The sequence below is a fragment of the Symphalangus syndactylus genome, chromosome X (assembly GCF_028878055.3).
Source record: "Symphalangus syndactylus isolate Jambi chromosome X, NHGRI_mSymSyn1-v2.1_pri, whole genome shotgun sequence".
In the NCBI taxonomy this organism is placed as follows: Eukaryota; Metazoa; Chordata; class Mammalia; order Primates; family Hylobatidae; genus Symphalangus; species Symphalangus syndactylus.
In genome coordinates, this window is record NC_072447.2 from 64530989 (window position 1) to 64603077 (window position 72089).

A 72089-nucleotide genomic window follows, 5' to 3' on the forward strand; every position below is an offset into this window, starting at 1 on the left:
CCTCCCGCTTCCCGGGTTCAAGCAATTCTCCTGCCTCAGCCTCCCAAGTAGCTGGGATTGCAGGTGCCCACCACCATGCACAGCTAATTTTTGTATTTTTACTAGAGACAGAGTTTCACCATGTTGGCCAGGCTGGTCTCGAACTCCTGACCTCCGGTGATCCACCCACCTTGGCCTCCCAAAGTGCTGGGGTTACAGGTGTGAGCCACCGTGCCTGGCCTGAAAAGAAAACTTTTAAAGGACAATAGTGATATTGAAGAAGACAATATTAATATCAGTTACTATTCATTGACTATTCACTGGTACTTCATATGCATTATTTCATTTCATCTCTCCAACAACCCTGTAAGGGAAAAACTGGGGAAACTGAGTCTCACAGAAGATAAGTACCTAGTCCAAGGAATCACAGAGGTGGAATTAGACATTAAGCAATCATGGTCTATTGGACTCCACAGCACAATCACTAAACTGTTGTGCTAACCTCTTAAGTGCCTTCACAATCCACAGTTTTACTGGCAATATCCAGGCTTATTATTCAAAGCAACAAAGATCAAAACAAGGCTTCTGGGATCCAGAAGTAAATGCCTCATTGTGTATCTATTCAGATATCAGTGAATAACATGATAGCTGCTAGGTTCACACAGCTAAAGCTAAATTCTCTCCCAAGGTCTGGAGGGTGAGGAATCACTAAATCTCCAAGACAAATGGCATGCCCCAGCCAAGTCTCAAAGTTAGTGGCCCTCTTCCCTGGACCTTCCCCACCACGGTCTCACCGTCTTTCCCACTTAACATATAGATTTGGTTTTTTCTTCCTTGGGGTCCCAGGCTCTGTCCAGGTCTTCTGTCACCACTCTATCTGCAAATCCACTGATGTACCAGGAACTGCTTCAGCACAAGTGTTTCGCCAGGTAAGAGAGGATCTTTCAGGAGACAGTCCATTTCCACTCATGGTATCATAAATAAGATTAGGAATCCTCAATTTGTTGAAGTAGATCCAATCCTATCTTTCAGTAACATACCTATCTTGTTGCCATTTATGGCAATAACTTCGTTAGAGTGTGGGATTTTTTTATTCTCTTGTGATTTTTCAAAGCCATATCTTCTGGCTCCACAGGAGTCCAGAATAAAGAACTAAATTATAATCATAAGGTTGAGTTTGTTTAATCAATTTGTAATTACACCTCCCTTTAAAAAGATAAACATTAAAGACAAATACATTACCTGTAAATAAGGTAAATATTAAAAACAAAGACCACCTTCCTTATTGGATATAAATCGTTTTAGGCCTTTAAAAAATTAATTTATATCTATATTTATCTACCTATCTTCATTGCAATATACTGAAATATTGGGATGGGATTATATAGATGGTATCACACTATGTATATCATAGTAAAACCTGCATTTTCACTCCACACTGTTCCTTAGAGCTCTATTTATGATAATATGTGTAATATATTTTAATCATTGCATAGTGTTCCTTAGTATGAATGAATTATATGTTAATGAGCCCCAAGTACCTATCAAGGATACTTGAATCTTTTCCAAGCTGCTGAAATAAGAATCTTTGCACATATCCTAGAATTCTCTAGAGTACCCACTGAGAAGTGGAATTGCCAATGTTTTGTGGAGTCTGGGTGATGCCCAGATTAATCATCACTAAAGATTAATGAGAAAGCACAGGTTCCAAAGCATTGTATCATGCCTTAGAGTTTGCTAAATAATTATTTAACTCTAAATTTTACTTTAGCTGTGTGAGCAAGGACATATACTCTATGAAGGGAGCATTTGTGGGAGCAAAGAATAGCAACGTATTAAATTATGATGACATAAACAAATGCCTAGTTCATTGGCATTTTATGGAGCAATTAAAAATAGTTAAGTTAAAATACAGTATATCTTTATTCATCAACATGCCATCCCATATAAAATGTTCAGATTCTTTCTTTTTTTTTTTGTTGAGACAGGGACTTTCTCTGTTGCCTGGGCTGCTGAGGTGCTCAAGGGATCCTCCCGTCTCAGCCTCCCAAGTAACTGGGACTACAGGCACATGCCACCACACCTGGATATTTTTTGTTTTCATTTTTTGTAGAGACCTGGTCTCACTATGTTGCCTGGTCTTGAACTTCTGGGCTCAAGCAAGTCTCCCACCTCTGCTTCCCAAAATGCTGGGATTACAGGCATGAACCACTGTGCCCAGACAGATTATTTCTTATACTCTTGATAGAAAAGGACTTAAAATTTTACAAATAGTCAACTCTCACTTGTACCCTTAAATTAATAATAAAAAGGCAATGATAAAATGGTGCCTTTGGAATTAACTCAGAAACAGTTCTCCAATTCTGATCTTTCTTAGTCTCAAGACCTAACTGGGTGGGCAGGTCAGGTATTATCTAATACAGATCAGCTACCACATAACAATTAATTGACACTCTTGTGTTCAAAATACATAGTCATTCTATCTGTATCTGAGACCATGAAGAGGTTTGCTCTAATCATCTTCCCACACTGGAACCTTCTACCATCACCAAAACAAAATACACATAAAATGAATTGTGGGTTTATAAAAAGTGTTCGCTACTATTCTATCTATGTCTGGGGCCCTATGGAAACTTCTCATAATATCCAGAGACTTTCAGCCCAGTTTGTAAACTTGGTGGCTGTCTCTCCATCCCCAGACTTCAGAAAATTAGTTCCTTCTTTACCTTACCATTGCTGACACATTCTTCATACACAGGTAATGCTTTTGGGGTGGGAATAGAACTCAGAAGGGTTTCTACAGAAGGCTGGCTTCCTACCATCAGTTAATACTTATTTACTTTTAGCATTAATACTTCTTGTCCAGAAGAGTAAATGAATCTTCATAGAGATTGATGTAACTGAGATGTCTGAATAGATTATCTAAAAGACTAGTAATAAGAACATAAACTACCACTTAATGAGTACCTCCTATATGTTTGGCAATATCTGTATCTTTTTTTTTTTTTTTTTTTTTTTTTTTTGAGACGGAGTCTTGCTCTGTCACCCAGGCTGGAGTGCAGTGGCGCAATCTCGGCTCACTGCAAGCTCCGCCTCCCAGGTTCACGCCATTCTCCTGCCTCTGCCTCTCCGAGTAGCTGGGACTACAGGCGCCCGCCACCACGCCCGGCTAATTTTTTTGTATTTTTAGTAGAGACAGGGTTTCACCGTGGTCTCGATCTGCTGACCTCGTGATCTGCCCGCCTCGGCCTCCCAAAGTGCTGGGATTACAAGCGTGAGCCATCGCGCCTGGCCTATCTGTATCATTTTTGCAAGTTTCTTTCTCACAACAGACCTGTTATTGGTAGAAATATTCACTAAGGCTAAGAACAACTTTTGATGCCTCTCCAGCTACAGATTCAAGAGTCTGAAGCTTTGTGTGGCTATAGGAGGATCCATCAGCCCTGGGGTGATTGAGGACTGGAAACACATCACTAAATTGAACATCTATGAAGGCTATGGGAAGACAGCAACTGTAGGTTGATGCTGATTCACCATTCAGCCAGAAACCAAACTTGTCCATTCACTGTGTAAGCACATTGTCAAAGCACTAGCACACACTAGAAATGCAGAACTGGATATGAAGCACGGGAAAAGGAATTGCTTTAATCTAAAGGGACCCCCCTTCCATTGCAAGCCAAAGAATTACAAGTACAGATAACTTATAAACTTACAGATTTCACAGCAGGAAGTTGAGCTAGTTTCCACCTGACAATTCCTGTTTACTCTGTGAAGTATGAGGCAATGTCACCTGACGAGAATGTGAAAATGATGTGATAGAATTCTGAGTGGAGGATGTTTAAAATGATCATTGGTGAATATGGAAGAAAGAGCAGATTGTGAAAATAAAGGAGAAATGGGTAATTATAAGATCACATTTGAGGTTGCTGAGCATTCATCTTCAAAGTCACTAATCTATGTAGTTGTGTGATTTTCTCCAATATCACTCTAAAATACAGATATAAGCATAGTGAAAGTGAACAGTTGGATTGAAGCAGGATTAAAGTTGTGCCAAGAAGATTCAATAAAAGGGCAGTGGGCAAGGGATCTGGTGATATTGGAAAGAAAATAGTTAAGATGAAAGACTAAGAAACTAAGCTGACTGGGGAAGGAAGAGAATTCAAGAAAAGGCAGATAAGCTGTGTGAAGGCAAAGCACTGGGGATGTCAATGGAGCTGGAATGACTGAAGGTGGTTGTTTTAGGCTGCTGTAACAAAATATCATAGATATTTTACTCACAGTTGTAGATGCTGGATGTCCAAGATCAGAGTGCCAGCATGGTCAGGTTCTGGGGAGGGCCCTCTTCTGAGTTGCAGACTATCAACCTCTGGTGGTATTCTCACATGACAGAGAGAAAGAGAGAGAGAGAGAGAGAGCGCACGCAAAATGTCTCTCTCTGTTTTGTTGTTACTTTTTTTTTTTCTTAAGAGCTAGGGTCGGCTGGGCGCGGTGGCTCACGCTTGTAATCCCAGCACTTTGGGAGGCCGAGGCGGGCGGATCACGAGGTCAGGAGATCGAGACCACGGTGAAACCCCGTCTCTACTAAAAATACAAAAAAAATTAGCCGGGCGTGGTGGTGGGTGCCTGTAGTCCCAGCTACTCGGAGAGGCTGAGGCAGGAGAATGGCGTGAACCTGGGAGGCGGAGCTTGCAGTGAGCAGAGATCGCGCCACTGCACTCCAGCCTGGGTGAAAGAGCGAGACTCCGTCTCAAAAAAAAAAAAAAAAAAGAGTTAGGGTCTTGCTCTATTGCCTAAACTGGAGTGCAGTGATGCAGTCATAGCTCCCTACAGCCTCGAACTCCTGGGCTCAAGTGATTCTCCAACCTCAGCCTCCCAAGCAGCTGGGACTACAGGTACACACCACCACACCTGGCTAATTATTTATATTTTTTTAGTAGAGACAGGGTCTTACTATGTTTCCCAGGCTGGTCTCAAACTCCTGGCCTCAAGTGATCCTCCTGCCTCAGCCTCCTAGAGTATTTAGGACAGGCACGAGCCACCATGCCCAGTGTCTCTTCTTATGAGGGCAGGAACCCCATCATGAGGGCATCACTCATATGACCTCATCTAAACCCAATTACCTCCCAAAAGCCCCATCTCAAAATACCATCACAGTGGGGAGAAGGGTTTTAGCACATGGATTTGGGAGAGATACAATTTAGTCCATAGCAGCAGTGGTCAAACAGTGAGATACATAGACTTAAGATTTCAGAGGTAGAACATTTGCAGGTGATGCCAACACAAGGGTATAGCCACAGGTGGATTAAGTGTCATGACACTCCCTAGAGATCAGGGTCAATAAATGAAGAGACCAGAGGGTAGGACTGGTCATTCACATAGATGTAGGAGGCACTCAGGATGATGGTGGGACGTGGAGTAAAGGAAAGATCATGAACCTCATGATGAAGGCTTTAATGGATAAGGAATGACTGGGAGATTGGTAAATTATAGCAACCAGGAGTAGTAGAGGGTGGTAAAGGTAAGTGGTGTGAGTCTTAGAAAGACAGGGGCATTGTACATAGGGTCAGAAAAGTAATGGTTAGGAGTAATCATCTCCTATGTTTTAAAATATTAGACAAAATGTGAGTCTGGTGATATTTTGACTAGAAGTCGCATGACCTAGATTCTAACACAACTCTGCTACAGAACAACTGAAGGAGTCGTAAGAGGGCCTTCTGTCTTTCTCTGGGCCTGGTTTCTGATTCATTCATTCACTCACCCATTCCGTGAACACTTATGGAAAGCCCACACTCTCCTAAGCATGGGGACATCGTGATAAGCCAAGCCACAACAACCTTCACGGGGCTGTAGAGTAGCAGAGCAGATTTAATCAAAGAATTGTGTAGTAGAAGTATAGCCAATACCAGAAATAAGTGCTCTGAAGTGAAGGACCAGAACTCATTGAAGGTATATTACAAAGAATCTAACTTCTTTTACGGAATTAAGAAAATCTTCCCCAAGAAATTCCTGTTTTGAGAGCTGAAGGATAAATAAGGGTTCACCAGGTAGGGGAGGGGGCATCTTGGGTGGAAGGGATCAGGTTGCACTACAAAAACCCTCTGAGCGTTCATGCACAGACTACAGAGGGTCACAGGGCTGGGATGCAGGAGTCACTGGAGAGGTGGGGACCATCCAGACCTTCCAAGGCCTTTAGAGCCAATACAGCTCATGGTCACCCAATGTTCATCTTGCCTTCTCTCTCATGATAAGACAATAAGCTGAATGTGCAATGAATCAGTCAAGGTAGAAAAACTAAACAAGTTGCCAAGGTCACACAGCTACTTGCTTTAAAATGTTTTAAGTGAGATATGATTCATATATTATAAAATTCACCATTTTAAGTATATACCTGAGTGGCTTTTAGTATATTTGTAAGGTTCCAAAACCATCAATAGAAGCCCTTGTTTTTAGGCCCTACTTACTTTGGCCTCTTTTAACCTCCAGAAGAGATCATTAGGTATATATATATATCATTTAATATTTTATATCTATTAAGTATATTATATATGTTTAATATTTTAAATATATATAATACATATAATATTTATGTGTTTAAGTGTGGCAAAACATTCACACAATAAAGCGCATGACTTTTTTTTTTCTTCAACTTTTATTTTAAGTTCAGAGGTACGTGTGCAGGATGTGCAGGTTCGTTACATAGGTAAACTTGTGCCATGGTGATTTGCTGTATGGATCATCCCATCACCTAGGTATTAAGCCTGGCATCCATTAGCTATTCTTCCTGATGCTCTCTCGCCTGCCACACCTTCCTCTGACAGCCTCGACTGTGTGTTGTTCCCTTCCATGTGTCCATGTGTTCTTATCACTCAGCTCCCACTTATAAGTGAGAATATGTGGTGTTTGGTTTTCTGTTCCTTCATTAGTTTGTTGAGGATAATGTCTTCTAACTCCATCCATGTCTCTGCAAAGGACATGAATTCATTCCTTTTAATGGCTACATGGTGTATATGTACCACATTTTCTTTATCCAGTCTGTCATTGATGGGTGCTTAGGTTGATTCCATGTCTTTGCTATTGTGAATAGTGCTGCAATGAACATACACATGCATGTATCTTTATAACAGAATGATTTAAATTCCTTTGGGTATACACCCAGTAGCGAGATTGCTGGATCAAATGGTATTTCTGTCTCTAGGTCTTTGAGAAATTGTCACACCGTCTTCCACAATGGTTGAACTAACTTACACTCCCACCAACAGTGTATAAGTGGACCTAAACTATACCCTACAATAAATGGACTTAACAGATATTTACAGAACATGCTACCCAACAGCTGCAGAATATACATTCTATTCATCAGAACATGGAACATTCTCCAAGATAGGCCATATGATAGGCCACAAAACAAGTCTCAGTAAATTTAAGAAAATTGAAATTATATAAAATACTCTCTCAGACCACAGTGGAATAAAATTAGAAATCGACTATGAAAGGAACCCTCAAAACCACAGAAATACATGGAAATTAAATAACCTGCTCCTGAATGATCACTGGGTCAACAATGAAATCAAGATGGAGATTAAAAAATTCTTTGAATGATAATAGTGATACAACCTATCCCCTCACCTGGGCCTTTGTTCCCTGCTCTCTCTTTCTCTGCTTCTCTCTGCTCCCTCCTTTTCCCCTCCTTTCTCTCTGTCCTTCCCCCTACTCCCCTTCTGTTCCCCACCCCCATTCTCTCTCTGCCTGTCTCTTTCTCTTACAAACCTCACCCCCCACACCCTGTGTTCCTCTCCAGCCCTGTTCAGAGAGAGCCTCTCACGACTGACCTTTGCACATCCCACAATTTGAAAATTATAGAAAGATGGTGGGGGGACAGAAAACTTATTGAGAAATGTCTGCTCCCAGCTCAGCTTCTGTCAGACCCACCTGCATTTGGTGCTACTAGGGGATAGGGCTCTGACAAACCCTGAGCTTCTGCAGGGTCTCATCACTGGCTCCACAGCCACTGCTGGTCCCTCTTCTATTCCCTATTGAGATAAATCAGCCACCTCATGGGGATACATTCCTGTCTATCTTATCACAAGGAACCCCTGTGACTGGCAGGCATCAGGTGCCCAATGACTATTTCTAAAATGGATGAGCACAATCTCCACTCATGGCTTGATACGGGATGTTTCCCCACCCCAGAAAAACCCCTTTGGGCCCTCCCAGTCAACACTAGCCAAAGGGCAACCCTGCTTCTGCAGCCAGCATTGCAGTATCTGCCTGGGTTTGAACAGTGTATGAGGAATCACACCTGGTACACCGGGGGGTCATCTGGTACTCCAGGAAACAGACGTCCAAACAGATAGGACTGCAAACCTCTATTAGCGGAAACACTACGGAAGATTAGAGACAGGTGAGCAGGTAGCATAAAACGTATTGGATACTTTTCCAAGTTATGTAGGAGCCACAGCATGGCTGTCACAGCTCAGCGGCCTCTTCAAATTTCAGCTTGTCCTTTAAAGCAAAAAAAAAAAAAAAAAAAAAAAAATATTTCCATGTGATCTTCTTTTGTCTTATAGACACTTTGTCTTCTATAAAATATTTGTGCCCCTGATAAATGCTTCTGTGTGTGGCTGCATCTGTGTCTATATGCCATGGAAAGCAATTATCTATGGGTCTCAGGTATAGGTCTTACAGTTTAACTGCGTACACATTCTTATAATTATCCTTTCTTTTATCTGGTAGAATCTGAATTTTAACTGTGGAGACAGGGGCTTTGCCTTATCTTTTGAAACAGGGATTGGAAATCTCTGGGCCTGAGCTGTGACAGCCTATGGTTTATCTAATAAACTCCAATGAACATCTTTTGATGATCTTCTGAGTGGGAATATTTTCATTTAAACAGTGAGGGGGTGAGTGTCTAACATCTGTAAGCTATTTTGGAAGATGCTTTCTTTATGGGCTGGGTCTCTTCGTCCTCACAATGATCTCATAAACCACATCATCCCCAGCTCATTTATAAGAAAGCTGAGGCTCTGAGCTCCACTGAAAGTTGGTATCTGGGCTCAGACAGCAGGGACAGAGGGAAGGGTGACAACTTTGCATGACGATATTGGAGATGCAAAGCTGGGAGTCAGAGGTGAGAAGCAGAGGGTGCCAGGAATGAGCTGAGACCCAACCTGCCAGGGCAGCTCAGGATTGGCCTTCAGTTCCCCACCAGAGTCGGTCTCATTCTGAAGGCCAAGGCCGCAGCTCCGCTGAACCACTGTTAGTCTCCTTGAGCCATAATCAACTCAGGCAGACAGGGTCCCCTTATAGAACCAAGTTAAATTTCCCAGACCTCTAGGCATTCATTCACCCTGATCCAGAGCCTTCACACATCCAGGGAAAGAATCATCCTTCCCGCAGATAATGGACTAAAGGCTTTAGGGCAACAAGCAACTTCTGGGAAGGATAATACTCTTTTCTACACTGTGCCATCTGAGCTCTCCCATAGTGGCTCTGTTGTGGCCCTCACACAGCCGCCACGCTTCTGCTCACACTGCTTGCGCCTGCCAGAAGTGGCCTTCCAGCTCCACCTAAGTGAGTTCAACAAACCCCCATGTGACATCTCCCCACTTTATCTCTCTTCCACGCCCTCCTCTTTATTCCCAGGAGAATCTGTCTTCCTCTTTTGCACTCTGAGGCCCTTCACTTGTGCTTCCATTATGGATGGTCACAAGATCCCTGCCCTTTGGTGTGTGCCTCTCTGCTGCAGGACATAGGAAGTGCTGCAAGTCAAGGGTGCGTCTCATCCCTCACAGAGCTGGCCACATGGTCGAGGTTCCACACATGCCTGCAAAATTGGTATTTATGGCTCCTATAAGCAATCTCTTTCCTCATCTACAACAGATATCTGCTGCCTTGCTCGTGATGGGGAGATGATGCAACCCACTGTGTGCCCTCAGAAACTTGAGAAAAGTAACCACGTTACTGAGCGCGGTGGCTCACGTCTATAATCCCAGCACTTCGGGAGGCTGAGGCCGGCGGATCATCTGAGGTCAGGAGTTTGAGACCGGCCTGACCAACATGGAGAAACCCTGTCTCTACTAAAAATACAAAAAAATTAGCCCAGCGTGGTGGCACATGCCTGCGATCCCAGCTACTTGGGAGGCTGAGGCAGGAGAATCTCTTGAACCTGGGAGGTGGAGGTTGCGGTGAGCCAAAATCGCGCCATTGCACTCCAGCCTGGGCAACAAGAGTGAAACTCTGTCTCGAAAATAAATAAATAAATAAATAAATAAATAAATAAATAAATAAATAAATAAAATAACCATGTCCCCAGCCAGTGTTACCCTTGTATTGCAAAGTCCTGCAGTACCATCTGTGACATTTCTTTCTATTCATTCAATGAGGAAAAAAAAAAGATGAATCCGCTTTAAAAGTCAGTCCATACTGTTCAGATCAACATACCAAGTGGTGTGCATGGAGGCAGTGGTCGTGTTCCCAGAGGCCACCCAGGCAGAGGAGGTGTCTGGCAGCCCACAAATGGTCCTGAAGAGCCAGCCATGCAGTAGAGCAAGTAGGGCAATCCTGAAAAAGGGGCCCTCCTGAAGCCGTATTGACCTGCAGAGCAGAAGGAAGAAAAGTTTCAAAATGCATTAATATGATGGACAAAAACACCAACACCTACACCAATCCCATGCAGCAGGTGACAGTCCCTGGCACCTTTCTTCCCTCCAGGTTTCAAAATAGCAGTGTCAGTGCCAAAAAATCTCCCTTCTACTGAGTCCTGAGGACAGCTGGGGTGTGAAGGGAAGCCGTGAGGATAACCTGCTGTCACCACATGCCACTGTGTCTGTCTGCAAATGCAGGCACTCTGGGTCCTGTTCCAGGGAAGATAGAGCCATTACACAGTAATAAAAAAGCATCTTCCAGACACATGAGTGTCTAGCCCAGGTATACTCCCATCCCTCCCTCACCACCATCACTGAAGTTGGTTCCTTGCATATGATGAACAGAAAGAAAAGGAGGAATGAAAAGTCCATTATTCATACAAGAATCACAGCTACTCTTGGGAGAACTTTTTATAGGCCTTTTATGTCCTATCTCTGATTCTCAAAATGCTGCAAGGTCAGCGTGGCCACTCTGCACTAAATCGAAGGAAAGAGGATCCCAGAGGAAGGAGAAAATTTACCCAGGGTCACACAGCTTGCAAGAGGCAGAGTGGAAGTTGATCCCATCTCTACCTGCAAGACCCTCTCGTCCCCCTCTGCCTCCCTTCCTGACAAAGGGTCTTCTCCACTCTGGAGGTACAACCTGTGGGCACAAAAAGCTCTGGGGAGATATGAATTACTGATGTCCTGCAGGAGAACTGGGAAAGGGTTTTCTGATAGAACAATCTAATCTATAGAAGTTAGGCACGCTACAATATTTATTTTAACTCACAGATATTACCGAAGTTTAAATGCACTATGACATAAAGAACAACTTTGTCCATGGAAAAATGAGATGGGAGTTCTAAATAACAGAATTAAAACAACTGTGACTTAATTTTAGGTGCAGAAATCCTGTCATGTGTGATCGGAGGACTCACCAGCTGTGAAAGCTACAGGGACCACATGAGAAACAGCTTAGCTGACCATAAATTAAGGCCTTTGTTGGGAATTGTCCTTATAGGTAATTAGTGACTTTCACTCTTCACTATCTCACATCCAGTGTACATTTTCTATTACAAATATAAAACCTCTGACAACTAGAATGTTCGATCAAGGGCACCACTGGGTGGGGTGGGGGAATTTTTGCATAGCAAAGTTGCCAACAGAGATGAGACAGTGATGAATTACAGAATTTGCTTTGTCAAAGAGCATTCAGAATTGCACAAAGCACATATTAATACTGGATGAATGAGTTTTCATATTTTTACTTATGGGGGTTGCAGCAGATATTCTAAAAGTTAGTCACCTACCCCATAGGAATTAAATAACAGCAACAAAAAATCCCACATATTTGGGGACGGGACCCAGCAACATCTTGAGTAAAAAGGATCAGTCAGGGTCTACTGGGCCATGAGACCTATAGCAGTGGAGTTAAGTGGCATCTTCTCATGTTATTTCTGGAAATAGAACAGTTAAAGCTCTTCAGCCCTTGACCCTTAAGCATTTATGGTCTCTGGAAGTACCACCAAAGATGACCAGCTGGGAATGGAGAAGACTGAAGCCTCGTGGAGAATATTTTGCTTTTTAAAAAGTAAAGAGACAGAAAAGATACCACAGAACACACAAACCAGAGACAAGGCCAGGAGAGGGTGCTGTGTGAAAAGACAAAAGTGTCCTGAAATAGGCACAGTGAAAATGACCACAGCATTTACCTTTATCTTCTCTGTGCTCTCAGTTGGGATGCAGCTGCTGTTCCTCATGGGAACTAAATAAGATCCTGAATCTGCTAAGGGCCAGAGAAGGGATCGGGGCTTATTCTGGCTTGCATGTTCTTTGCAGAATAAGAATTCCTCCATGTCCACCTCTGCCATGTCATTCTCTTTGCCACAATCAGGTCCCTTACCAGAGTTACAGACTTTATTAACCAGATGCCACAGAGGACCCTGGAACTCTCTGGACCCTTGTCCTTGAGAAGGACACCACAGAGCCCTGGTCTTAACAAATCAACTAACTGCGAACAGGTAGGTCTCAAACTAGCTGGAAATCAACTCTAAATCAGAAGTTCCCAGTGCATATCAGAGGGAACTGCTTATAAATTAAGCACAGACTAAAAATTAAAATAGGAGCATTCAAGGATAAAAAGAATATCAATAAACCCTGGGCAGGAATAGCACTACTCCTTTTTTTCAAGCCATAGAGACATTCACAATTCTTTGGATTCATATTTAATCTAACTTCCATATCAGACCAGGTATTATAAATATTAATGAACAGAAATGACTTAAAGAGACGAATAGTAATGAGAAAAGGTAAGAGCTACGGGAATTAACTGTAAAGTTTTAGGGTTACACTTAAAATGTTAGAGGAGTAAAACTGCATAGAAATTTATTACTAATGGAATTGTATAGTTCACAATAAACAATTTAAACAAACAAAAATAATAAAGGAAGCTCCAAAAACAGTAAATAAATGCCTCTTTTCCTAAAACATATCTCATTGTACAATACTGATTCCCGAAGACATAGCAATAAAATTTCCTCTCTCATTAGGACATACAGTTCCAATTCTAAAATGCTATTAGTGTTGCTTTTCTCAAATGAAAGAAAAATAAAGCCTTCACACTGACGCAAGGTGGGAAGTGGAGCTGGCTCATTTCCCTTCTAGGCTCATTACCCCTGTTAAAAGTAACCAAAACCTCAGGGTGGGGTGGTGTCCACAGTCGGTGGAGGGGACTGAGCTCCACCATTCATAGGGGACTGGACGAGAGCCATTTGGCTGGGGCATTTGAGGAAAATTGTGTCCTGACACCCAGTGAGACAACCGTTCTCTTTAGTAAGTGCTTGAAACTCTTTCTAGGAAACATAACAATTACCCTCCACCCTGACCCCTCACCCCCAAAAGGAGAAGCAGAGTGTGTGGATTGTACAGCAGAAGTTACATGGCTGCCTTCACAGTGAGCTCCTACCTCTTTGGGGATGATTCTCTATGCCTGGTTGTCCACTAGCTGGCTCCTGACTAATGTGTCTCTCCAGCACTCTCCGTTTTTCAATCATTTCCTATCTTGGAGATAGAGAAAGAATGAACTTAAATAAGAATTAAAACACCAAGTTCTTTACTAGATACTCAAAGCTTTGTCTTAAAACAAAAACATCCTTAGAAATGTCCATCACAATTACCTACCTGTGCTGCTTGCAGGAAGCCTTCTTCTCTTGCATCTCCCTCTGCAAGGCTTAAACACAGAGCTGTGGGGGAGAAAAATACATCCACGTCCTGACCTGGCAGATTATGTCCAAAAGCAAGGAAAGAAAAAAAAAAAAACTTACCCAGTTGTCGTGAGCCTTTCTTTCAGAAGTGGCGATCTGAAAAAGCCAACACATGAGAAACCATATGTTTAAGGAGTCTAAGGGCCATGAGATCATTTGCATCAGTGCTGAAGGATTCTGCAACTGCTGGGAAGAAGGCTCCTTACCCGGCATCTGTAGTAGTCTTCTACCCACCTCTGCTGCTCTTCTGTGTCTTCCATCATTTTCCTATGGTTTAGAATCACTTTTATCAGGTAAAGTGCCGTTTTAAGTATGATTTTAAATAACCTGCCATGTTCCTGTTATCTTCACAACTGTACCCTTACACAATCTATCCATAGATAGAAAACGCATTCCACATGGTTATAAAAATACAGTACTATAAAAAACTGTTGCTATATTGATTCCTCATCTATTATTTAATGCCTGCTGGGTTCTGAGTTGGCAATTTCCTTACCTATTCTCAGTATGTCCTTAATTTATCCTTCATTGAGCATCACTTATCATAAATCTCTATTCTCCTTGTACTAATATCCTTACCATATTTCACAGGGAAGAACAACTGGGCTTATAAACAGGCACAGTCCTTTTTAAGTATGTGATTGATCCTACAACAATGCACTTTCCTAAGGATGATGACAATCATCCCTAGAAAAGTTTGTGTAAACTGAGTTTCAACACAGTCTGCCCAGCAGTGGAGTCAGGAAACGTTTTATTATTTCACAGTTTTTGGTCATTGGTAAATCTTTTTTTTTTTTTTTTTTTTTTTTGAGACGGAGTCTTGCTCTGTTGCCCAGGCTAGAGTGCAGTGGTGCGATCTTGGCTTGCTACAAGCTCCACCTCCTGGGTTCATGCCATTCTCTTGCCTCAGCCTCCTGAGTAGCTGGGACCACAGGTGCCCGCCACCAGGCCCGGCTAATTTTTTGTATTTTTAGTAGAGACGGGGTTTCACCATTTTAGCCAGGATGGTCTCGATCTCCTGACCTCGTGATCCGCCCGCCTCGGCCTCCCAAAGTGCTGGGAATACAGGCGTGAGCCACCGCGCCCGGCCAGTCATTGGTAAATCTTAAAGTACTTTGTTTTCTCTTGTGTGAATTTTCTCTCTCTCTAAATATGTCTTCTGACCATTTGTTTATCTTTCTGTGTTAATTGGGTATAAACATTGTACAAAGGTTAAAAACAAAATACTCCAACAGGGGTTGCCCAAGATGTTGGTATTGAGTCTCTGAAGTCACTTGTAGGTGTGTATTTCCTCAATTACTAATTTCAAGCTTCCTTCCACCTCTGACAACTGCCTCTCCTTTGCTGCTAGCTCACGTTCTTTCATCTCAGCTTCCTGAAATGAGAAGGGAAAGAAATGTATGCACATGATCCAGTAGCCAGTGTGGGATTCTTTCTTCCCTTCCAGCATCTGGAGGCTGTGATTAAAAGGTCCTCTGCCAACCTTCCCATATATATACCAACAGATCTTCATAATGAGAGGGAGACAAAAAAAAAAGAAAAAAAAATTCACACTCTGGCCTGCTGGCAAGTCCTCTGTAATTTCCAGCTCCTCTTCATAGCTCTATACTCCTACTCACTAGTGAGTAAATCAAGGACTATAAAAAGCTTCTATGAGATGCACTATGTGTCCTTCTGGGGTCAGTCTTGTTCTTGATACAGTGAAAGCTCATTTTAGTTCAATGTGGAAAACCAGACCTGACCAACTCATCACAACTAAATCAATCAGGATGGAGCAGAGGATAATTCCTTGTCTGACTCCTCCCATGGGGAGACCTGATTCTCAGTCAGAGGCTGGTGCCAGAACCCAGACAATCAGCCTTAGAGAGATCCTTCCAGGACATGGTGTCATTAACCCTGTAGTTCACTACTGCACGTTTCCATGATTCAGGATTGGAACTCTTGTCATCGACTTCAAAGATTCTGGTTGACAGAAAAGGTAAATCTGACTGCTGGGCACATCTACTGAATCAAAAATAATCGGAGTGGCTCCTTAGTCAGGGTGTTATGTCCTGGAAATAGGTGATAACTGCAAACCATCAACCCTGGTGTTGATCGAGTTTAACAAGGTTCAGTTCATCGATAGTGGAGGCAGAAAATGGCAATAGCCTAAAAAGATAGGCTTGCTGTGTTGCCCTCACACTACTTCACTCATGATTCTGATTCAAAGGATCTCATTTGAGAATTGATTTCATATGAAGGACACATAAAATTCCCAAAACAGGAAACAGGGACAAAGACAGTTTAGAGAGAAAGTGAATGCACTTGTTTCTAAACACCTAAGCCATCCTTCAGCACATGCTGTCTGGAGTAGCCCAAAGCAAGGAGTTTGTTGTGAGGTACTGACGATGCAAGGGGAGCAGGGAGCTGTTCCCACTCTAAAGGAGCTCACAGTTTAATGCAAATGAGAAGCCAGTGAGAACATCATTACCCCTGCTGTGCTCTTGAGAACTAGGAACACAAACCATGAATCTTAAGAAAAGCAAAGGAGGAGTTCTACTTTTGAGTGGGGATGAGTGCATCTGAAGCTTCTGATCTCCCACGAGAACAATGGAGAACACCAGACAAAATATAAAACACATGATTGAATACATCCAATTGCTACCATGGCATTAAAGGACATGAGGCCAAGATGGATAAGAAGATAACCTAGGACAAAGGTCAGCCTAGCATTCCGGGCCCATTTCCCTGAGTTTCACTGCTTAATTCCAGAAGGGACTACTGAGATGTAAAGAAGCAGAGCACCCTTTGCACACTGCATGGGATTGGATGGAAAACAAGTGGAGTTGAGGGTCTTCCAATGAAGACGACCCCTACTAAAGTCCAGTAGCTTTGGTTGGGACCCAGAAGAGTCACACGCTAGGAATAAAGGTGGACAGGAGATACATTTGCCTTTATAAGGACTGAGCCTTCACTGATGACCTCAATTGCTGACTGGATGGAGGGAGTCCAGGTCTGCTAGTACCCCTGACAACTCACCAGAAGTAGACTCCCATTTTTTCTGCAAGATAACATCCAACTAGGTCTCAGTTTGCTTCTGAATAGTTTTTACAGTGTCTCACATTTAATAAAAAATGATTAGCCATATGGCAGGAACAATGCAATGTAATATGACCAAAACCTAAAGGACTGTGAAAATAGATCCAAAGGTGACCCAGGTATTCAACGTAAAGACGCCAGTACCAGTTCCTCCTCTTCTACCTAATCAATTACAAACAAGAATGTATGAAGGGAAAGGAAATATGCAGGTTACAGAAATCATGGCAGGAAGGACAAGCACAATTTTCTAAAGACTTAATTTGCCATAAATATTGCATAAAATACTTTAAAGGAAATTATAATTGTCTCCTTTGGTTGACACATGGTTCATACAACAGCATTTGTGTCAATGAACACATTGACATCTTATTCTTCCTCAGTAGTCGTTCTTTGTCTGTAGATTTTGTAAACACTATCTACTTTCATCTTCATCTTTTTTATTTCAGCTTGCACTTCTGCTTCCACAGAACTTCGTGAAGCAAAGAGGACTTTCAGGTCGTTTTTCATTCCTGAAAGGATAAAACTATTTTCTTTGTGTGCATGCATGTGTACCTGAGACTTTGGTTAGGGTGGGGAGATGAGAAGGTGAGAAATCTGAAGGCAGGAAGCTGTTCTTCACCATCCCAGGGCAAACTCATTTCCATGCTATCGGGACTCCAACAAATAGTAAACCTTCCAGCTTATGATTATTGGACCTCCAGGGTCTCAGCTGTAAATCTTTGAATCTGTCATTTACATTTTGTGACTTTAAGACAGATTTGCGAAAAGACATTTAGGAAATAATAATTGTACAACAACATGAATATACTTAACACAACTGAACTGTACACTAAAACACGGTTAAGATGGTAATTATTATGTTATGAATATTTTACCACAGGTAAAAATGTTTAACAATTTGAAAAGCAAGTAATTATATTTAGCTCTCTGAGTTCTATAATTTGTAACATTTCACCACCTGCTCCTTCTTGATCTTCAGTGGAGTACCTCCCTTCTGTCCCTGCCCTACTTTAGATTCCACTTTCCCTTCCCTGACACCACCTTCATTAAGGCCAGTTTGAACCTAACACAAAATATTCTCACTAATGACTTAATTTCCACAAACAAAGAATTCCATGTGGATATCATATGATTTTAATCTTCTAAGACATGAAATATTTGTTCTCCTCATAGCTAAGATGCAATGAAAGTCTTGTCGCAGATGTGGGTCATTTACCTCTGAAATTCCTGAGGTATTCATTGAAATAACATCTTTCAAGTTCTTTGTAGAATTTTGTTTCCAACTTTTGCATATAGGATAGAAACAAAACATGTACCAGGATTTCAATAGATGCACCGAATGGTCTGCTAAAAAGATGAAACAGCAACCATGCCTATCCCACAGCTACTGCTATATTTCGTGGGGAAGTAGCTGGCCCAGTATGAAGATAGGATAAATGTTGAGTACATGTATAAATGAAGAGCAAAGAAACACCATGAGGCATGAACATTTTGTGGCACCCATGATATTCCTGCCTACAAGATAATGGGATAAGTGAGGAGATGACAAGGAGAAAGTAGAGACAATGTGAAATTGTTCAAGTCAAACAGCTCAACTGAACTTTTCTTAATGGAATATTTAAAAAGTGGTACGTAAAGAAAAACTTCCCCCAATTCACACTGAAATATTCTCTGTTCAGCACTAAGTGGGGTAGGGACTGTTCAATGTGCCTAGATATCTTCATCACTCATATATTTTCTGTTTTCTGTATATCTTGAAGGGCAGTGCCAAATAATGTGACAATTACCTATATTGTAAAAGTAAAACACACTTCCTATTCCCTTTAATATAAAAAGTCATTGTGGTATTAGTACTTTTATTCCAGATCATTGTTCAGAAGAAGGTTCGGCCCCCAGACACCCACACTTTTACTGTGGTGGGCAGCAAGACAAAATGTAGAGCTCAATTCACCCAATGGACAAAAAGGCTCAAAAGCCAAATTGAATCATGGTACGATTTAGCAGCCAAATTCTTATCAAGTTCAGACTTTTGACATACTGATCCCTCTCAATTGCAACTGGGAACATGTACTTTGAATGACATCATTCAAAATGTTATTATTTCCTTCAAAGTTTTTGATGTTATCCTTCAATAAAACATATGATATCATTAACAATTATTCATTACTCTTCCTTCTGTTTTTAGACTGTAATCCAGGCAAAAACAAGAGATTTTACCTTATACTTAAGCATTTCATCAGAGAGAATCTTGTGTTGCCTCTTAGTTTCTTGAAGATGTTTCTTTGATCCACTGATCTATATAAATATGTAATAAAAACCAGAATTTAAAAATATTATAGTGCTAGAAAAACCTATCTTGAACTGCGTAACTCCTAACACAAATGAAAACAACAGTACTTTACATATATGAAGCTTACTTTGAATGTGGACAGTTTATAGACCATATGAACTAGGACATTAAGTGAAAGAGGAAGGACCAAAATAACACAATTGTGGGAGGTGTGAGCTATTTAAAGTGAAACCATGAAAAATTAAAAAATTGAAAAGAGAATGATACTTTCTGTTCCCAAATGTATATTTCTTCTACAAGTTCTGACTTTTCCTTCTTGACATTAATCTTCTCAGAAACTGGTTGTAAATTAACTAAAAGGAGATAAAAACAATCTCTAAGATTAGGAAAACCTCATAAAATTGAATTACCCTAATATATTAGCTGCAATCACACACTATCTGGCACTATGATCATAAAATAAGTTTTTAGCTTTATTATTGCACTTCAAGATAGCAAGTTAGTTAATTGCTGTTTGAGTCTAAGAAAAGAAATATGAAAATAACAACCCTATTTCAATGAGAATCCTATTTGAAAATTTTCCAAATATTGGGAAACATTTAGTCTTTGCCTAATTGCTCTCCATCAATAGCCACTATTCTTCTTGGAAAATTTCATCAGTTCAAACAGTTTTACCATCATCAGAGATGAAACACAGTGAAAATCAAATATCCTATCTATAACTCTTCTGTCCTCTAATTATCAAGGCAAATAAATAGGTCCCTTCAAAAAAGCCCCCCTCATTTTGGCAGGCTTGATTCACTTCCAGTCACTCTTTGCAATTCCATAGAAGGAACATTCTAAGTATCAACTGATTGGCTACTCAAAAGCCTCCAGTGTTCTCCTGCTGCCCAGCAGGCTGTCCTTCTTGAGAACCAGTGCAGGGGCTTCTGTGATGGGGTGTATGAAATCCAACAAGCTTAGGTACAATCTCAGGTTTACCACTTAGTCTCTCCAGGATCTGGATGACTCACAAGCCCTCTAAGACAAGCCTTTCATGCCCAAGATGAGAACGTCACCACCCACCATAGACATGAACAGCATGCAGGAAGCTCCCATCCTATAGATGGAACATAAAACACTTGGAACACAGCCCACAATTCCAGACCCCACTGCCAGGCAGGGTCCTCTCATCTGACCCCAAAGTGCAATCTTCTTTTCTATTTGCCCATTGTAAGAGCTTTGCTGCCCTGAGGTCCCTCTTCTCAATACTACCAACGTTGTAATCACTGTAACCAACCCTAGCCTCTGAGGGCCTACTATGTGCCAGACAGCGCAGCTCTCAACAGACAGCAACAGGTAATCTTCACAGTCTATGAAGAATGTGCAGAATTCATTCTCCACATTGTACATCAAATTCGTTTCCCCATATTCTACACTGGCATTAATGGCCCTCTTCATTTAACACTCAAAACACATGTTATAAACCTCTAATATGATACATATTTTGCTCAGCAATATCTGGATTGTTCTCTAGGCTCAGGTAGTGTCTTAACCATCTTTCCATTTCTCCAAGAACCAGGTCACGCAAAAGTATTCCTGCCACACTTCAAATTCATATCAACACTTGCTTCCTAAATATTGCTGTGACAAGCTAAACTCATCCTATTCTCTCTACTCTTATGATCTCTTCCTCCTCCTACTCTCTTATCTCAATAAATGGTAACTCCATCTATGCTGTCATTTAGACTTTAACCCAGGAAGAGTAAAATTTTCAAGAAGTAAGAAGTCAACCAGATAAAAGGATTCATTGTATTTACTCCCAGTTGAATTTGAGCCCACATGAAATACTAGTATGAGAACATATTGAAAAGAAATACACACGGCTGGGCGCAGTGGCTCACACCTGTAATCCCAGCACTTTGGGAGGCTGAGGTGGGCAGATCATGAGGTCAGGAGATGATTGAGACTATCCTGGCTAACACGGTGAAACCCCATCTCTACTAAAAATATGAAAAAAAAAATTAGCTGGGCATGGTGGCGGGTGCCTATAGTCCCAGCTACTTGGGAGGCTGAGGCAGGAGAATGGTGTGAACCCGGGAGGCAGAGCTTGCAGTGAGCCGAGATTGTGCCACTGCACTCCAGCCTGGGCAACAGAGAGACTCCATCTAAAAAAAAAAAAAGAAAAGAAAAGAAATAGACACCTAAAAATCTTACCTTGATATACTGAAGGCCTTGTCTGGAACAAGAAGAAAGAAAATCAAATTTTATATCAAATCATATTAAGAAATATTTATAGTTCTTGATAAAATAGCAAAACTTGTAATCCAATGAAATTATAATAATCATTTAGTTCAACATAATAACTTCATAGTGTTGACTCTCAGAAGACAATACTCCAGAATATGATGCTTTGGCATACTCACGGCTTCGAATTAGTGGAGATTGTAAGGCCTCAGAAATAAGCCTCAGAACCCAAGGTCTCCTTCTGACCTTGTCCCACCCACTATATTGCTGATCCATCCTGGAATCTCTAAGAGGGGCTTTTTCTGAAGTTTCTTTATCTAATTAATGGAAGTTCCTCCAGAAGAAATATAATCGTCTTAAAATTCCCTCCTAGAAATTTCATGAAGTAACCATGAAAGATTAATCACTGGAGAAGAGAAAAATTAAAAGTCATTACCTTGCCTAGACATACTTTTCATTTATTCTTCAGAGAGCAGTTCCAAGAGATTACCTAGGACTTCATCTGCATCATAAGACAACCTTTGTTCAAAGTGCAGTTCTGCCCCTCACCTTCCTGCAACTTGTCACCACCTCCCTCACATCTCAGAGGAACTTTGTCCCAGGCCAATTGTTTGTTGCTTGGGCGGTTTCATTTCCCCTAAAAATCATTTACTGCCCCTCTAAATTGCCTATGTCTCCATCTCCCTTTCCCCAGTGAAGAGGGTGCTGTTTAAGCTTTAACCTTCTGGCCCTTCTTGCAGTCTCACATTTTGGATGGCTCTCATGTTTATGCCTGTTAATAAGTTTGTATGGTTTTCTTATCCTCTTAAGCTGTGTATTGTCAGTTCATGTCTGCAGTGAACCTTTAGAGAGGAGAGTGGAAGCTTTCCTTCCACCCATACAATAGAAATATAAATCAGAAAGGTTTAGAAAGGATTTCCTATTTAAGTGGTGACACTTCATAATCTATTTCTGATAAAGAGCACAAAGGTAAAAAACTTATTTTTGACCAAAAGATCTGTTTGCATTCTCTTAAACACCGATCTATTTAATTTTTATAATGTAAATGGTTGTCACAATTATCATGCTAATAAATCATTTACCTGATTTTTGTGAAACTCAATATTCATAATGAAGTCCAAAACCATGAATTGTTTTAAATAATTTCTTTTTATTTATGATTAAGAGTATAGCTCTACAGTAAGTTCATATAGTCACACCAAGGATTTCTCCAAAAGAAAATGGCAAATGTAGAAATTTGCAGGAAGGCAGCAATAATGATCGGTTTCCCATGTTAGATCCAGCTGGGAACAAGCTACTTAAGCAAAAAACTCCATGGCTCAAACAGTTACACAATTTGCAGCCACCAAAGAAAAAAGTGATTATACTCTCCTCAGTCAGTTGCTATGAGTAACACGTCTGCACAGCATATCAGAAGGATAGAAGAGAGCAAGAGCCCCCACACACAGTCTCACACATGCATCCTCTGCAGATGTTAAAAAATCTCCATGGATTAGGTGCTTATATTAGTAAGAATATGAGAAACAGCAGAAATGAAGGACCATGGCAAAATAGGAAGATCAAAACAAGCAAGGAGATTTCTTCCTTCTAACCTTTTATTAACTTAACACATAAAATTTAACATACTATCTTACTTTGCACAATGAAAATGAGAACATAATCCCCAATTTCACAATTATCAGTTATAAAGAACTAGACATTAAATATTTCTGAAAGTAGCTGAATTAAATGTTAACTATTAGATCACATTTGCAAAGTAATCCACTAAAATTTAAAATATGTACACCCTTCATCCAGCAATTCCACTCCTAGGAATCTATACCATAGAGATTAAAGTATAGGCTGGGCACAGTGGCTCACGCCAGTAATCCCAGCACTTTGGGAGACCGAGGCGGGTGGATCACGAGGTCAGGAGATCGAGACCATCCTGGTTAAAATGGTGAAACCCCATCTCTACTAAAAATACAAAAAATTAGCCGGGCATGGTGGCGGGCGCCTGTGGTCCCAGCTACTCGGGAGGCTGAGGCAGGAGAATGGCGTGAACCCGGGAGGCGGAGCTGGCAGTGAGCCGAGATCGCATCACTGCACTCTAGCCTGGGCGACAGTGCGAGACGCTGTCCCCGCACCCCCCAAAAATGTATAGACATATAAGGACGTATGGACAAGGATGTAGGGTGAATAATTGTGCATGGTTGCCAAAATCTGAAATAAAGTGAATGCCCATTAACAGGGAATGGGCTTGGACTCATACCTATTCATTCATTCGAGTTAGAGCTATGTCTGATGGCTTGTAAGAGTTTCTACAAACTATCACCGAGTTAGAAAAGATACAGAAGTCCACATAATATGATCCTTTTACTAAAGCTTTTATACGTATATATGAGTACAGAAAAACATGAAAATGTTTGCACTAAGTCCATGGCTCTCAAACTTTAGCCCACAGTTGAACCACTTGAAAGTTTTATTAAAACGCAAGTTGCTGGGTCCCGCCCACAGAGTGTCAGATTCAGTAGGTCCAGGGTGAGGTCCGAGAATTTGCGTCTCGTTTCCAGGGATGCTGATGCTGCTGAGAATCCCTGCAGGAGGTGACTCTAAGGGTTAGCTCAGAGTACAGGAAGGAAAAGTATAAAGTGGGGGTGAGGGAGAATGGGATCCTGTCCATTATAATAAAAACAGCACTTCCATATAATTCCTTTTAAAAAATGTTAGGCTTCCAAGGAATTCCAAAAAAAGACAGGCCCAAAATAAAAATAGTAGTGCAGAAAATTGACTACCTGGAACAATATGATATTTGAAATAATGAGAAGGCTCAATGAGAATTACAATATTTCAGTCACAAAGAATCATCCTTAGAAACTCTAAACCTCCCCTAAGAGGCAACCACATCCCCTCAGATATCACCAGGGTATTCCACTGCTTCAAGAAAGATTAGAAGTTATGAGTTTCGTGTTTTTTTCATGGCTGGTAGTTTCGTTAGGCATCATGAATGTGGGATATCTTTGTTATTATTTATCTTTTCTTCAACGTTATTTACTTATTTTTAAATTGACCTATAATATTGTATGTTATCATGTACCACATGATGTTCTGAAATATACATATATGGTAAAATGTTTAAATCTAGCTAATCAGCAAAAGCATTACCTAACATCCTAATTACGTGTCTTGAAGTAGGATGCAGTTTCTAGCTCACTATGAGCCCTACCCTCTCCTGTGCCTAATGCTGTGCAAAAATCCCTCTGAATCACAGTTTTCTCTGGGATTAAGTGGATCTTTACCATTTAAAAATAATCATAAGTCAAAAAATACAATAAAGAGATAACTTCATTCAGAAATAAGTATCAAATTTTAGTGCTTAAAAATAACTAAGGTGGAGATCATAAAAATGGCACAAATAGTGTGGGATTTCTCTAAGATTTTTGGTATTAATTCCATTAGAGTCTTATATGAATGAAAACAAAGATTTGCCCTGAGTAAGTTCAGACTGTTTCTGATAACTGTCCTACACAGATTCTTCAGAATTTAACTGTAAGTTCTTGAAAACTCAACATCTTAATTTTAAATGTTTCTTTCAAAACGGTGAATTAACTAGAGAGAGACATTCAACAGGTTGGACTCAACATATTCTGAGTCAGAAATGAAAAGGAATGAATTATTGATCTGTGCAACAATGTGAATAATTTCAGAAACATTGTGCTGAACAGAATAAGGCAGACACAAAAGAATCATATGACATGCATGCATCTATACATATATATATATGAAATTCCAGAATAAGTAAAATTAACCTATGGTGAGAAAGGAATTGACTGAAGAGAGAATTTACTTTCTAGAGTGACATAATATTGTAGATCTTGAAAGGGGTTTGGGTTATGATGGCATATGTACTTTTCAAAGTTAGTAAACTTACAATTAAGATTTTTATGTTTTGGTCTATGTAACTTCTATTAAAATAAAAATTTATAAGAAAATATTGAATTATAGTCAGCTAAACTATTCAGCAGGAAGTATATTGATGCTTGCAATTCAATTGAAAATATATCTGAAATAATATGGACTGATGGATGGATAGAGGTATGGAAGGGTGGAAATAGATAACATAGATATATGTTAAATCATGTTTATTAAAATGTTAACAAGTCAATACAGTATATGTGAACATTTTCATAATAAAATGTTGGTGCTAATTGGCAAAATCACTTGTCTCATGTCAGTAATTTTTCTTTTAAACAAGAGTTCTAAAATAATTATTATTCATGTTCTATACGTTTGGACAATTTTAGACACAATGTCAATTGGAATTTTTCCCAATTCATCACGGAGCTGCAAAATGCAAGGATACACAGGGAGATCTTGCAGAGGTGCTACTTTCTGGGTTTATGTTTAGAAAGCAAAGACCAAATGGGAAAAACAAGCCTCACATCTCTTTCCAAGGTGGAGGATAAACACTCTGCTGTATATCCATACAAAGGAATTTTACTCATCAATGAAAAAAAAAACAAGCTATTGATATTTAAAACAATATGGAGCAATGTTAAAATGATTCTTCCGGCTTGCAGAATCCAGAACAACACATATCTTGCATAATTCTATTACATGAAATACTATAAAATACAGATCAGTAGTTCAGAGGGAGGATGGTAGGATGGAGGGAAAAAAAGGACAGATAGTACATGCCAGTCAGAACAAATATTCTCATCTCTATAAGGTGCTTTTAGCCTCTTCTCTTCTCTTCTCTTCTCTTCTCTTCTCTTCTCTTCTCTTCTCTTCTCTTCTCTTCTTTCTCTTCTCTTCTCTTCTCTTCTTTCTCTTCTCTTCTCTTCTCTTCTCTTCTCTTCTCTTCTCTTCTCTTCTCTTCTCTTCTCTTCTCTTCTCTTCTCTCTCTCTCTCTGTCTCTCTCTCCCCCCACCCCGGGGTGGGGCAGGGGTAATGGTGATGAGGTCTTATAATTTGAGGGTAAAAACTTTCAAAGTATATACCTGTCATTTCTTTATATTTGGATAATCCTAAGGACTTTAAAGACTTTCTGCTTTGGGCAAATCAATGATCTGCACAAGACACATTTTACAAAACAAAGGACAATATAGTACTCATTCATATCCTGGTCATATTACTCCTAGTGACTTCTCCATTATAAACATTCCAGAAGGGTGCAGCCATTTATTTTCACATGATGGGCTTCTCGGGGCTCCCATCACAGTGATTGGACACAGACTCCCTAGGGGCAGTTTCTAAGAGCAGAAGGAAGAGATGACTCAAAAGTTCCTAAAAAGACATCAAACCAGATGACAAAAAACTCAAATGGCATTTCACTTTTTAACTTTTTTTTTTATTTTTTATTTTTTAGCAAGATCTTGCTCTGTCGCCCAGGCTGAAGTGCAGTGGGGCGATCTCGGCTCCAGCAATCCTCCCACCTCAACTTCCCGACTGGGACTACAGACGCCAGCCACCACGCCCAGCTAATATTTTTGTATGTTTTTGTAGAGAAGGGGTTTTGCTATGTTGCCCAGGCTGGTCTCCAACTCTTGGGTTGAAGTGATCCGCCCACCTCAGCCTCGCCAGTGCTGAGGTTACAGGCATCAGCCACTGTGCCTGGCCGACATTTCACTTTTAACAGACTAGCTTTCAGGGCTGTGTTTAACAGGAGTCTAATGCCTATGACTCCTTGTAAATAAGAGTTCTTTATGTTTCCAAAAACACATTTATTGATATATAATCACATACCATAAAATTCCCACCACAAAATTATACAATTCAATGGTTTTAGTATGTTAATAAATCCTCCTTTTTTGATTCTATAAAGTTATTTTCAAGTTTCCATTCCGTCAGTCTTTCCTGTGTTTGGATCAAGCTGACCTTGATGTGCACAGGTGTGGGCAGAGCACGGCCAGACATCTGCTCAGGACACCTGCCCTCAGGTCCTCTGTCTACAGAGAGGACTGAGTCCCATCAAAGACCCCATGAAACACTGTGATGGAAACCACAGCGTGATGCAGCCCAATGACAAGGAAGAAACCATGGCAGGTCTACTCACATGGGCAGATCAGTAGCTAGGACACCCAGTAGGAGGAGCCAAAAGAGCCGCCACAGCACCCCCATGTTCTGGACTTCTTAGCGTGCCCCGAGGCAGCCAGGAAGGAGGTGGGGTGAGTTAGGGCCATGGGCAGGGAAGGGGATGGGGATGGGGAATGAATGGCAGTTGGGAAGGGAAGGAGAGGGAAAGGGAGAGGAGGGAAGGGGCTGTTGGGCACCTGGGAGGAGGAGGAGGTAAAGGAGGAGAAGGGAGTCTGGGAAAGTATCAGGATCAAACCAAGTTATCAAGCGTTGACAGGAGGCTCAGTTATAGGTCAGTGGATGAGTAGGTCAGCAAAGCAGCAGGATGCAAGGAGTAGGTGAGTGGGATGCTAGGAGCAGTTGGAGGGACACCAGGGATCTGGTTTTTCCCCAAACTTTCTCCTGTCTGGGCACTGCCTTAGCAACCGCCATGCTCTGTACTCGCTTTCCACCAATCCCTGGCACCTGCATCTGGTGCTTCACAGCAGTCACCCCATGAGAGGCCGCCATTCTTCCAACGCCCCTTCCCCAACCTGAGCCCCTCACGCACCATCCCAACCACAGGTCATCTGATTTCTGATCCTCCCCAATCCAGCTCCCTGTCCCTGCTTCTGGGCCTCCTTCCTGCCTGAGCTCCCAAGGTTCCCCATGGTCAGTCTTGGCTGCAAAACCTAAAAAACAAATGATGACAAGGTGTAATACACAAGCAGAGTGGGAGGCTTCCACCCTTCTTTCAGCAATTCATATAATAAGCAACAGAACATTAGTTGGATGTCGAATATCCTAATAGTAAACCATCTCCATCATATCCGTATATCCATCCATCTATCATCTTTGTATCTTGGGAACAAATGCTGGAGATACATTAATTTTAAGCACACAGGGTACATTTACAAAAATTAACCCTGCTTATTTGGTTCCTAAAGCAAATCTCAATATATTTCAGAGGAATAAAATCACATAGCATGTTTCTGATCATGTGATTGTGCTAGAAGTCAATGATAAAAAGCTAACTAAAAATTCTTATATGCTTGGAAATTCAAAGTGCCCTTATGAGTAAGATATAAATGTAAGAAAAAGTTCAAAATAAAATGAGACTGCATTCGTACTCAATGATATGATCATAATATAGCAACAAAATGTCTCCCTCTGGCCTGGGAATTCCATTTTGTGTCAAAAGATTGTGTGGTCTCAAATCATCCCTAACTTCCCTAGACATTTTAACATCTGAAACGGGGTGACTATGTCATTTATCTCTGTCATCTTACTGCCTGTGAACATGGACTTTAAATTTTGAACCCTAATGAGGGGAAAATCCCAAGTTAACTCTCATGATTGACCTCCCAGGGATCTCTAAGAAATCTGTGCATTTCAAGAGTCAAATTTCATCAGCTTCTCTCTTGGGGGATGTGGCGACAATATTCAGAGGGCTTGGCAGCACCAGGAGTTAATGAGTAGGGAGTGACAAGCAGGTAAACAGGGCATGATGACCAGGACAGAAGCCCACTGACAATCACCTTGCCTGGACCTGTCCTCAGCAGAACTTTCTAAAGGCCTTCTTCTGCCTGATTGTACAGAATGTTCCCAAACTCATTCAGGCCTCTGGTAGCTTAAAACCACTGCTTTAAATCCTATTACTATTCATTATTACAGAAAGTTATTGTAAACAGGAAACATCCTATCATTGCTACAGATGGAAACCCAATGCCTTTTACCACAAATATAAAGCAGGCTGTATAGTTGGTAGGCCAGTTACAAGGGACTCAAGAGGGCATGAATCCTGTGTGGTCTTTAGGTGAACTTGACTGCTTTCAGGATCTTGGTCAGTAGGGCTGGTGCTGGGATTAGGGTCCACTTCAGGGTCCATACACTGAAAGTCTAGTTTGGTTACACACAGGGGTGGCTTCTTTCAGGTCCTTGGGAAGGCTCCCACCGAGTCACTGAGTGGGTCCCTGGGCAGGCAGTACTAGCCTCAGTCTGCAGATAAGAGAGGCTGGATCTGAGTCATAGAGCTGCTTCAGACTACTGCCTACATTGAAAATGGCCCTCCTTGGTTGTCTCTGTATTTTAAAAATCTACTAAATGTTATGCGATCATTGACCAGGAGACAATAGCCAAGGAAATAATTGTAGAAGTCTCTTAGTAATTTACTGGCACCACCCTTCCACGGGAAAAACAATCCATGCAACACCCTTGCCCAGATGTCAGTTGTGTGAGTCTCTACAACAAAGCTTTTGCCTCCCATATGCCAGGTAATAGTTGGTTCTGATTGGCAGCATTTTTTCAGGAATGGATGCCAATGAAAGAGAGACAGGAAGGGAGCAGGCCAAGTGTCAAAGCCCTTCACAATGGGTAAGGCATCCACCTAGCCTCAAACGGGCTTCTGATGTTGCTCTCATTTTCCAAGTTGTCTGCCATGGATTTTTTTTGTTAATAGTCATCTCCTGAAAACAAAATGTGAAAACTAGATGGATTCTGAATTTTGGCTAATAATTGTTCACATGAAACTAAAAATGAAATTTAGTTATGTTAGACCAGATTTTTCTTATCACTCTCCCCATCAGATAGTACACATTTCAAAAATCATTTTATGCACAATATAGTCAATGCAATTAGAGCTTCATTTCCTGAAGTAAACAGTGTTGCAATAACTTGTGTAGGTATTTATAGGTCCAAGTTATCATTGCTTTCCTTGACAAAGACATTACCTACACTTTGCTGAATAGCATCATAAAGTGTATTTTATCAAACACTTTGCAATCTTGCCTCCTTTCTTATATTCATATATTATTTATCTTGAAATAATTTAAGACTCACAGGAAATTGCAAAAATAATACAGAGAGTTCACCTGTACCCTTCACCCAGCTTCCTCAAAATATAACCATGACACATAATCTTGGTGTGTTACAAAATCAGAAAATCTACAACAGCACCATACCATCAATTCACTTACAGATCTTATTCTGATTTCACATTCCTGTATGTACTTTCTTATGGCATATATGTCTATGAGATGTTATCATGTATATATATTTGTGTAACCATCATCACAGTCATGATATAGAAGTGTTTCATTTCATCAGCATCACAAAGATAGTTCCGGTTGCTCCTCTTTTATAGTCAAACTCTCCCTCCAACTCTAACCTTTGAAACCTAACAATATCTTTTTAATCAGTATGATTTTGTCACTTCATGAATAGTTACATAAATGGAATAACACAGTATGTGACCATTTGAGATGGACTTCTCTTACTTAGCATAATGCTTTTAGAGATCATTCTAAGTGTCGTGTGTATCAAATAGTTTACTATTACTGTTGAGTAGTATTCCATTGTATAGATGTACCAGTTTGCCTATCCCATTTGAAAGGCATTTGGGCTATAATTTTTAAGTGTACCATTCTGTAGTATTAGTAATATTCACAATGCTGTATAACCAGCATCACTATCTATTTTCAAAATTTTTCCATCACTCTAAGCAGAAACTCAATACCTATTTAATTAATAACACCCCATTGCCTTCAACCCCTAGTCTTTGGCAACCACAAATTTACTTTCTATCTCTATCAATTTGCCCATTCTAGAGATTTCATAGCAGTAGAATCATAAAATATTTGTCCTTTTGTGTCTGGCTCATTTCACTTGGCAAATTGTTTTTAAGCTTCATCCATGTTGTAGCATGTATCAATCAGAAATGCCTTCTATCTATGGTTGAATTATATTCCATTGTATGTGTACACTGTATTTTGCTTAACCATTCATTTGCTGATAAACATCGGTTTCTACATTTTGGCTTTTTTGAATAATGCTACAATGAACACTGGCATACAAGTATCTGTTATTGTTTACATTTTTTTTGCTGATTACTTGGGAGTGAAATTGCTGGATCATAAAATAATTGTATGTTTACCTATTTGAGGAATCACCCAAATTTTTTTCCACAGCAGCTGCACCATTTTACACTCCCACCAGTAATGAATGAGCATCCCTATTTCTCCAAATCCTCACCAACACTGGTCATTTTCCTTTTTTCTTTTTTAAATGGACATCCTAGAATGTGTAGAGATACACCATTATGCTTTCAACTTGCATTTCACTAATGATTAATGATATTAAGGTTTTATCATGTGCTTATGGGTCGTTTCTGTATCTTCCTTGAAAAATGTCTATGGAAATCCTATGTCATTTTTATTTTTTATTTTTATTTTTTTTTGATTTTTTTTATTATACTTTAGGTTTTAGGGTACATGTGCACAATGTGCAGGTTTGTTACATATGTATCCATGTGCCATGTTGCTTTGCTGCACCCATCAACTCGTCATTTAGCATTAGGTATATCTCCTATTGCTGTCCCTCCCCCCTCCCCTCACCCCACAACAGTCCCCAGAGTGTGATGTTCCCCCCTTCCTGTGTCCATGAGTTCTCATTGTTCAGTTCCCACCTATGAGTGAGAACATGCGGTGTTTGGTTTTTTGTCCTTGTGATAGTTTACTGAGAATGATGGTTTCCAGCTTCATCCATGTCCCTACAAAGGACATGAACTCATCATTTCTTATGGCTTCATAGTATTCTATGGTGTATATGTGCCACATTTTCTTAATCCAGTCTATTGTTGTTGGACATTTGGGTTGGTTCCAACTCTTTGCTATTGTGAATAGTGCCGCAATAAACATACGTGTGCATGTGTCTTTATAGCAGCATGATTTATAGTCCTTTGGGTATATACCCAGTAATGGGATGGCTGGGTCAAATGGTATTTCTAGTTCTAGATCCCTGAGGAATCGCCACACCGACTTCCACAATGGTTGAACTAGTTTACACTCCCACCAACAGTGTAAAAGTGTTCCTATTTCTCCACATCCTCTCCAGCACCTGTTGTTTCCTGACTTTTTAATGATGGCCATTCTAACTGGTGTGAGATGGTATCTCACTGTGGTTTTGATTTGCATTTCTCCGATGGCCAGTGATGATGAGCATTTTTTCATACGTTTTTTGGCTGCATAAATGTCTTCTTTTGAGAAGTGTCTGTTCATGTCCTTTGCCCACTTTTTGATGGGGTTGTTTGTTTTTTTTCTTGTAAATTTGTTTGAGTTCATTGTAGATTCTGGATATTAGCCCTTTGTCAGATGAGTAGGTTGCAAAAATTTTCTCGCATTCTGTAGGTTGTCTGTTCACTCTGATGGTAGTTTCTTTTGCTGTGCAGAAGCTCTTTACTTTAATTAGATCCCATTTGTCAATTTTGACTTTTGTTGCCATTGCTTTTGGTGTTTTAGACATGAAGTCCTTGCCCACGCCTATGTCCTGAATGGTATTGACTAGGTTTTCTTGTAGGATTTTAATGGTTTTAGGTCTAACATGTAAGTCTTTAATCCATCTTGAATTAATTTTTGTATAAGGTGTAAGGAAGGGATCCAGTTTCAGCTTTCTACATATGTCTAGCCAGTTTTCCCAGCACCATTTTTAAATAGGGAATCCTTTCCCCATTTCTTGTTTTTGTCAGGTTTGTCAAAGATCAGATAGTTGTAGATATGCGGCATTATTTCTGAGGGCTCTGTTCTGTTCCACTGATCTATGTCTCTGTTGTGGTACCAGTACCATGCTGTTTTGGTTACTGTAGCCTTGTAGTATAGTTTGAAGTCAGGTAGCGTGATGCCTCCAGCTTTGTTCTTTTGGCTTAGGATTGACTTGGCGATGCGGGCTCTTTTTTGGTTCCATATGAACTTTAAAGTAGTTTTTTCCAATTCTGTGAAGAAAGTCATTGGTAGCTTGATGGGGATGGCATTGAATCTATAAATTACCTTGGGCAGTATGGCCATTTTCACGATATTGATTCTTCCAACCCATGAGCATGGAATGTTCTTCCATTTGTTTGTATCCTCTTTTATTTCATTGAGCAGTGGTTTGTAGTTCTCCTTGAAGAGGTCCTTCACATCCCTTGTAAGTTGGATTCCTAGGTATTTTATTCTCTTTGAAGCAATTGTGAATGGGAGTTCACTCATGATTTGGCTCTCTGTTTGTCTGTGATTGGTGTACAAGAATGCTTGTGATTTTTGTACATTGATTTTGTATCCTGAGAATTTGCTGAAGTTGCTAATCAGCTTAAGGAGATTTTGGGCTGAGGCAGTGGGGTTTTCTAGACATACAATCATGCCATCTGCAAACAGGGACAATTTGACCTCCTCTTTTCCTAATTGAATACCCTTTATTTCCTTTTCCTGCCTGATTGCCCTGGCCAGAACTTCCAGCACTATGTTGAATAGGAGTGGTGAGAGAGGGCATCCCTGTCTTGTGCCAGTTTTCAAAGGGAATGCTTCCAGTTTTTGCCCATTCAGTATGATATTGGCTGTGGGCTTGTCATAGATAGCTCTTATTATTTTAAGATACGTCCCATCGATACCTAATTTATTGAGAGTTTTTAGCATTAAGGGTTGTTGAATTTTGTCAAAGACCTTTTCTGCATCTATTGAGATAATCATGTGGTTTTTGTCTTTGGTTCTGTTTATATGCTGGATTACATTTATTGATTTGCGTATGTTGAACCAGCCTTGCATCCCAGGGATGAAGCCCACTTGATCATGGTGGATAAGCTTTTTGATGTGCTGCTGGATTCGGTTTGCCAGTATTTTATTGAGGATTTTTGCATCAATGTTCATCAAGGATACTGGTCTGAAATTCTCTTTTTTGGTTATGTCTCTGCCCGGCTTTGGTATCAGGATGATGCTGGCCTCATAAAATGAGTTAGGGAAGATTCCCTCTTTTTCTATCGATTGGAATAGTTTCAGAAGGAATGGTACCAGTTCCTCCTTGTACCTCTGGTAGAATTCGGCTGTGAATCCATCTGGTCCTGGACTCTTTTTGGTTGGTAAGCTATTGATTATTGCCACAATTTCAGAGCCTGTTATTGGTCTATTCAGAGATTCAACTTCTTCCTGGTTTAGTCTTGGGAGGGTGTATTTGTCGAAGAATTTATCCATTTCTTCTAGATTTCCTAGTTTATTTGCGTAGAGGTGTTTGTAGTATTCTCTGATGGTAGATTGTATTTCTGTGGGATCGGTGGTGATATCTCCTTTTTCATTTTTTATTGCATCTATTTTATTCTTCTCTCTTTTCCTCTTTATTAGTCTTGCTGGTGGTCTATCAATTTTGTTGATCTTTTCAAAAAACCAGCCCCTGGATTCATTAATTTTTTGAAGGGTTTTTTGTGTCTCTATTTCCTTCAGTTCTGCTCTGATTTTAGTTATTTCTAGCCTTCTGCTAGCTTTTGAATGTGTTTGCTCTTGCTTTTCTAGTTCTTTTAATTGTGATGTTAGGGTGCCAATTTTGGATCTTTCCTGCTTTCTCTTGTGGGCATTTAGTGCTATAAATTTCCCTCTACACACTGCTTTGAATGTGTCCCAGAGATTCTGGTATGTTGTGTCTTTGTTCTCGTTGGTTTCAAAGAACATCTTTATTTCTGCCTTCATTGCATTATGTACCCAGTAGTCACTCAGGAGCAGGTTGTTCAGTTTCCATGTAGTTGAGCGGTTTTGAGTGAGTTTCTTAATCCTGAGTTCTAGTTTGATTGCACTGTGGTCTGAGAGACAGTTTGTTATAATTTCTGTTCTTTTACATTTGCTGAGGAGAGCTTTACTTCCAACCAGGTGGTCAATTTTGGAATAGGTGTGGTGTGGTGCTGAAAAAAATGTAAATTCTGTTGATTTGGGGTTGAGAGTTCTGTAGATGTCTATTAGGTCCTCTTTGTGCAGAGCTGAGTTCAATTCCTGGATATCCTTGTTAACTTTCTGTCTCGTTGATCTGTCTAATGTTGACAGTGGGGTGTTAAAATCTCCCATTATTATTGTGTGGGAGTTTAAGTCTCTTTGTAGGTCACTCAGGACTTGCTTTATGAATCTGGGTGCTCTTGTGTTGGGTGCATATATATTTAGGATAGTTAGCTCTTCTTGTTGAATTGATCCCTTTACCATTATGTAATGGCCTTCTTTGTCTCTTTTGATCTTTGTTGGTTTAAAGTCTATTTCATCAGAGACTAGGATTGCAACCCCTGCCTTTTTTTGTTTTCCATTTGCTTGATAGATCTTCCTCCATCCCTTTATTTTGAGTCTATGTGTGTCTCTGCACGTGAGATGGGTTTCCTGAATACAGCACACTGATGGATCTTGACTCCTTATCCCATTTTCCCCTTTTAAAATCAGATTATTCGGCCTTTTACTGTTGAGTTATTTGAGTGCCTCATATATTGTTGCTAATCCCTGTTGGATGGCCTGTTTGTGAATATTTTCTCCCACTCTTTAGATTTTTTCCTCACTCCATTGTTTGTTTCCTTTGCCGTGCAGAAGCTTTTAGCTTGATATAATCCCATGTGTCTATTTCTGCTTTGGTTGCCTGTCCTTTCATGGTCTTACGAAAAAAAATTTTGCCCCGGCCGGTGTCCTGAAGCATTTCCTCAATGATTTCTTCTAGTAGTTACTCTCAGGTCTTAGATGTAATCCTTTCATCCATATTGATTTGATTTGTGAATATGGTGAGAGACAGAAGTCTAGTTTCATTATTCTGCATATGGATGTCCAGTTTTTCCAGCAGCCCTTATTGAAGAGACTGTCCTTTCCTCAATGTCTGTTGGCACCTTTGTCAAAAATAAGTTGGCTGCAAATGTGTGGATTCATTTCTGGGTTCTCTATAATGTTCCATTGGTCTATGTTTCTGTTTTTGTGCCAGGACCATGCTGTTTAGTTACCATAGTTTTGTGGCAGGTAGTGTGATGCCTCCGGTTTTCTTTTTTTGCTGAGAATTGTTTTTGCTATTTGGGGTCTTTCGTGGTTCCATCCTCATTTTAGGACTGGTTTTTTCTACTTCTGTGAAGAATGTCATTTGTATTTTCATAAGGATTGTGTTGAATATCCATATTGCTTGGGTTGTGTGTCCAAAGTTTAACAATACTCTCTTCCAGTTCATGAACATGGGATATCTTTCTATTTTTTGTGTCCTCTCCAATTTATTTCATCAGTGTTTTGTAATTTTCATTGTAGAGCTCTTTCCTCTCTTTGGTTAAAGTTATTCCTATGTATTGTTTTGTTGCTGTTATAAATGGGTATGCTTTCTTGACTTCTTTTTCAGATAGTATGTTGTTGATATATTAAAATGCTATTTGTTTTTTAATTTTGATTTTGTATCCTGCAACTTTACTGAATTTGTTTATTAGTCCATCAGTTTTTTGGTTAGGTGTTTAGTCTTTTCTAAATACATTATGTTATGTGCAAACAAGGACAATTTGACTTCTTCCTTTTCAATGTAGATTCCCTTTATTTCTTTCTCTGGCCTAATTGTTCTCGAAACGAAGGACTTCCAGTAGTATGTTGAATAAAAGTGATGAATGTGGATATCTTTGTCTCGTCCCAGATCTTAGAGGAATGGCTTTCAGTTTTTCCCCATTCAGTTTCATGTTAGCTGTGGGTTTGTTACATATGGTCTTCATTGTTTTGGGTTATGTTCCTTCTACACCCAGTTTGTTGAGAGGTTTTACCATGAAGGATTGTTGAATTTCATTGAACACTTTTTTTAGCATCAATCAAAATGATCATATGGTTTTTGTCTTTCAATCTGTTGTGATGATATATCAGTAAATGTTAACTGATAACATTTACTGATTTGTGTATGTTGAACCATCTTTGTGTTGCTGGGCTACACTGCACTTTATCATGATGAATCATCTTTTTAATACATTGTTGAATTCAGTTTGCTAGTACTTTGTTGAGGATTTTTGTATCTACATTTATCAGAGATATTGGCACATAGTTTTGTTTTTCTATTGTGTCTTCTTCTGGTTTTGTTTTCATGGTAATGTTGGCCTTGTACAATGAATTTAGTAGTATTTGATTCTCCTTGATTTTTTGGAATAGATTGTGGAGGATTGTTATTAGTTCTTTCTTAAATATCTGGTAGAATTCAAAGGTGAAGCCATCAGGTCATGGGCTTTTCTTTGATGGGAGATGTTTTATTACAGCTTCTGTATCATTACTTGTTATTAGTCTATTCAGATTTTCAATTTCCTCCTGGTTCAATCTTGGGATTGAATTGCTTTGTTTGTTTCTAGGAATTTATCCATTTTTTATAGGTTTTCCAAATAGTTGGCATATAGTTGTTCATAATACTCTCAAATGACTTTTGAATTTTTGTGGCTTCAGCAGTAATGTCTCCTTTTCATTGCTGATTTTATCATCGCTGATTTTATTTGGGTAATCTCTGTTTTTTTTCTTTGTCTGGCTAAAGGTTTCTCAGTTTTGCTTGTCTTTTCAAAAAATACCCAACTGTTTGTTTCATTGATCTTTTGTATCATATTTTTGGTGTCATATATTTTCTTTGGCTCTGATCTTCATTATTTTTCTACCAATTTGTGGTTTGGCTTTGTTGTTCTTTTTTCTTTCTTCCTTTCTGTCTTCAAAAGAGGAGATATCATTTTCTCTGGTAGTATGTTTTAATTTTTTGCTTTCTATTTTTTGTGTATCTGTTGTGGGATTTTAATTTGTGGTTACCATGAGATTTGCAAATAACATCTTATAATCCATTATTTTAAACTGATGACTAATTCTCTCTGATTACAAAAAAGAACAAAAAACTAAAAAACCCTACACTGTAACTCCATCTACCAGGCCCACCTTTTGACTTTTTGTTGTCTCTATTTATATTTATTTGTACTACCTATCTCTTAAAAAGTTGACATGGTAATTATTTTTGCTAGGTTTGCCTTTTAATCTTTCTACTCAAAATATAAGTAGTATACACATTGCAATTACAGTGTTAGATTTTTCTGTATTTGTCTGTGTACTTACTATTAGCAGCATGTTTTATACCTTCAGATGATTTCTTGTTCATTAATGTCCTTTTCTTGCAGACTTAAGAACTCCCTCCCTTCAGCATTTCTTGTAGTACAGGCCTGGTGATGACACAATCTCTCAGCTTTTGTTTGTCTGAAAAAGTCATTTCTCTTTCATATTTGAAGGATTTTTTTGCTGGACATAATATCCTAGGGTGAAAGGTTTTTTTCTTCAGCACTTTGAATATGTCATCCTGCTCTCTCCCGGCCTGTAATGTTTTAGCTCAGAATTCTGCTGCCAGACATATTGGAGCTCCTTTATAGGTTATTTGTTTCTTTTCTCTTACTGCTTTTAGGATCTTTCTTTATCTTTGACTTTTGAGAGTTTGATTATTAAATACCTTGAGCTAGTCTTATTTTGGTTGGATCTGCTTGGTAGGCTATGATTTTATCATACCTGGATATTTATATCTCGCTCTAGGTTTGAAAAGTTCTCTGTTACTATTTCTTTGAGTAAGCTTTTTACCCTAATTTTCCTCTTTATCTCCTCTTTAATGCCAATGACTCTTAGATTGGCTATTTTGTGACTATTCTAGATCTTGTAGACATGCTTTATTATTTTGTATATTTTCCTCCTCCGAGTGTGTTTTTCATATAACCTCTCTTCTCATTCACTCTTTCCTTTGCTTGATCAATTCTGTTGTTGAGAGATTCTAACGCATATTTCAGTTTTTCAGTTGAATTTTTCAGCTCTGTTATTTCTGCTTGATTGTCTTAATTATTTCAATCTCTTTGTTAATTTTCTTTGATAGAATTCTGAAATCATTCTCTGTGTGGTCTTTACATTTTATTGAACTTTCTGAAGACAGCTATTTTGAATTCTCTGCTTGAATGTTCACATATCTCCATCACTCTGGGATGGATCACCGAAGCCTTATTTAATTAGTCTGGTGAGGTCATGTTTTCCTGAATGTTTCTGATGCTTTTGGACATTTGTTGATGTCTGGGCATTAAAGGTATTCAAAGAGAATTGAATGTGGTAATCTAAGCCTGTAGTCATTGCAGCCATATTACCACTAGGGGGCTCCCCAAGCCCGGTAACCCTGTGACTCTTGCAGACTCCTAGAAGCACCCTCTTGGTGGTCCTGGGTAAGATCAGGGAGAATTCCCTGGACTATCAAACAAAATCTCTCTCTCTCTTCCCTCTCTTTCTCTCATCAGGAGTCTCTCTCCATGCTGGGCTCCCTGGAGTAGAGGGAAGAGTGATGAAAGCACTCCTGTGGCCACTGCTGCTGGCACTGCACTGAGTCACACCTGAAGCCAGTGAAGTACTGGGTCTCACTCAAGGCCTGTGGCAACTACTACCCGGCTACCACTGATGTTTATTCAAGTCCCAAGGGCTCTTTAGTCAGCAGGTTGTGAATCCTACCAGGACTGGGTCTGTCCCAACAGGGCAGCAGATTCCCTTCTGGTCCAGAGTGGGTCTGGAAATGCTATTAATATATGATCTATGGCCTGGAATCAGGGGCCTCAGAAATCTTTTAAATTTCTTCAGGAATATTACAGTGGCTGAACTGGCACTGGACTTGCAAGACAACGTCCTCGGGACTCTTCCCTCTGCTTTCCCAAAGCAGAAGGAAACTCTTCTCAAGCTGCACTGCCTGGAGTTTGGGGAGGGCAGCCAGGTACTCCCGTGGCCACCACAACTAGTGTCTCACTGGGTGATGCGCAACCCAAGTCCACTGCCTCTGAGCCTAGTGCAGCAACAGGGCTTGCCCAAGGACTGCATCCTTGTGGCCTGACTGTCTCTCCAATTTATTCTGAGACCCAGGCCGCTTTAGTCAGCTAGTGGTGGAGCCAGCCAGAATTTGAGTTCCTTCCACTGGGGCTAAGAATTAGCCTCTGGCTGTGGCTGGTCTAATTGCTTTTTCTGTGGGCACCAGCAGAATACTGCCGTTCTGTGTTCCACTGTGACAGAGCAGAACTGAATTCCAAAGCAAAGTTCCACAATCACTTCACTGTTTTTCTTCCAAGTATAGATTATAACTCTGCACGATGCTGCAGGGGCTTGGAGGATGGGTGGTGTATCCATTGCAAAACTATGTTTCCTACCTTCTTAAAACCACATTCCTTGATATTAGATTGGTGCAAAAGTAATTGCGGTTTTTACCATTAAAAGCAATGGCGAAAACCATGATAACTTTTGCACCAACCAATATTATGTTAAACCAGGTGCTGTAATCACTAACCTGATTTTTTTTGGTTCTTATGATGGTGTTGTCTTGCATGAACAGTCGTGTAATTGGTGTTCCTGTGGCAGGGGACAATCACTATAGGGTTCTATTTGGCCATCTTACTCTCCTCCTTCTCTCTTTCTTTCTTAGTCTAGCTAGAGGTTTGTCAATTTTGTTTATCTTTTCAAAAGACTAGCTTTTTGTTTTGTTGATCTTCTGGGGGTTTTTTTAGTCTAAATTTTATTTATGTTTTGCTCTGATCTTTATTATTCTTTTCCTTCTAGTAATTTGGAGTTTGGTTGGTTCTTGCTTTTCTAGTTCTTTGAAGTCCATCATTCATTTGTTAATTTGAAGTCTTTCTACTTTTTTGATGTAAGCATTTATTGCTATAAACTTTCCTATTAGTGTTGCTTCTGATGCTTACCATAGCTTTTGATATATTATGTTTCCAATTTTATTTGTTTCAAGAAATTTTTTAAATTTTCTTTTTAATTTCTTCATTGACCTTTTCTTTGTTCCAGAGCATGTAATTTAATTTCCATGTATTTGTACATTTTTCAAATTCCTCCTGTTTTTGATTTCCATTTTCATAGTGTTTTGGTCAGAAAAGGTGCTTGATAGGATTTTAATGTTATTGCACTTATTGAAACTTGTCTTTTGGACTATAATACAGTCTTCATTTGAGAATGTTTCATGTGCTGATGAGAAGAATGTGAATTCTGTAACAGTTGGATGAAATGTTCTGTAAAAGACAGATACATTTGGTCTAGAGTGCAGTTTGATGTTTCCTTGTCAATTTTCTGTCTGGATGATCTGTCCAACACTGAAAGTCGGGTGTTGAAGTCCCCAACTACTATTGGATTTCAATCTCTCTCTTCCTTTACATCTATTAATATTTGCTTTATATATTTGAGTGCTCTGGCATTGAATGCATATATATTTATAACTGTTACATCTTCTTGCTGAACTGACCACTTCATCCTTATATAACAAACTTCTTTGTCACTTTTTACTGTTTTTTACTTGATGTGTATTTTATCTGAGAGCAGTGTAGTTACTACTGCTCTTTTTGGGTTTCTATTTTAATGTAATATCTTTTTTCTGTCTCTACACTTCCAGTCTATGTATGTCTTTATAGGTGAAGTAACATTAAGCATATAATTAGGTGCTGGTTTTTATCTATTCAGTCGCTCTATGTCTTTTAATTGGAGAATTCAGTCCATTTACATTCAATGTAATTATTGATAAGTAAGGACCTCCTACTGCCATTTTATTACTTGTTTTCTGGTTGTTGTTTTATTTTTTTAACTCCTCTCATCCTTTCTTCTTTTTTAATGTCTTCCTTTATGGTTAGGTGTTTTTCACTGGTGGCATGTTTTAATTCCTTTCTTTTCATTTTAAGTGTATCTATTATAGAATTTCTGCTTGTGGTTACCATGAGGCTTACAAAAAAAACCTCTATAACAAGCTATTTCGAACTGATGATAACTTTTATCATAAGGAAAAGAAGCAAACAAACAAAGCAACAACTAAACAATTTTACACTTTAACTCCATCCACCCACAATTACGCTGTTGCCTCAATTATCATCTTTTTATATCATATACTTTTGAATAAATTATAGTAGTTAACATCAGTTTTGATAAATTTGAGTTTTTAGTCTTTACACTAAAAGTAAGAGTCATTTACATATCACAATTACAGCACTATTCTGAATTTGCCTGTGTACTTACTTTTATCATTGAGTTTTATAGTTTCAGATGATTTTTTCTTGCACATTAGCATCTTTTTCTGGCTAATTGAAAACTCCCTTTAGTATTTCTTGTAACACAGGTCTGGTGGTGATGAATTCCCTCAATTCTTGTTTTTCCTGAACAGTTTTTATCTTTCCTTCATGTTCGAAGGATAGCTTTTCTGGGCACAATATTTTTTTTTCCCTTTGGTACATGGAATATGTCATCCCTCTCCCTCTTGGCCTAAAGGGTTTCTGATGAGAAGTCCATTGTCAGAGAAATCAGAGCTCCTTCTTATGTTATTTGCTTCTTTTGCTGCTTTTAGGATCCTCTTTTGTCCTTGACCTTTGAGATTTTGCTTGTCATATGCCTTGGTATAGGCTTCCTTTCGTTGAACCTGTTTGGTGATACTTGACCTTCCTGTACCTGGATATTTATATGTTTCTCTATGTTTGAAAAGTTTTCTATTATTGTCTCTTTGAATAAACTTTCTACCCCTTGCTCTTTCTCAACTCCCCCTTAAAGGCCTATGACTCTCAGATTTTCTTTTTTGAGGCTATTCTGAACTCATATGCATACTTCACTTTTGACATTTTTTTCTTTCCTATAAATGTGTATTTTCCACATATCCTGTTTTCATGCTCACTAATTTGCTCTTCAGCTTGATCACTTCTGCTGTTGAGACCCACCATGTGTTCTTCATTTTGGTTATTGTATTTCTGTTCCAGAATTTGGGTCGTTTAATTATTTAAATATCTTTGTTAAAATTCTCTGATAGATTCATTTATTGCTTTTCTGTGCTTTGAGTTCACTGAGTTTCCCCAAAACTGCTGCATTGAATTCATTATCTGAGAGTTCACACAGCATTATCTCATTAGGGTCATTAGCTGGCTCCTTGTCTTGACCATTTGAGGAGGTCATGGTTCCCTGTTTGCTCTTGTTTCTGATGGACGTATGCCTATGTCTTTGCGTTGAAGGAATAGTTGTTTATTCCCGTCTTCACTGTCTGGCTTGGTTTGCTTTTGCTAGGGTATGTCTAGAGGTTTTGTGTTAATTGACTATTGAGTTCCTTTAGCTTGAGATTGCTGCCTCCTTTTTGGCACTAGATGGCTCCCTAAGCCTGGGGTTGCTGAGGCTATTGGAAAATTTGGAGCACTGCCTGTCCTGGACAGGATTTCACGAAGAACATACCCTGGATTTGTGAGAAGGCTGGCTACAAGTCTGTGGCCCAAAGGATCTCTGTAGTGTGCCACCTACTGTGTGGTGCTGCTAAACAGCCTCTCTGAACAGCCTCTCTCTTTTGGCTGCGATAAAGAAGAGGCACTAAGTTTCATGTGCAGGGTGGTGCTAGCCACATCTTCATCCTTTCTCTATCCTCAGCAGTTTTCACCCTACAGGCACTTGTGATTCTTCTCATGGGGTGAGGCAGGAATGGTTTTCTTGTGAAGGAACCCAAGTTCGTGGGCAAGCTGACTATCCACCTCAATGTCACTTTTCCAGTGTAGAAACCATGAGTTCTAGAGATTTTTTTGCACAGTGCTTTGGGGAGGACTATTGCAGTTAGATAGCTCCATTTTTTTTTAACCTTCTGCTCATGATTTTTCACTTCTCTTGGGCCCAGAAATCATCACAACATTGATTTTGAGTTTTAAGATATTACTGGTGTTAGTCTTGCACATTTACTTATAATTACAATTAATGTTTTTGCACATACTCTGTGCTTATCTCTAGACATTTTACTATTGCTTTCATTGAATTCACGAGTTTGCATAAAATCCTTACATATTCCATATGTTTATGTTTGCCTCTTTTCTACATTTCAAATATTTTCTTCCAATTTTTCTCCATTATTATCTTTACTTGTAAGACATTTAAAATCTTATGCTGTCAAATTTATCAGTCTTTTTTATAATTACTTTTATCTTCAAGAAATCCTTCTCTACCTTTAGGTAATAAAATTAGTGTCGTATTTATTTTCTAAAATGTTTATAGCTTTGATTTCTCGTTTAGGTATTTATCTGTATTTTTTTTTGTAAGTGAATGCTCTCAGGAATAATAGTTATAGCCTCCTCCATAACTCTTTCTCCAAGTGGATAACCTATTTTCCCAACACCATTTAAAAAAAATATTCCACCTTTTCCCCACTGGCTTACAATGGCTTGTTTCTTGAATACAAATTCCCATATTTGATGTGTCTGCTTCCAGAGTCTCTCTTCATTTCCATTCATCCAGTCCTGAATTAGTATACCATTATCATTCTTTTTAAAAATTCACTAGATACCTTGTTGTCAAACTACCCACATTGTTTAACATTTCTTCAAATTACCATGTCGTCTTGTCTATATTTTATGACAGATAAATTTTTAAATCATCTTGTTAGGTTTCATTTTAAAATCTATTTTCTTAAACTGTTGAGATATTATTTGGGATGGCCTTGAATTTACAGATTCATTTGAAATACCCATCTATCACATCAAGGAACATGGTGTATCTCTCACTTAAGGTACCTTTTTTTTTTTTTTTTTTCTGAGACGGAGTCTTGGTCTGTCGCCCAGGCTGGAGTGCAGTGACATGATCTCGGCTCACTGCAACCTCTGCCTCCCAGGTCCAAGAGATTCTCCTGCATCAGCCTCCCAAGTAGTAGTTGGGATTATAGGCGTGCACCACCACAACCATCTAATTTTTGTATTTTTAGTAGAGACAGGGTTTTGCCATGTTGGCCAGGCTGGTGTTGAACTCCTGGCCTCAAGAGATCCACTCGCCTTGGCCTCCCAAAGTGCTGGGATTACAGATGTGAGCCACCACACCCAGCCTGTACCTTTTCTTTATAGGCTTCAGTGATGTTTTATGGTTTTTCCTGTAGTTCTTGCATGTATATGCCCATATGAAGATAATTTATGGATTTGGGACTATTGGCAGTGTATGGGACAACACTTGATATTTGTGGAATGATACAGACTTTTCTGTATCATTCCACAGAATTGTTCAATTAGTTAAACAGAACTTATTAGTTCTGAAATTTTAATGGTTGATTCCTTCAGATTACTTAAATTGGAAAACAAATCCAAACTTTTATTTCTAGTCTCATTAACTGACAAGATCTTTGTTGTACTAGTGAATGTTAGTGGCAACTGTAGTTATAATGGTTTCAAATTTTAAGTATAGTGATTCCTATAGCTTTTTGATACATATAGTATTTATATAGTTAAGAGCACTCCTATTTTAGTTTTTGTTTACCAGTTATAAAGATTCAATGTGTCAATACTTGCTGCACAACTAGTAAGGATGTTATGTCTGCTATTTGCATTTTCTCACCTCCTATTGGGTATAGGGTCTCAGTTGATGTGGACACCTGGAGATCTGCAGTGTCATGGCAGCTGCACTGTTGGAGAGGGTTAAAGAGTGTAAAAACTGCCTTAGGTCTAGAAATTGTACAAGGATTTGTGCTTTTTTTATTTGAGCAACATCCCTCAGACCCCCTGATCATTTATACTTTTTTTTTTTTTTTTTTTTTTTGCTGGTACAAGCAAAGTAGTATCCTTATCATCTGTCTCTCTACTTTTGCATAGGGGCACCATGTTCTATTAATCATCTCCATGACTCTCAACACCTCCAACCTCCTTGGCTGCCTTTGTTAACTTGTGAATCATTATGACAATGTGAACCCTTGGCTTCTGGTGGTTAAGAGCTGCCACGTCACTATTGTTTCAGGGTCTTATATTCCCAAATCCTGCAACAAGCCAAGATCTTCAGCAGCATCTCCTCTACTCAGTTCCTACACATAGTACAAAAGAGGAGAGTCACTGTTGAACTTCTTAGAGATTCTAGTATCTCCTTTAGCAGTGCATTCTTTATGGCTTCAGTAAATGGTGTGTCCTCTGGTCTTTTGCATGGAATGTACTCAACTGGAGGGGCTTCTGTTCACACATAGTCTATCAACTGCAGCATGTACATATCCCTGACTCCTTTAATCCCTTCCAGCACAATATACCACAACAATTCTTGCATTTCAATCTCACTTAGCATGGGCTATTACATTTTCAATGCTCCTATGAGCCATCTTGCACTGGTCTCCCTCCTGCTTACTATGATGTAATCACACTTAGAAGCATTGCTATTTGTTTTGACTCCAATAGTCCCAGCTCCTTCCTCACTCAAAGCCTTCCAAAGAGTTATTCTCTCAGTCTGAGGGACACCTCCCAACTTCTCCCACTGTTCCTTGCCTGGCTAATTCATGTTCACCTTTCCAATTTCAACTTAATCACCACTGACTCAAACAAGCTCCCCCCACCACAACCCCTGATCTGATCTCCCCTACGGTAGGTCAAGACCCTGTGATATTCTCCCATAGCTTTCTGTACTTTCATTGTGTATGTGAATCCCAATTTTACTTACTGAGACTAACTTAATGCCTGCTTTGCCAGCTAAACTGAATGCTCCATGAGGGTACAGATCCTGTCTACTTGTTTACTTCTGTGTCTTCAAGCTTTTTCTTCCTAAAATATATTTTCCTGCATTCTTGACTAAAAGTCTGTGTAGTTTTTTTAGACTCCTAATCCTGGTTCTTACTCTCGTGTGATTCGCTCTGGGCTTTCTTCCATTCTGTCCTATAGTTGCTTAAAGAAAACAGTAATTATTATTAACAACACAATACAAATTATCACCAACAATGATGAAACATCCAAACTAAAAATTCCATTCCCTCCACAGAACAATGACCAACAAGATAGTTGCAAAACTCCCAATGGTCCAGTGTCACCTTGCTCTGACTCTATTCCAATGAATACTCAATCAAATCTTCTGTATGTCAGCCTCTTTTCCAACTTAAGCAAAAACAGGAAACACCAGAAATTACCCAGAGCCATTCTGTTAATATTCCTCAGAAAGTACTGTTGCAACTTATATGCACATAACCAAATGGAGAAAACATCATTTGCCCAATTGCCTAATTTTACATTCTGTGATGCCCATACCCACAAAGTGCATGAAATTTTACTATGGTAATAATATCAAACAACAAAAATAACACATTAACAAGAGCAAGTAAATCTCTTACAAGCGAATAAATCTTGTTAAAATTATTTCCATATAATACTATATTTTCACCATTTTTTCTTATTTAAACTTTCCATTGGTCTTAAACATGTTAACCCCAAAATACACTCAGTTGTTCTGTAAAAAGTCACACCTAATTGCAGTTTCATTCTCACTTAAATTGAGCAGCTTCCTTACCGTGGCATTTTGGTAGCTCTGCCCAGCTGCTTAGTTTTTCTCTCTCCTGGAGGATCCTCTCTTGGAAACTGAGAAATTCCCAGGAGAAATGAGATCCCAGGTGCTTGTAAATACCAGGAGATAAGGTACCTCTGCTGGTCTCCAGCCATCCTGAATCCAGCACTGTTCCATCTTCCACCCTCCCACTCTTTCACCTAAGATGGCACAATTAGTGGTGAGTGATGAATCATTCCAACTCTCATCCTGAAATGTTACAGGGGTCAGGAAAACTTTTGCTGTTTGTGGGTAATAATAGAAAGGATTACTTAATAAAGCATGGAACCTAAAACAGTATGTCAAGTTCCATCATATGTCAATTATCTCGCAAACTGAAAGTGGTCGTTTCTGCAAAATACACACTCAGAAACACACACTTAAAATAATACGTCCAACATTTAGCCACTTACCTCTATCTTAATGAAGACCCAGTTTCTAAGAGCATTTTGTATTAAAACAGTCGTGATGTTTCTTTATCATGCCAACAGACATACGACAATCACGAAAAACCATGGACGCACTTCTGTGGTTTTGAATTATTTAAAGTCCCATGAAGGAGCAGTCAAAGAAATGGATGACAAAGCCGTATTTCACAGCAATTTATCACTACAGATTCACACTCAAATATTCATCTCTCCCCAGTATGGACACAGCTACACACTTAAAATCTCTTGTAATTTACTCAACGGGGGCTCACCCATCCAGTCAACACTATATTTTTGTTTTTGTTTTTCTTTGCCTAAGAAAAAGCCAACCTTTGCTGAGCTTCCAGGTTAACAGGTAAAAATCACATGGCACATTCTATGATACATTATAGTCATCTGCTGTGGTGCTGCTTCCCACATCAGCCAGAGACGCTCTGGAGTAAAGAGACCATGATTACACCCTCTTGTATCCTCAGCACCTAGGATAGGTTCTGGACTAATGTACCTATTTCCTCTGCCTGTCTTTAAGGCAAGGGTTCCTCAAGCGTGGTCCCCTGGCCAGTAGCACTGGCATTCTGATGAACGTTCAAGTGTGAAAACCAGCACTTTCAGGAATAGACACCAAATCCCAAGATAATGAAAAATACATATAATAAAGACTCTGATTTACCTACATGTTAGTGATATTGCTGTAGCTTGTGCATTGCAGGAATATTCTGTATCAATTAAGGTAAGCGTAATCATAAGGGGCTACCAAATACTTTGAACAAATGAAGCATGTACTATACTCATGGATTGCAAGTGTTATTATTGCTAAAATACAAATTCTCCTAATATTAATCTACAATTGTAACATAATCTCATCCAAAACTGACACATTTTTGTGGAATTTGACAACAGCTTCTAAAAGTGATAAAGAAATTCAAAGCATAAAGTGTAGGCAAAGCAATATTTAAGAAGATGAACAAAGCTAGAGAACACACACTACCAGATATCATAAACTTTCCAGGAATATCATGATTGAGAGAGCATGGTATTGGTATAAAGAGGCACACAACCTCAATAATCCCCAGGGTAACAGAAATTGAAGTAGCCACTGACACCACCAGAATGCTGGCACATAACACGTGTTGGGGAGAATGAGAGGCAACCTGAAGAATCATACATTGCTGGTGGGAGGGAAAGTTTATAAAAGTACTTATGAAAACTGTTGTGAAGGATCTACTAAAACTGAGTATATATGTGAACTGTGACTGAGCTTTTCCAGTCTAGAAGGAGGAGATGGGGTAGTGGAGAAGAGTCTGTCTGATTCCAGCCCAGAGTAACAAATTGCACAGTAGAAGATGGGGATTTCAAATTGTCCCAGTGACAGAGGATTACCCACAAACACTTAAAACACATCCTTGCCATCTGGGTTTTTGGAAGGATCAGTACACAATGTCACAGGGAAAAACTGCTATGAAAGGCTGTAGTCTGATAACCAGCTCAAGAAGGGAAAAACCCTTGCCAAGAGAAAGGGCCTCATGGGGTTGTGCATAAAAACTGCCGTTATCCTCTTTCATGGATCACCTAAAAAGCAGCCACTTGGCCCAACACAGACCACTCTTCAGTCCATCACAGCATTAGAAAGCCCCTCCTAGAACAAAGTCCTCACCTCAGCCACTCACGTGTCCCAGCCCTGGCTGCCCAGAAACATGTGCTCACTCTCCTCTGAGTGCCGACTCAGAGTCAAGTGGAAGATACCACACAAAATCTTCTCCATGAAATACCACTCCAAGCCTAGCATCCTGGAGACGTGGAAATCACTGCCTTAGTTCTCATCATAGACTCCAGACACTCCAGATGAGGTGATTTATTAGAGTGCAGGGGGCTTGTGGATGCTCCTGAGCACCGAGCCTGTCCTTTGCATGACATCACAGCCTGTAAATCCTCATTTATGAGAACTGCAGAAAACAGATGGGCTGTCTAGTCCTGTCTCATGCACAGGTTTCTTTCTTGTTGCTGCCACCTTGTGAACTACTTCACCTGCTACTCTCCACTGGCCCATATCCAGCCAAGATGGAAGGAACTGTTGTGCATGTGTTTCAGCTGCTTAGGAAGCGGACTGAGTCGTCTTCGTACCTGAGGTCCTTGCACAGTGCCTGGTGCACAGTATAAGTGATTGGGGAGTAACTGGAGGATGCAGCATGCACCCATCATTTACAGGGTCATCACAGTGGGAATAGACAGAGTGCTGTGAACAGCAGTTATGCATCGTTATTCTCTGGCCCTTTAAGCAGGAACACTAATTGCTTCCACTTCAGCTTGCATGCTGAATGATAACTGGGCTGTTTAACTTTAGAGGGTCCTATCACCAGGCTTTATGCTGATTTGTGAAAAAACTGCTAAGGTCCACCTGCCCTGTCTCCCTCTGGGTTCAATCCAAAGTACACAACATTGAAAACAACTGGAGATTGTATATGATATCAGGAAGGCAAAAACATGGAAGTAAGAGGCACCAAGCCCCCTACTCATGTGGATAGTCTGATTAATAAAGGAATAAAATCCACCTACCAGGAAGACCCTAACCTGAGAAAGGTTTTGAAGCTAGGAAAGCAAATGTGTTGAGACAGAGAACCCCTTGTGTTGTAAGATGCTGAGAAGCTTCCAGGAAAGGGCAGTAACAAAGATCCCTTTCCTAGAGGACAGTCTGGAGCTGGGCCAGGAAGGAGGGTGGAGACATGGCTTTGGGAAGAGTGGAAAGCCAGGGCCTGTGAACAATCCCGAGCAGAATGGGGAAATGCAGGGAATGGCAGGGGGTCCACAACCTGCCTGTTGAGAGCAGGAGAGATGAGTGGACTAGTGCAGAGTGTGTACCTTTGTGTATATAGGAAGCAATGGTTAAGGATAGATAAGTTGACAAAACAAGAAAAATGATTGTGAGATGTAGTTGGGTTGGGGTAGGGGAGGCATAAATGTTTGACAGTGCTTGAAAGCCAATCACAAAATTGCAGTCTGTGCAGACAGATGCCTGTGTAGAAACACGATGCGGAGGCCTGCATCTGAGGAAGGCTCTCCTGACAGAGGGCTTTGCAAAGAGTTTATAAGGAAGCCCTAGGATTGTGGGGGTGCATCCAAGCTCACTATGCTGAGAAGGAAGAAGAGGTGCTGAGTGGGCCAGAGCCCAGGCTCACAGCCCCCTGTCCAATTACAGCTCCTCTGCCATCCTGGTCTTCATGGACTGGGGATTATGCAGAGTAAAACGATTGCTACCATTTTTAAAGAAATTATTCAGGTGGATAAAAGAATTATGCCAATAAAATATCTAGAAACAACAGCTTACTGTTTTTATGTGGATACTGGACTCAAAGGACCATGGACCAAGTTCAGTTATGGGCTGTCTAGTGCAGGTGGCGTGAGAGCCTTTAAGATACTTAAAGAGTGATGGCAGAGAGCCACGGAGTAGTTTAGGGAATGGAAATGGGTACTCTCAGGCTTGGACAAAAGGGGCCAGGTGGGGGTCCAGGAAGGGGGACTTGTCTTCAGGCAACCAATGGATAGAGCAGACACAATAGGATATGTAGGCCACGAAACTTCAGTGTGCATGGTGGGATAGGGTTGAGGCAAAACAGGGGATAAAAAGTGCTGTTTGGGTACAAGTAGGGTCCCGGATTGGGACATTGGGTGCCCCACAGTTACAGAAGAGTGAGTAATATAAATGAGTAGAGGTACGGCTCTCTAATGAGCTGATTTAGTATTTGGGCAACCTAACTACCTTACTTGTAGCAACTTGAATACTAATGTGAGAAGGGCATTAGACAATAGTTTGTCTCTGAGCATATCAGGGTGGCTGTTACTGGGGCTATGATGGTCTTGTGTCAGTTCCAGGGTTTATAGTGAAGATGGCGAATCCAGTGGCATTCTGAATTTAACACTAAATTCTGACATTATGAAATAGTAAACATATAAAAACACTAATCATTAATCATTAGCGATATGAAAAGACACTGTCATCAATTCATCATATGAAAAGATACTAATCATTGATTCGTTAATCATTAGGGAACTGTGAAATAAAACCACAATGTGAAACAATTACACAAACATTCACATTTACAATGTGAAACCACATTACACAATTTTCACAAGGTGAAACCATTACACAAACGCCAGAATGGCTAAAATAACATTGAAGAAAAACAGCTCATTTTGGAGAAAATGTAGAGCACTCAGGACTTTCTCATATGGCTACTGAAAGTAGAAGTTGGTACAACCACGTGAGAATACCTTTTCCCTGTAACTCTTAAAGCTAAGCAAATGCATATCCTATGACTCAACAATTCAACTCCTGGGTATATACCCAACAGCAATGAGGGTGTATGTTCAGGAAAGGACATGTAAAGGGGTATTCATAGCAGCATTATTCATAATGGTCATAAACTGGCAATAACTCAATTGTCAATCAACAGTGGAGTGGATAAATAAACCACATCACAGTGACATTGAGCAGCTTGTGCTGCTCTCCTTTTCAACAAGTTGCCTGCTTAAGACTCTTATATATTTTGTCAACTTTCCACGATTAAATTTGTATTGCTTTAAAACAATGTTGAAAGAAAAACTAAACGAGCAAAAGCCATATAAACCCCATATTTATTATGTCTACTGAACTGAAGTGTCTGTGGCTCCAAGCAAGGCCATTTGAACATTTGATCTTTCCAAGCCACACTGCTCAGTCAATCCAATGGTCTTGTGTCAAAGCACCCGAACTTCAGAGCTCTCCTCACAGGGCTCAGGTAATCCCTTGTGCCTCTCCCATCATCTACAGATGTTTCAAGTTCATTCACTTGAAAAGATGTGGGCTAGAAGTCTCTAATTAGACATTCCTCTTTCTAAAGACATCCTCGTCTCCCACCAGCCTGCCTAGAGAACTGCTCCTGTTCTTCATCCACATAGGAACCTCCATCTGTCCTGTTGTCCTTCACACGAGCGAATGGCTCAAGCAGGTTGGGCCCTGAGTGTTCAGAATGACTTGCTGTAAGGATTCTGGGAGTCTGAGATTACCTTGAGGTTAACGTTGGGCTGCCTGGGGCACTCCTGTGTTCCCTGGGGCACTCCACTAGGTCAGGTTTGCAGCTGAACTCTGAGACATTAATCCCTCATGACACACACACTGCTTAATGCCATTCACAGTCTGTGATGTCTTGGGCCATCTGTGGAAGTGAGGAAGCTCTGTCCTTCTGAGGGAGTGGTAGGAGAGCTACCTCAGCATCCCTGAGTGGGTTCAGGAAACTAGCTGATCCTGAGCTTGTAAAAGTGCCAGGTGATACCAACATGACAGGAGTGCAGTCCTCAAGGCACTTGCTGACTTTATCCCTCCTCCTCATCCTTTTTCTACCCTTCTACCCATATCCCGCTACCCAAGTTGTTTGGCAAATCCTGCTTTTGGGAGTGGGCAATGTGTGGCATGGGTCAAGACCCACTCTATGATGACTATCAACTGAGAGAAGGCAGAAACAAACTTTCCTTGCGGATGTCAGCTGTTCTCTGAAAATGGATGAAGGGTGTGAATATGAACAAATTCCAGGGAGGAGAGAGTGAGGACGACTGTCCCCTGGAAGGTTGTTATCCTCCAGGATTTGGAAATCTTCCTCCACCTGGGAACTGAACAGGGCTTTATTTTATTTTATTTTATTTTATTTTTGAGACAGGATCTCTCTCTGTCCCCTAGGCTGGGGTGCAGTGGCATGATCATGGCTCACTGCAGCCTCAACCTCCCAGGCTCAAGCAATCCTCCCATCTCTCAGAGGTTTTTAGAGAAGCAAAACCTCTTCTCTGCAAAAGGTACAAAAATCAGCCAGGTGTGGTGCTGCACGCCTGTAGTCACAGTAGTCATGTGTACCTGGGACTACATGTGTGCAGCACCACGTCTGGCTGATTTTTGTACTTTTTGTAGAGAAGAGGTTTTGCTATGTTTCCCAGGCTATGAACAGGGTTTACAGTGTGGCATCAGAGGTGGAGAGATACATTGGAAGTTCCTTGCCCTGAAACATGGAAAATATGTGAACCAGGAGTCATATAATAACCTGAACTGCTCCTTGCACTGAAGGCAGTCCTCCATTCTTTGCCCCACATCCCCAACATGTCCACCACTTTTGCACAGCATATCAAGTGGCTGTTGAACTGGTTTTATTCCTTCCAGTTGCCTGCGGCAGTTTCTAAAATTGCTTTCATTCTCAAAGAACTAAAATAGAACCATCTTTTGACCCAACAGTTCCATTACTGAGGATATACCCAAAGGAAAATGAATTGTTCTACTAAAAAGACACATGCACCCATATGTTGTTCATCGCAGCACTATTCACAAGAGCAAAGCCATGAAATCAACCTAAATGCTCATCAATGGTGGACTGGATAAAGAAAATGTAGTACATAAACACCATGGAATACGACACAGCCATAAAAAAGAATGAAATCATGTCCTTTGCAGCAACATGGATGCAGCTGGAGGCCATTCCCCTTAGCAAACTAACGCAGGAACAGGAAACCAATTATCACTTGTTTTCGTTTACAAGTTGGAGCTTAACATTACCCAATGTTATCACATGAACATAAACGGAAACAATAGACACTAAAGACTATAAGAACGGGGAGGGTGAGAGAGGGGCAAGGGTGGAAAAACTACCCATTGGGAACTATGCTCACTACCTGAGTGACAAGTTTAATCATATCTAAAACCTCAGCAGCCCACAATATACCTGTGTAACAAACCTGCATGAGTACCCCCGAATATAAAATAAAAGTTGAAAGAAAAACAACAAAAAATTATTTTATTGCTAAACATGTTCATCCTGCCTCAATATTTCATTTCATTTTCCAAAAAGTGAAAAGTACCGAGCTCTGATTTTCATATAACTCTCTTTCTCCATCTTTCTTAAGTGGTTTAGCGCTGACAGATTCCACAAAATTGTTCTTCACCCCAAAATTCTAACATCTATAAATATTTGAGTCAAGTACTCAAGGAGCCGTTAGGCTGGCTTAGCACATTTCCATAAGTACGGAGAGTAAGGAGACAATGAGTTCAAATGGATTTGGACACTTTATTATGCATTACATGGCAGGCCACATGAGCTTCATGTTTACATCAGTTGCCGTGGTTCCCCAAGTCCTACCTGGTGATCTGTGTCACTGCTGAGGAATTCTGAGCTTAGAAATCACCCAATCTTATAAGGGCACTGCTAGCAAACCTGACCCAATGTTGCCCTGGAGGAAGCCATTATCGTTATTATTCTGGTTTGGAAACAAATCTGCCCTTTGACTGAGAGAGTGACATCAACTTTATCTCCTTGAAATGTCTCTGGGTTGGGGAGGAGACTCAAGCATTATTACACTGGAATGTAAGCAAATACAATTCCTGACCTGGAACAGCTTTGCAAATATCCTCAAACAAAGCTGGAAATGCCATTTGTTCAGAAGATGTGCAGAAACACCAGACCCATGACTTTGGGTGAAGGTGGGGGAGGGGGGAATGCCACTTGGATCAATGACAAAAAAAGTCATTTTAAAAATTCAACATTCAATCTTAACAAAATTTCTCATTCTTATTAATGAGAAATTTCATTAAGATTGAATGTTGAATTTTTAAAATGACTTTTTAAACGACTTTCTTATGTAAATTAGGAACAAAACAAAGCATGTTTAACTTGATAGGCATAAGAATTAAAAGGCAACAATGTATTAGATGGTGAAACACCAGGATAATTGCAACAAAGGCAAGCAACCTAGATGCCTGATATCACCACTTTGTTCAAGACTTTACTGCAGATCCTACACAATTCACTAAGAAAGGAACAAAAAGAATAGATATGAATAATGAATAGAAGAGCAAAATTTTATCACCATTTTCAGAAAATTTCATCATCCACCAAGAGAAATAAAATGTAGGAGAGTCAATGGAAAAATATCAAGAGTTTTATTGAGTGGGAATTATATCAAGTAACTATACAAAAGTTTATGGTTTTCTATATGCCATCTATCACAAATTAGAATAGAGAAAAAAAATGAGTGCATTCCAAACAGTAATTTTAAATAATAATATATCTACAAATAAACATAGGTAATATGGTTCCATTGTTAAACAAATGAAAATGAAAAACTTTAACGAAGGTGAAGAAAATTCTGAACTTATAAATATGTCATATTCTAATAAAACCTGCATGAGATATGAGAACATGTTTAGGATTATAATTGAACTTAAAAGTGACCTGGACAAATAAATACACAGCTATGTAACAGCTATAAAACCAAGACTGGCCAGGCGCAGTGGCTCATGCCTGTAATCCCAGCACTTTGGGAGGCCGAGGCGGGCAGATCACCTGAGGTCAGGAGTTCGAGACCAGCCTGACAAACATGGTGAAACCCCATCTCTACTAAAAATATAAACATTAGCTGGGTGTGGTGGTGCACACCTGTAGGCCCAGCTATTTGGGAGGCTGAGGCAGAAGAATTGCTTGAACCCAGGAGGTAGAGGTTGCAGTGAGCCGAGATCGTGCCACTGAACTCCAGCCTGGGCGACAGAGTGAGACTCTGCCTCAAAAAAAAAAAAAAAAAAAAAAAAAAAAAAAAAAAAAAAAAAAAAACAGCCAAGACCGGACTGAAGAAAAGCAAATAATGAACAGGGAATTGGCTTAAGTGATAGCAAAGTTAATGCAGCAGTTAAGCAGTGTGGTTCTGGATTAGGAACTGATAAATTGATTAATGGAAAAGGATAGCAGGTCCAGAAATCAATCCCCATATACATGAAAATGTCACACACACACACACACACACACATGCTATAGGGGAAGGGAAAGGAAAAGAGACAGAACAAGTCTGCCAGCATTCTGGAGAAGCAGCAGAACTCATTCCTGCAGAAAACTTTCTTACCTTCAGAACAAATGAGGCTCTATAGAGCTCCATCACCACCAGCTCTGCTGTCAGCCCTGGAACATCCCAGGAAGGGGAGGCCAACTGACTCCGGCAGTGCATCCTCACTCCTCCTCAGGAGACTGGGAGGTAAGGGTGTTGGTTTTAGAAGCAGAAGCCTCAGATCAGCAATGGATCCCAGGCCCTGATTGCAGCCAAGGGGTTGACCCCGGCATGAGGACCCATGTTGTACTAAAGCCAGACAGAGTGAGCCCTGGAGTCTGGCTGGCCCCTGCTGTCATCCCCTGGAGACCCCAGGCAGGATGAGATTCCTCAGCTTCCCCATCAGAGGTCTCCTGGAGGTGAGAGCCATGGTCTGAGGGGTCAGGCCTCAGATTAGTAGAAAAGAGAAAGTCTGTTCCATTCCAGGAATCACGGTGAGGACCCCAAGTGAGTACTCAGGGGATCAGTCACTCTGGAGCAGAGAGGATGCCAGAGTCCCACCCCTGCTGTCGGCTCTGGAAGGCCCGGGCAGGGCTAACAAGATGAAATGTTTCCTTGCTTCCCTGCAGGTGTCTCAGCATGGTGAGGCCTTGGGTAAGTGGTGGTGGAGGACTCAGTTCAGCAGAAGGGAGGCCACTCATTCCCTGCCAGGTATCAAGGCACAGACCCTGGATGAAGATGAAAGCCACAACCCACCCCAGAACAGAGGGGGTCCCACAAAATCTGACTTCTGTGGTCAGTCATGCAAGGACCCCAGTAGGGCTATCTCACTGAGGCCTCCGCTGGTTTTCTCCTAAAGAGGCTCTCTGTGTGGCTCAGACTGGATCTAAGGGGTTGGCCTCAAGTGAGCAGAAAGAGACCCAGGTCCTCCTAGAAGTCTAGCTGAGGAGTCTGAGGGAGGATGGAGGAGACCAAGCAAACCAGAAGGTGCAGAGACCCTCACCTGTGCTATCTGCTTTCAGAGGCCCAAGGTAGAGGTTACTGGAAGACAGGCATGATCACTTCCTCCTCGGTGTTTTCTCTGAGGTGGGGCCTGACAGCAAAGGCATCAGGTCAACAGAGGAAGGAATCTCAGATCCTACCAGGAGTCATGGTGGAGACCGGCAAAGTTCTGCAGCCCCCAAGACCATCCTCACATCTGACACTAACTGCAAGTTCGGGTGTCCCCAAGCCCCACCTCCGGTTTGATAATGTGCTAGAAGGACTCACAGAACTCACTGAAAGCTGGCATACTCATGGTTATGGATTATTACAGTGAAAGGATACAGATAAAAATCAGCCAGGAGAAGAGGCACATAGGGCAGAGCCCAGGGAGTTCCAGGCACAGAGCTTCCAGTGTTCCCTTCTGCGTGGAGTCCCAGACAGCACTAACTTCCAGGTATGACAGTACACATGGAGTATTGCTAACTCTAGAAGCTTACCTGAGCCTTTATGCCCATTGTTTTTATTGAGACTGAGTCAGGTCGACGTGGTTGACCACCCACATGACTAACTTCGAGCATTAGCACCTCTGGAGGCCAAGCGAATACCATGTGACCCAAGGCTGCCATCATAAGTCATTTTCAGCAAAGCCTATCCAGTACGGCCCAAGGTTTCCAGATAAACATGGACACGATGATCAGGCAAGACATCCGAAGGGCTTAGAGACTGTCTCCCAGGAGCCACGGCCAGACCTCTCTCTGGGCAAGGATTTTTCTCTAGGCATTTCTTTGGACAATGTAATCTTTTACCACACGATACAGTAGAAGAACTAAGGGGACCTCCCATGCCTGACCAGAGGGGTCTCTGCACAACTCCAACCCTGGCCTCAGTCTCGGAGGCCCTGGGCAGGGCTGTTTAGCTGAGACCCCTGTCGCTTCTTCTTCGAGACTCTCATAGAGTTGAGGGCTTGATTTGAAGAGGTTGATCCTAGGTCAGCAGATTGGATGGAGCTAAGGCCCTGCCTTAAGCTGAGGTAAGAACCCTTATTGAGAATTGAGGAGACCACCACCTCAGATTAGAAGAGAACCAGCACAGTCTGGCCCCTGCTGTTCACTCTGAGAGTCCCCCACCCTCACTCTCTTCTCAGAGATAATAGGAAGTGAGAGCCTTAGTCTGAGGGGACAGTCCTCAGGTTGGCAGATGGCAGGGAGTACAGGCTCTGCTTGGAGTCAAAAATGAAGACCCTGAGCGAGAATGGAGGGGACCACTCACCCCATCACATGGTAGACCCCACAGAGTCCCATCCCTGCTGTAATCCCTGAGCCTCAGCAGCTCCTGGGAACGGCTTCGTTGAGCCTGAGGCATCCCTCCACCTCCTTCTTGGGGTCTCAGCTCTCAGGGTATAGGCCAAAAATGTATGCAGGGCATTTCTCACTGTGAACACTTTCAGCGCCCAGGAATAGAGCTCAGGTGTTTCATGGATCCTGCCAAGTACAGTCTCAGTGTCCAGGAGCATGAGGGATTTAGGTAGCCATGACTCATGAGACTGAGGTGCACCCCGGAAGGATAAATCCACCCCAGTCCTCCTGGATATTCCCACCCCTCCACAGGAAGTAGGGAGAGATAGTTTTAAATTCTCTCCTAATTCTAATGCTGGTATTTGGGAGTTTGTGGTTGAAGGATAAACTTGAGCTTTCTCTGTTGAGGGTGGAGAGTGTGCGGGTTTGACGGGGACAGCCCCAGATTGAGCAAGACAGGCCCTTCCAAATGCCAAGGTGATGACCCCTGAATACAGGCTGAATGTGCCACCATCTGATGCTCCTCTCTCAAGGCTGGGAAGCCCAGAGAATGACTGCTTGCTACTGAGGAGCTAGTTCACTCTATCCTCTAGGGTCTCAGGGAATAGTGTGAACAGAAGGACCAAAGCATGGGTCAGTATTTTAAAACACACATAGCAGAGACAGCCTTCCTTCAATCCATGAGAGAGATTGCTTGCTGAGGCCCCTCACGTGTCCCTCACTCCATCCTCCTCCTTCCTCCCTGCTCCTCCTCTGGGGCCCCATGTCCTGCCCTCCTGCCTACATTCTTATCAAGGCCCCTGAGCAGAGTCAAGCTTGGGGCTCAGAAGAGTTGAAGCAGAGCCCAGAAGAAACACTGCCAGGCCTGAGGTGAGAACCAGGCTCTTGAGGCTGAGGAGGAGGCCTTCTCCCCACTCTCCTGTTATCAGATCACAGGCCGCTAAGGGGAAACCTGCTGGTGGGACACTCATTGCTCCTCCATGTCCTTGGAATCCCCGTTTCACCTCCACTGCCGCCTTACCTCCCTCAGGGAACAGCTCAGGGGAGGGAGCAAGGAGCCACGAGGAAGAGCAAGGGCCCCACCGCTTTCTGAGTTCAGGCCCAGGGACCTCTTGAGCAGTAATGTGGCTGAGTTGGAGGTGTTCCTGCTGCTCAAGAACCAGAAGAAGGAGCCCGCCCAAAAGGCAGAAATGCTGAAGCACATCATCCAACAGCACATGGATCACTTCCCTGAGGTCCTCAGCAAAGACCCTGAGAGCCTAGAGTACTCTTTGGCCTTGAGTTGAATGAGGCGAACACAGATGCCAGGAAGCAATGTGACATCCTCATCAACAAAGTGGAACTTTCCTCTGCTGAGGGACTGAGTGAGTAAAGACTGGGGCTTGCTCCAAACTGTTATTCTAGACCTAGTTTTCATGGAGGGCAACTTTGCTCCTGAAGAGGACATCTGGAATATGCTGAGAGAGTTGAAGATGCTGAGGGGAAGCACATCATTTTTGAAAGGCCCAGAAAGCTTTTCGTTGAAGATGTTTTGCAGCAACAATATCTGAATTTGAGGCAGATGCCCAACAGGGATCCTGTATGCTACAAATTCCTGTGGGGCCCTCATGACCACACTGAACCCAAAACCGTGTACATTTTGGGGTTTGCGGACAAGATTATTCACGTTGACTTCTGGTCCTACAGGTCAGTGTGCAAAGAGGTCCTGAGAGAAGATCAGGACAAAGTCCAAGCCAGGATTTCAGGGAATAGGGGTACTAATGCCATGGAGTGTGCAGGGGCCAGGGCCATTGCCAGTGGTACAACTGGTGCCAGTGCTATGGCCAGTAGCAAACATAAGTCAGGCTGAGGCAGGTAATTCACTCTGTGTTTAAAGTAGGCACTCAAATATGCTGTAGTGAGAAGTAGTGAAGAGCTGCATGTGTGAGGGGAACACACATGGTGTTCCATCGCTGTTTGCTATGGACTGAATTGTGTCTTCCCAGCATTTATATGTTGAAGCCCTAACCCCCAATGTGACTTGGAGGTAGAGCCCAGAAGAAGGTAATTAAGGTTAAATGAGGTTGTAAGGGTGGAGCCTTAATTCAATAGGATTATTGCCCCTCTAAAAGGGTAGTAAAGCATCCGGCTGACAAGAGGCCGAGTGGCAATGCCTTCTGGAGTGGGGATCATGTGTTCTAGAGGAAAGAGTTTTAGGGACCCTGAATAGCGTTGGGCGAGGAAGGTCTACAGATATCTAAATATAGGAATACATGGAATTCCTTTCGTGTGACATGAAATGTCTGCTATACATAAGACTCTACACTTCTATCATTAACAGAATTGTGAGGTATGCAAAAGGACTGGGTATATTAGATTTAAATAAGCAAAGCAAAGGTATGCATCCTGCTTTCATAAGCTAGTAACAACTCTGAAAGCTTCTAAAGCAATGAGTGTAATGAGCACTATGAGGGGAGTGTAAGCTTTCATCTGGATATAGGCCTGGTCTGGAGTCCCACGGGAAGCAGTTTCCTGCAACTGTGGGCTTCTTCTCATCCTGGTGTTGGGGCTCCAGCCATCTTGCATTTGGTATCGGGTATTGGGGCTGAATTCCAGACGTCTGCAGGTGCCTTTTGTAGGTGGGATATGTGGATCCAGCAGTCAGTGACCTGTAACTTAGCAACACATAGTTGAGTCAAGAGTACCAGGAATGGACCTTTGCTGCGGGGCTTGAGGAAGTTTTTTAGCTGACACCTTTTCTAGTAAATGAAGTCTCCTAGCTAGAGGTCATGATATCAGAGTTCATCTTTTGATGGACGACCATAGAAGGATTCCACAATCAGTTTATGGTGAGTTGTTAGAGCCTGAATGAGTCCTTGGCAGTAGGTCAGGAGGTCTCCTTGTAACTGAGTAGGGTAAAACATTCCCTCAGGTAAATGCATGGGATGGCATGAGATAATCTCAAAATGGGAGAGGTGGTGTTTTCCAGAAGGGGTAGACAGCAGGATCAACAGAGCTAGAGGGAGAGCCCTAGGCCATGGCAGATTAAGAGTGTTTGTAATCTCAGGCAATGGGCTCTTTATTATTCCATTGATTCATTCTACAAGCCCAGAAGACTGTGGGCGGTAGGTGGATGGAAGTGTTACAGAATAGGCCAGACATCACAAACTCATTCTAATGCTTGGCTGGTAAACTAGGTTCCTCAATCACTGTGAAGTTCAGTAGGAACTTCCCAAGTGGGGATAATTCTTTCAAAAACAATTTTGGCTGATATGGCCATGATTTGTTTGTAAGCAAAGGCCTCTACCCAATGGAAATACATATCTATCATCTCAAGTACATACTTGCACCAAAGTGAGGAGGGGTACTTGGATAAAATCAAGTTGCCAGCTTGCAAAAGGGCCACTTGGCAAGGGGAATTCTCTGGGGGCAGCCTTTGGGGGCTTCCCAGCATTATACAAAGAACAGATTTTGCATCATTTATAGACTTGAGAAGCAACCACTGGGAAAAGACTCCAATTGTACTGTTTTCCCCACTTGATTATTTTGTAAAGACTCCAATGGGTGAGGTTATGTTTAAAGTTATGAGTGGCCCTTTGTAAATTTTCTGGAAGGACAGGATGAATGTTAAGCCTCTTCCATAACTGAGATTATGATTTGTAGGTATAACCCTGTTTTGCCCATTTTTTCTTTTTTTTTTTTTTTTTTTTGCCATCTGCGGACATCTTTTGAGACCTTGAGAGTCTGGAGAAAAGTTTTTTGGAAGGTACAATGGGTAAGGGTAGGATTTGAATGGAAACAGGGATAACAGGAGAAGTGGTACCGTTTAGGGCTGCAGTCTTGGCTGTAACATCAACTAGGTGGTTGCCTCTACTATCTTTGGTATTCTCAGAGGAGCGACCTTGGATTTCAATAAACAGGGCTCTAAGAGCCAGAATGGTATGGAGAAGTGTCAAAACATGATCCTTGCTTTTGATAGGCTATCTGGAAGAGGTCAGAAATTCTCTCTGTTTCCAGAGCATATCTGCTGTCTGTGTAAATGTCAGCAGTTTTGTCTCTGGCTAACAAGTACATGTTATTCTGCCTGTTGGGTGGACCAGGTGTTAGTCACAGGCCCCCATTTTCTGGTTTCTGTCAAGGAAACAACTGCATATCCAGCCTGTCAAGAGCCAATGGGGCCTCTACAAAATCAGTGTATCAGACAAAGTCAGGATTGAGTAAAGTGGTTTCCTTTAAATCTATATGAGGAGAAATAAGGGTATCTTTAAGGGCTTCTGTGAAGGTAAAAGAGTAGCACGGTTAAGCAGGTTGCTGTGGATGATAGGTTGGGGCAGGAACAGAAACTTACATCTAGGAGGTCAATCAACTGGCAGGAGTTGGGTGTGGTAAGAGGTGAAGAGGGCTTTGACTGAGTGAGGAATGTAAACAGAGAAGAGATCCTATCAGGCCCCCATGGGCTTGAGTTACAAATCCCAGAGTGCTACCTTCTCATTCATGAATGAGAAAGGAAACAGAAAGGTCATAATTAGGGTGTCCCAACATGAGAGACAAGGACAGCTGATGCTTGATATTCTTAAAGGCTTTTTGGCCATCAGTAGTAAAAGTGAGGGGGTCTGAGAAGAAGCCTCAGGCAGAGTATATCAAGGTTGTGTCATCAAAGAGAAATTGGGGATCCAAGCTCTATGGCAGACCACAAGTCCCCAGAAACCCCTAAGTTACCTTTTAGTACTGGGCAAGGGAAAAGAATATATGCCTTGAAAGCAGGTGAAGTCAGTGTTTACTCTTGATGCCGCGGGAGTCCCAGCAAAAATGTCATTTGTCTTAGAGCCTTGTGTGCCTTAAGGGCTAGCTGGTGAAGTAAGAGGCGAGTGTCAGTGTGGCAAGCCTTTTGAGAGAGGGAGCATAAAAGCAAGACATCAATGTATTGTAATGGAGTCGAATTATCTCGGAAGGTTATTTCTTTTAGGTCAGCCTGCAGAATCTGGGAATGGTGGGAAGGGCTTTTGGTGTATCCTTGGGAAAGCACCATCCATGTAAATTGTTAGCCTTTCCAAGCAAAGGCAAAAAGAAACTGACTTTTGGGGCTGACAGGAGGACTGAAGAAGGTGCTGCAGAGATCAATAGTGGAGAAACAGTGAGTGTCAGGGAGAATTGTGGGTAAGAGTGGTTGTGGATTAAGCAAAACAGGGTATCAGGGACAGACAATGTTGTGAATAGCTCTAAGATTCTGGATGCATCTCCATCCCTTCATATTAGGCTTACAGACTGGCAGAATGGATATGTTACAGGGAGTGGTGTAGAGGACTATGAGTCCGTGGAAAATGAAACCGCTGACTATAGATTCTATATCAGCCTAAGTTTCAGAATTGAGGGAACATTGTTTCAAATTTGGAAGAGGACTGTTAGTGTCTATCTGTATAGAAATAAGCGATGCTGAATGGAACAGGCCAACAACTGTATCCACTTTCACCTAAAGGGTTTCAGGCAGTTGTTTTAGAACTGGGTGTTCAGTGACAACTGCATAGCTAGAAACTAGCAGGGAGAAGATGTGAGTGACACTGGAGGCTGAAACCTTGGCTGGGGAGCCTTCTAAGACGATATCTCCCTTCTGGGTGAAAGAAATGTGGGCTTGGTGTCTTTGAGAATGTCTCTCACTATCAGGTGGATTGGGGCAGAGAGGACAACAGCAAACTGTGTTGGCCGGCAAGGGGCCTCTAATTGATAAGAAACTGATTCAGACTTAAAGACGGTCATAGTTTGGTTAGTGACCCTCACTATTTCAATTGTTTGATTACTCTAAGGAGGGGGGGTCTGAAAAGGAGTTGAGGGTACGCACCAAGAGCAGAGCTCCAGTGTTGACTAGAGCTTGGATCAATTTGCTGTTGATTTTAAGACCAACTTCTACTTAGTTAGGAAAGGAAAAAATCCCCCTAATTTCCCCCAGAGAGTCCTGAGTTTTAGGAGAGGTTCCTTGCCTTACTTGGGTATTTCTGAAGCCATTGTTTGTATTTTTCCCAATCTCATTTTATATAGTCAGGACCTTTACAGGAAAAGCAAATCATGCCCCTTGAAGTAGACAAAGTGACTGCTTTCTGTCTATTTTGTGGGACTTGCTGATGTGAGGCTTTGAGTTGTTGAATATGTAAGGCCACAAGTTTAGCAGTCTTTTCCTCATTTCTGCTTTAGCCTCTTTTTCTTTTTGCATGGTTTTTGAGAGGCATTCAGCCAGGGAAGCTATTTCCTGGGGTCTCTTAGAAGCTTAGTAGGAATTATATTGTTTAGCTAAAGCACTAAGGGCTTCATTGAGACCTGAAAGGAAAAGTGAATTTAAAAAATTTACTGTATCATCAGTTAGATCTTTGACACCAGAGATTTGTTGGCAAGTTTTTAAAAATCAGTCAAAATAGTCACAAACAGGTTTTCTTTCTGAACGCATCACAGAATAGCCTTCCAGTTACTTTTTTTCTGGAAGGAGCATTGGAATGGATTTAATCAATTTAGCAAGAATTTTTCCCACCGTCTTGTAGGCCCTTTCCCCAGTAAGATGAAAATCTTCTTGGGGCCTATCCCAGTTACATAATCCAATCTTCAGACCCACTTCACTCGCTGCCTGGACTGAGAGACAAATGTCTCTTTTTATTCAGATCCAGTTTTCTTTTTCTGAAACTGTTCTTCAGATCATCCCTTCATTTCACAACCTTGGCAGATCTAAAGAGCAGAGGTGACTCCAAGCTGCGCCTTCCCACCATCTTCTCCTGAGCAGATGCAGACCCATCATTCACCACAGGAACACCCAGGGCTGATGCTGTGCTCTCTCCTCAGTGTAGCCCACCAGGAGCAGCACAGACCCACCCACCCACCTCTGGTGATTTCAATCTGATAGTGGTTAAATACTCCTTTACAAACACAAATTTTGTCATGTCACTCTCCTGACTTAACTTTGCCAATGGTTTCCCACTGGCCTTAGAACAAGGACCACAGTGCTGACCATGGCCCCCTGACACTGAGTGCTCCTGCCGGCTGCCCTCTCCCTTCCGGTCCACCCCAGTTGCCTGCCATCTAGTCTGCTCTCTTGGGGACACAGCAGATTCTAGGGTGTCTGGGGGATTGCATACACATTCTTTCAACCCATTCACCCAAAGCCCACTCTTACCACATTTTCTAAGACTTTGTGCAGCTAAATCCTTAAAGGATCATGAAATTTCATATTATGAAAATTTCATAATGTCATTCTTCAAAAGACAAAAAAAAAAGTTACTTGGCAAATCATCTGTGAGAATAACCCTCAATTTATAAAGCAAGAAAATAGTAGCTGAATACCAAGTCCATATTTGGGATAATTAGTAGAGAAATGCTGAGTGAAAGCCAAATTGAAAGAAAATTGATCATTAAAATTTCATAAGAATTGAATGGAGAGTATATTACCTTGTTGTATTCTTACCTGTGTGTGTGTGTATGTGTGTGTGTATGTTTATGTGTATATATATATATATATACCCGTTGCAATATATTTTAGGTTTAGACACTGATGTGTACATGATCAGTCAATACAGTTAACTGATAAAATGTCACAGTCCACATCCTGACAATCTATATAAATATTTAAAACAAATTTGTTTATACAATTAACAATTAGTACAGGAAACAGATAATTGTTCAGATGACTTATTAATATTTATGGATATTGAAATGCAGTAAAAAGGTATGATTATTATATCAAAGCTTTGTTATGGGACTTAGGGCAAGTACACATTCAACACTAAAATTGCAATGCATCTCAATGAACCAAATGGCTGCCTCTGTCGCCCCCTGATGGATGGCAAATTCTTGGCCCCATGAACCTTCACTGAAAAACATTAGTTCAGCAGGAAAGTTCCCATAATTCAGAATATCAAAAGGAAAAAAATTTTGCCCCAAAATATATTTCTTTTTTTTTTTTTTTTGAGACAGAGTCTTGCTCTGTCACCCAGGCTGGAGTGCAGTGGTGCCATCTCAGCTCACTGCAACCTCCTCCTCCCAGGTTCAAACAATTCTCCTGCCTCAGTCTCCTGAGTAGCTGGGACTACAAGCACGTGCCACCATGCTTGGCTAATTTTTTTGTATTTTTAGTAGAGATGGGGTTTCACTGTGTTAGCCAGGATGGTCTCAATCTCCTGACCTCATGATTCACCTGCCTCGGCCTCCCAAAGTGCTGGGATTATGGGTGTGAGCCACCACGCCTAGCCCCCAAAATATATTTCTTTGATATAATTGGAGATTATATAAAGACAGCCAGCAAGAAGAAGTAGCCCTGCAAAGCTGTCTTTTGTGGGGAAAACTTGCATGTGTAGAAAATTTGCATGAACTCAGCCAAGCCTTCCCTTGTCTGGACCTAGGAGAGAGGAACTAAGATTCTGATGCCTTAACGATTGGAAAGCAACATTTACCATCTATTTACTCTGAGGGCTGCTACCTACCTGTGAGAGTTCTTCTACGTAACAAGACCACCCTTGCTAGCCAGCCTCCTCTTCTCTCCCTCCCATAACCTGTCTTGCCACTATAACCTGTTTTACCACTATCACCTGTTTATGGCCATTCCCTAAGCCAACGTTTTTGCTATAATCTCGGGATGGTATATAAGCTTCCTCAGGTCATTAGGTGGTTGAGTCATCATGCTGTGATGTGTACTGTGTACACATCAGTAAAGTTTCTATGCCTTTGCTGCAATTAATCTGTCATTTGTGAGTTGATTTTTTAGTGAACCTTCCGAGGGCGAAGGGGACACTTTCCCTTGGCTCCTACAGCTTGACGCTGTGAGCAGGCTCTGCTCTCCTGACCCACAGCCAAGTGAATCCAGGTCCTGATGAGCCATCAAAAGGGTAAGGATTTCTTACCAGTCAGGCTCCAGGCCTCTGTCTCTCTGTGGAATCTGGTCAAGTGGATGGTAAATATTGTTATTTGTTTCTTTTTCTTCTCCAAAGTCTTGATTAATGGGAGGAAAGGATTTGTTTAACTCGTCTTGTTCTAGTGACTCTGGTGTACTTTTTGGTACTTTGTGGTTTGAATATTCATAGTGTTTGGTCCCTTTTCTACCAGAAATAGTCTCTTCCTTTGTCTTTGTCTTTGTCTTTGGGTGTCCTTCTGTCATGAAGAGGGGTATCATTTTAGGTTCTCTCTCATCTTGTTTGATGTCCTTGAAAGCTTGACTTGTGACCAAGTGGAAGGACTCTCTTGGTCTGTGCCATCCAGGCAGCATAATTTTCGAGTCCCATTGGGTGGCCAGTCTCAAAAAGGCTGAAAATCCAAGACATTTTGTTTCGAATATGTCAAGCTCTCAGGAGAGTTTGTCTTAAAAAGTTCCATTCCTACTCGACTTTTGTCATCCTAACCCTTGTTGCTTAGTTAGTGCTAGGAAAGTCCAAGCCCAGGCAGGCCTATGCAGTGTCACAGATTAAAAGGTCTGTGAGTGGCGCCCTCCCCCACAAATTTTGGATTGCCAAAGGCAAACACCATCCTCGACAATCTGTGGTAATAACAGTCCTCTGCTATCTCCTTGATCTCTTTGGCTATTAAGTACATACATGTGTACATGTGAATATTATATGTTGTCTACATATATGTATATGGTCATATATATATTTGCATATTATCTACATGGGGTACATTAACTCGAATGAGTACTCATAAAATTAAACCTATTCCAGGGAGAATTTTTTGGGGAGGGGGTCTTTGGGTTTGCTTCTCTCCAGGGAACATCTTTTTTTAAACCTGGAATATTGCATGCTGGGCTTTCCATGAAGAAGCTATTGGATTGAGTCACTATTGGAATGAGTACAGCATTGCAAATTCAATGGCCAGAAGGTGAATCTTTTAAATTAGATTCCTGAAATATTTTTTTGACCCAGCAATCCCATTACTAGGTATATACCCAAAGGATTATAAATCATTCTACCTTAAAGACCCATGCACATGTATGTTTATTGCAACACTATTTACAGTAGCAAAGGCTTGGAACCAACCCAAATGCCCATTGATGATAGACTGGATAAAGAAAATGTGGCACATATACACCATGGAATACTATGCAGCCATAAAAAACGATGAGTTCATGTCCTTTGCAGGGACATGGATGAAGCTGGAAACCATCATTCTCAGCAAACTAACACAGGAACAGAAAACCAAACACTGCATGTTCTCACTCATAAGTGGGAGTTGAACAATAAGAACACATGGACACAGAGAGGGGAACATCACAAAACAGGGCCAGTCAGGGGGTGGGGGGCAACGGGAGGGATAGCATTAGGAGAAATACCTATGAAGATGATGGGTTGATGGGTTCAGCAAACCACCATGGCACATGTATACCTATGTAACGAAACTGCACGTTCTGCACACGTATCCTAGAACTTAAAGTATAATAAAATAAGTAAATAAATAAATAAATAGAAAGACTTTTGAGATCTCTCATTCTAAACAATTGACGGGAAGATCAAATTCAAAGAAAGACATGCAATGGTGTCATGGCCAGCCCTAGAAATTATCTTGACACAATTAAGAGCAAAAATCTAACCTAAACAAATTTAAAATCTTTGTGAGCTCAAACTGCCTGCTCTGGATTCCCTGCAGGATTAATAATGAACGCTGCTCAACCTTGTTGTACAATAGTCCCAATTCCACACTTTCACAGCCTTTGCTTGGGTTTGATTTCTGCTCAGGAAACCAGTCCCTATTCGTTTTATATTTGTGTGACTTTTAATTTTGCGGGTACCCACTTACATGTTTGGAGATGCCTTGTGAATCCTTGGTTAAGTCATAGCTTTGGTTAAGGCTTATTGCTTTCACTTGGGAAGGTATCTCTAGAAAAAAAACAAAACAGAAATGTCAGCTGTTTATCCCAGCTAAAATCTTTTAACAAGAGATTTTAAAAGTTTTTTTAAGAGCTCTATAGTCCAAAGCTGACTTAATTCAAACTGATATTTAGGTTATGTATGTATACGTGTATATATATATATATATATATTGTTTAAGGCTTCTATTCTCTCTGTAAAACCTTCTCAGTCAACTGAATTCCTGTCTTTTTAAACCTCTGCTAACCATATTTGCTCCCTCTGTCTGCTTCTCCAGCTATTCTGTGTGTCCCTCCTTCTCCTTGCAACTTTCAATGCCACAGGAGGGGACCTAAAAACAATTCTGACTGCCTGGGATCCTTTAAGTAAAACAGAAAAGGCAACACAAGTTTCTCTTTTGGGGAGGAAACTTTGATTTTCCTCATGGAACCCCGAGAGTTGTAAGTGGACAGATTCAAGTCTGAGGCTCTACTACTCTCTTTTGCACTAAACCCCTTGGTCTCTTTGGCTATTAGGTACATACATGTGTACATGTGAATGTTATATGTTGTGTCTACATATATGTATATGGTCATACATATATTTGCATATTATTTACACGTGGTACCACATTAACTTGAATGAGTACTCATAAATTAAATAAATAAGACCAAATATTTTTTCAAGTTTATGTGACTTGAATAAATCGTTTGGTAAATAAAACTATATTGTTATTGTTGGTTTAATAAAAATAACTGTCTTCTGAGCTAACAACAAAATATACATGTACTTAATGGTAAGGTTCTTGCTTTTACGATACTTGCCTAATATACAGTAATATAAAAAACAGTTAATAAAAAATTTAACTTGTGATGGTGACTAGGTTTTTCTAATGTCTCCTAAAATTGCCTAAACATAATTGTTAAAATTAAATGAATAAAATAGATGTAAATGAGATAAAAGTTTTTAAATGAACTTTCCACAAGAATGTTTTATGATATGTTTACTTAGGTTTCTCAATGCTTTTTGGTAATCGCACACTTAGAGTTTTCCTAAATTAAATTAAATGATGGGTTAGGGTTCAGATGCCATGGAGACTGTGGAACAAACTGTCTCACCTTCATCAGAGACTAGTCCAGCAAGAAAGTTCTCATAGTTCATAATATCATATTGAAGGAAATAAAAATGTTTTACCACAAACATTGGCCAGATCTAGGCAAGATTAACTGAGAGTCTGACTCTTCCCTTCACCCCTGATTAACTGAGAGTCTGACTCTTCCCTTCACCCCTGCAATATCAGGCCAGATATTTTTTCTCATCCGAGAAAACCTCCAAAGAAGCATTGTTAAAATGGCTGTTCCTCAGGTAGGAGTGGAACTACAGAAAACAGGAATATCGGTATGACCTGAAACTTTGTGAATATCATAAAAGATAAAATATGGAACACTTGGTAAAAAAACTTTGTGTATTAAATATGCTAATTAATATCCAAATATATGTAAATGTTAATTGAAATGCTGACCACACATTGGAACTTGAAATCAAGAGGGCCTAATAATATACTATGAAAATGATGAGAACTGATATGGTTTAGCTATTTGTGCCCTCCAAATCTCATGTTGAAACGTGATCTCCAATGTTGGAGGTGGCCCCTGGCAGGAGGGTTTGGGTCATGGGGGCAGATCCCTCCTGAATGGCTTGGTGCCCTCTGTATGGTAATGAGTTCACAAGAGATCTAGTTGTTAAAAAGAGTCTCAGATCTTTCCCCACTCTCTTGCTGTCTTTCTCCTCATGTGACACGCTGGCTCCCCTTGCCTCCCACAATGAGTAAAAGCTTCCGTAGGCCTCACCAGATAGAGATGCTGGCACCATGCTTTTTGTGTAATCTGCAAAACCATGAGCTAAATGAACCTTTTTCCTTGATAAATTACCCAGCCCCAGGTATTCTTTTACAGCAACACAAAACGGAGAAACACAAAAACTCAGCAATATTTTAGTTTGGAATCCAGCTAACTCCTGCAGTCACCCTATGATCCTGGGTCACAGACTTGGGTCATGGTCTCTCTTAGCATTACATTCTTTGTCTTTAACACCAGCATAGAAGAAAACTTTCCCAGGTTGTCCAGGATTCAGTGAGATGAATTATGCAAACCTGTCAGTTATATGGGCATACACTCCAAAGAACTAAAAGCAGGGATGGGTATATATGGGTATAGAC

General features: G+C 40.8%; 1 long non-coding RNA gene and 1 pseudogene across 1 annotated transcript; one reads left to right on the forward strand and one right to left on the reverse strand.

Moving 5' to 3' along the window:
* Positions 1-3502, forward strand: part of LOC129475309 (acyl-coenzyme A synthetase ACSM6, mitochondrial-like) — an 8790-nt pseudogene extending 5288 nt beyond the window's left edge.
* A 4795-nt stretch (positions 3503-8297) lies between these two features.
* On the reverse strand, positions 8298-21455 carry LOC129475121 (uncharacterized). Its single transcript, XR_008654758.2, has 8 exons — positions 21432-21455; positions 19163-19240; positions 14074-14134; positions 13928-13963; positions 13785-13846; positions 13570-13664; positions 10420-10572; positions 8298-8481 (listed from the first exon to the last, which is right to left on the reverse strand). It is a non-coding gene; the product is annotated as an uncharacterized lncRNA (long non-coding RNA).
* Between the last annotated feature and the right edge of the window lie 50634 nt (positions 21456-72089).